At 36.4% G+C, this 72,089-nt stretch overlaps 3 protein-coding genes and 1 long non-coding RNA gene across 6 annotated transcripts in view; 2 read left to right on the top strand and 2 right to left on the bottom strand.

Annotated features, from left to right (window-relative positions):
- Window positions 1–1,150, top strand: part of LOC130049556 (uncharacterized) — a 1,563-nt gene extending 413 nt beyond the window's left edge. The window contains exon 2 of the long non-coding RNA XR_008798099.1: window positions 339–1,150. This is a non-coding gene — a long non-coding RNA (uncharacterized LOC130049556). The remainder of the gene's footprint in view (window positions 1–338) is intronic.
- Window positions 1,151–7,388: 6,238 nt separating this feature from the next.
- On the bottom strand, window positions 7,389–21,982 carry LOC125662860 (sarcoplasmic calcium-binding proteins I, III, and IV-like). The gene is made up of 7 exons (XM_048895214.2): window positions 21,828–21,982; window positions 18,195–18,272; window positions 15,478–15,530; window positions 12,447–12,552; window positions 11,896–12,024; window positions 10,330–10,442; window positions 7,389–9,112 (listed from the first exon to the last, which is right to left on the bottom strand). The coding sequence occupies exons 2-7, from the start codon at window positions 18,250–18,252 to the stop codon at window positions 8,864–8,866; spliced, it is 708 nt and encodes a 235-aa protein (XP_048751171.1). The 5' UTR covers window positions 18,253–18,272; window positions 21,828–21,982; the 3' UTR covers window positions 7,389–8,863.
- Window positions 21,983–28,185: 6,203 nt separating this feature from the next.
- On the top strand, window positions 28,186–58,054 carry LOC125661586 (zinc finger protein 271-like). 3 transcript variants are annotated; one of them, XM_056147345.1, is made up of 8 exons: window positions 28,186–29,369; window positions 34,568–34,825; window positions 41,715–41,986; window positions 42,474–42,895; window positions 44,279–44,395; window positions 47,537–47,645; window positions 48,863–49,090; window positions 49,487–58,054. In XM_056147345.1, exons 2-8 carry the CDS (start codon window positions 34,590–34,592, stop codon window positions 49,783–49,785), a joined length of 1,683 nt encoding a protein of 560 aa, XP_056003320.1. In that variant the 5' UTR covers window positions 28,186–29,369; window positions 34,568–34,589; the 3' UTR covers window positions 49,786–58,054. The 3 variants fall into 3 exon arrangements, with proteins under 3 accessions (XP_056003320.1, XP_056003321.1, XP_056003319.1); XM_056147346.1 differs by having other exon boundaries at window positions 28,186–29,910; window positions 41,715–41,818; XM_056147344.1 differs by having other exon boundaries at window positions 28,186–29,910.
- A 4,745-nt stretch (window positions 58,055–62,799) lies between these two features.
- The window catches only part of LOC125662737 (hemicentin-2-like), a 13,103-nt gene continuing 3,813 nt past the window's right edge, over window positions 62,800–72,089 (bottom strand). The window contains exons 6-16 of the mRNA XM_048895066.2: window positions 71,011–71,334; window positions 69,393–69,576; window positions 68,899–69,168; window positions 67,745–68,026; window positions 66,778–66,890; window positions 66,113–66,254; window positions 65,605–65,871; window positions 64,908–64,974; window positions 63,719–63,779; window positions 63,393–63,503; window positions 62,800–62,871 (exon numbers count right to left, since the gene is read on the bottom strand). Coding sequence (XP_048751023.2) covers window positions 63,396–63,503; window positions 63,719–63,779; window positions 64,908–64,974; window positions 65,605–65,871; window positions 66,113–66,254; window positions 66,778–66,890; window positions 67,745–68,026; window positions 68,899–69,168; window positions 69,393–69,576; window positions 71,011–71,334 — 1,818 coding nt within the window. The 3' untranslated portion in view covers window positions 62,800–62,871; window positions 63,393–63,395. The remainder of the gene's footprint in view (window positions 62,872–63,392; window positions 63,504–63,718; window positions 63,780–64,907; window positions 64,975–65,604; window positions 65,872–66,112; window positions 66,255–66,777; window positions 66,891–67,744; window positions 68,027–68,898; window positions 69,169–69,392; window positions 69,577–71,010; window positions 71,335–72,089) is intronic.

Genomic DNA, 72,089 nt, shown 5'->3' with positions numbered 1-72,089 from the left:
CATGTAAAGATTTCTGCAATTTTTAGTTCAAACAATTCTACCACTTTTTGTTATCATGGCAGCATCTCACGTTCGTTACTATGGGGGGCAAAGATACATTTACAATATAAAAAAATACTGTTTTGGAAATCTTCACTATCTCAAAACCATTATACCAGTTAATAAAACTATTTTATAAAATTCCTCTACTCTCTGAATGTTGAAAATTTCCAGCACTTCCTTTTTACGCCTTAGGTGTACTTATTTTAGCGTACATAACGTCTGGCATATTTACAGCTGACGCACTATTTGGCATAACCATGATTTAGTGTTGATAATGGAGGATTTTCTCATTTCAGAACAACCACAAACTGTGTTGATGCTTCACTGCCAAACTAAATGCACACACAGTTTACAATATGTCATTTTGAGAACAAATACTCCATATGAGTGAAAAGTTCTCGACAGGGGACGTTAAACAAGATAAAAGAGAGCATATAATCTGCCATTTCTCTATGCTTTGTGATAAACAGGGTGATAGTTAGGCCTATATGACTTCTGTAGTCTATACATGTATCTTTCTGGCATGCTAAGCCGTTCTTTACATACCGAATTTGACCACGGATTACTCCTGATCACCTGATCAGGGTACAGGGCTTACGGCGAGTGTGACTGGTCAACAACGGATGCTTACTCCTCCTGGGCACCTGTTCCCACCTCTGGTGTGTACAAGGGCCCGTGTTTGCCCTGGAAGTGAAGTACCACACATTTTGACCTACATTAGTATGCTTGGCGCTCAGGGGCGTTGTATTTGTGACTAGTAATGTGCAAACTTCCGCCAGAGTTCGTTTGCTCACAAACCAAATTCTTCCAGTTAGGCATCATGGGATAACGACTTCTTAGGAACTACAAAACCTAAACTGGTTCCCCGCTGATTGGTGCTACACATGAGGTCAACAGGGTACCAATTTACTACAAAACCATGCGGCCACGTATACTGTGTGACGTCAATTTAGAATGACGGAAAAACATAACGTCAAACGTAAACAGTTCAAATCAAGAACGTAAACATCAAATTCATTACTTTACACCATAATTTGGACAGAGTCTCCCTACTTTTTAGTGATTCATTGATCATTCTGTTTAAAATAAAATCCATACTTTTATATTAATGTTCTTTATGTCAGTATTTTCAAGCTTTAACTACTTCAGTGTTATTTGCGCTCGTGATAAGGCCAGTTCAACTTAATTAGTAGATTATCATCCAGGGTCACCAAAAAGTATGGGACGGCTGGGAGGATTTTATTTTTTAATTTTTCTTTTCTGAGAAAAATAATAATGACAAACGAGTTTTTGGTCAACAGAAATGCATCATTTAATGCCATATGGATATCAATCTATGCGTATTTCACAGACGAATTCCAGGTTAAGCTTTAATTTCAAACACAGAAAGATACCAAACTTCTTCAAAATATGAAGAACATTTATCCCTTCCTTTCACTTACGCCCATAAGAATGTAAGGAATTTCTATTTTCTTCACGTGTTTTTTCACGTTGCTATACCGGATTTGTAAACAAGAAGTGTAAATACCGGAGTCGGAAATGAAAATTTTCCGAATATCGCAAGTTTCGCAAAATAAAAAAAAAATCCGGGCGGGCCAATTTTTGAGGGGCGGGCGGGGATGATAATCTATCAATTAAGTTGAATTGGCCTAATCGCGGACTCACAAAATACAAATCTTTTTCTTGTACTGACAGTCGGGAGAGGTCTATACCAAACTCCCGTGGAGGCCTCATTACGTCATCTACGTATAGACCATTTCAGTCCAAGAAGACTCGTCGAATATTCTGTTGGGGAATTAATAAGTATTACAAGTAACTCACTAAACCTCTACCTCCCAGAGTCGCATCAATTTCATCCTCTCCCCAAACTCCTCCCACATTTTAAACGTAACCAATAAAAACGGCATCAATCTGAAATTGCAACATGCACAGAAGTTAGGATGACATCAATATACAAAGAATGCTGAAGGCATGCTTACATTAGCTTAATCTTCTATCTCCAAGGTGATCGTAAATCTCGTAAAAATTGTCATTAAAACCGTGGGAGACAGAAGAAAAGAGAGAGAGAAATTCCAGGGAAAAGTGAAAATAAGGCTATCTCCATGTCGTCGTTTCATGATAATAAAACTCAATGAAGATGACAAATGGGTTTTGGTTTTTTAATGACAAAACCTTTACAAGTCCCTTATATTTGATAGGAATTTTATAATTGCGTTTATTAAAACCAAATTAAGCCAAAAAAAAAAATATACATGTAAATATCTATCCATGCATCTATATTTTGCTTGTATCATGTGGATTTTAAAAAAAATCACATTATATTTGATAATTTGACCAGGACAACAACTGGATAAATCCCACAATCTGGGTCTGTTTATTTAGATATCTCAACGCCTACTCTTCACACGCTGAACAGCATTATCTGTCCACTTCATCTAAGGAGCACCACGAAAGGAGATCGCTTCTCGTTGACCTCGTCGCACTTTCGTCATGATGATTAGTGATAAAGTAGGTTCGTACTGACTGAACACGTGTATGTGTGGTTTATGATAAGATAGTGAGATTTTATCTCTTGCTTGAAAACACCCTGAAATGGAACCTGTAACGGATTTTAGTCAACACTTATAAACTCACGAATTCTTTTGTCGCTGTAAGGATCTAATTTATAAATACAAGCATCGGTTCAATGGTGTCTGACGTGTTTCATAGCAATTGTCATAATGATTTAACCTCGGATTACTCCGTTTACCTGATCAAGATATAGGGTGTGATCGGTCGACAGGAGACCCCTACTCCTCCGCACTTGAGGCACCCGCCTTGGTATGTCTAGCGGTCCGTGTTTGCACTACTCTTGATTTTGTACTATTCCGGGGGGGGGGGGGGGGGGGGGGGGGGGGGTGGGGGGGGGGGGGGGGGGGGGGGGGGGGGGGGGGGGGCATATTGTCTGTGTACTTTCTGTCCGTCCGTCTGTTTGTCTCAAAATTTCGTGAACGCTTCTCTTCATATATGGCTTATCGGATAGACATGAAACTTTGTACAAGGCTTCATTGTCATTTGTAGATGTGCATATTGTCGGGACAAGATTGATTGATTGATTGATTGAATATTGTTTAATGTTCCTCTCGAGAATATTTTACTGATATGGAGACGTCATCATTGCCGGTGAAGGGCTGCAATATTTAGGCCTATCTTCAGCGCTTATGACGATTGAGCAGGGAGGGCTCTTTATCAGGACCTCGATCCAATTATTTTCCTGTAAGTTATAGTGGATCTAAGAGGGGTGGAGGATGTAAACTAGCTTGTGAACACTTCTCTTTCTATATGGCTTATTTGATAGATTTGAAACTTTGTACAATGCTTCATTGCCATTTGTAGATGTGCATATTGTTGGGACAGGAGGATCCAATTATTTTCCTAAAAGTTATAGTGGATCTAAGAGAGGTGGAGGATGTTAAAATAGTTTGTGAACACTCCTCTTATAAGGCTTATCGGAGTTCATAATGTCTATGTTCCTGTCCATGCTTTCTCTTCCATACAATGCAGTACATTAATGGGAGGTTTCATTTGGTGTACTTGATATTGGGGAGCTAGGGAGATATTTGTTTTTCATAAAAACTATCTCTAGTTCCTGATAGGAGATATGGGATTGATTACAGTTCGTTATCTTTTCTTATTCATGTCACAAAAATATGTTCAATGCTTCAGTATCGAACCTCCCTAATCCACATGGATTTGTTAGATACTCTGTTTGTTTTTTCTAATAGGATCTTCCTTCAAAATAGTCATAACAAGATATTAAACCCAGGAAGAAAATGTAATTGACTTGGATTCCTGTGGTGTATGAAATATTTTGCTAAGCTTAACACTTTGATACTTGTGTTGACAGTTGATAACAAATCTTTACAATATGGACGGCAGGACGAGATTAGATTTAAGATATCTATATTTAACGGCCTGTCCACGAGTAACCACAAATTTTGGGTTTTTTTTTAACCTGTCATCTTTTCATTGACATGATAGTGTTCACAAGTATTATAAATACTGTTTACTTATAGCCTAATATGATGTACAGTGTACCAACGGCAATGCACAACCAATATATATATATATATATACATCAATAGAAATATCTTTTGGAAAAGTATTAAAAGTTTTTATGGAATGATCCGGCATTAAAAGTTATGTAGAACACTCGGAGCAAACTCTGTGGATCAGTTCAAACAAATGTCGGAGGATCAGTCCTCTCTCTCTCTCTCTCTCTCTCTCTCTCTCTCTCTCTCTCTCTCTCTCTCTCTGTCTCTCTCTCTCTTCTCTCTCTCTTCTCTCTCTCTCTCTCTCTCTCTTTCTCTCTCTCTCGTAATTTATCACTTGTAATAGTATGTTGGTGATATTTTCATTTAACTGTCGCTCAGGGACTATTGCTTTCCAAAGCAACACGATGAAAGCATAGTACCCACCTAAACAGTCATTGATAGGTGAATAGTCACTACATAATTTACAGATTTGAAATAAAAATCACTGATCTTTATCTGCACCCCTTTCCTTGATCTACAATGATTTTCAAATTTTTAGAGTAATTCTTGTTGATTCACAGTATTTTACAGCTATACGCGGTGATTTACAGTGTTTTACAGCGATACGCGGTGATTCACAGTATTTTACAGCTATACGCGGTGATTCACAGTATTTTACAGCTATACGCGGTGATTTACAGTGTTTTACAGCGATACGCGGTGATTTACAGTATTTTACAGCTATACGCGGTGATTTACAGTATTTTACAGCGATACGCGGTGATTTACAGTGTTTTACAGCTATATGCGGTGATTTACAGTGTTTTACAGCTATACGCGGTGATTTACAGTGTTTTACAGCGATTATCGGTGATTTACAGTATTTTACAGCGATTCTCGGTGATTTACAGTATTTTACAGCGATATACGGTGATTTACAGTGATGTAAAGTAATTTAAGATGATTTACAATTGAATAACTTGTACATCTGAACACAAGAAATCGATAATCATAACATTCCCAAGGTTTATTACAGTTAGGTTCCATATATTGCTGTATTATGGAAAAATAAAAATCTATCTCGCAGCAATAACTGGTTTTGTACATGCCATGTGGAAACAATGGTTTTAATTGTCTAGATATGAGTAACTAAGACACTTAGTTTCAACGGTAAGTTTGCCCCGACACATAAAATATTACCTCAACGAGGTAGGTAGTGCATATTTGATAAACTACGTCAGGTAAAGATATTTTTTTTAATAAACAAACTAAAGATAAAAGTATTTACTGTATTATCAGTTATGGGGCAGAATTATTTAGTTTCCATATAGGTAATGCTATTGAGTCCCACCGCCCTCGTTTTTTGTACGTAGATATTGAAAGTCAATAATCCACGTTAAATCATATGACTGATACAGAATTAGGTCATATACGTTGATAATACATAAAAATTACGTATACTGAAGTATTGGGTCAAGATTTTTAGTACTCAAAATTATGTATTAAAGTATTTATATAAAACAATCAATCTAATTAAAATTAGGTCCTCTGATCCGCTCATTTACTATCGAATTATTTTAATTAGCTTGATAAATCAATGCACCTCTATATTCTACTTTGTTTTCTGCCTTTTCTTTGTATTTATTGTTCTTTGTTTTTAATCGTCGTGATTAGCTAAAGCGCCATATAAATGTACAATACTAATTGCTACAGATATAATTATGCTTATAATGTGTATACTAATTTCTTATCATGTTATTATTACCATGTAAAAATTATATCAAATGTTCAATATGTATATAGATCCAACTCATGTTATTATATTCGTGGTATATTGTGCATTGTGAACAACTCGGAGTATTATTGTACGTGTATTGACGTGAACTTTTATATAATGGATGAATGGGTTGTTTTTTTTTAATTCTATTTACATGTATAATGTGCTTCAAAACGTTTTATATAACCCGTGCCTGTAAATTGTATGGTTGTGTACTAATAAACTAAACTAAACATTGAGGACTCACATTTGAATTCATTCCAAACAGTTCCGTGGGGATCTGAGTTTGAATAGGTCCAAGTTTCACGTTTCTTTATTCATTCAAACCAACAATACGTGGTACATGAGGCCAAGTACATGTGATACATTCCAATGGGAAAAGGGATACAGGGAAGAGAGACACAAACATAATCATGTTCACATAAGGAGAGAAAAGAATGGAGCGAGAGAGAAAAAACCCAAAATAGAATGTGCAGTGTATGTATGAGTTATGGAGGACAGACTAAATCGTATATTTTTGTTATAAACAAAGGTTTCTCAATTTTTCAACACTTGTAGTTGACATTATTTCAGAAAATTTAACCACATTTGGATTTGTACAATACCTTGAATGTAAAAATTGTTTTCTTTATGGCACACATTGATTTGCATTCTAAAATAAAATGAAACTCGTCTGCAATTTGACCTGAATTACAAAGTGATACAACATCGTTGATTCAAAGGAATATTTGCCCATCTGCCTGTCTCTATTGGGGGCCGATGATTCGAGGTTCTGAATTTGATAAATATTTTTCTTAGTTTAATAGGTAAATTTTCAAGGTATTTTTCACGACCAAAGTGGGACTTACAAATTCTATAAATTTTGCCTTTTGATGAATTATTAATTATCACTTTCCCATTTTTGAATGAATTGATCATTTAAACGTTGTTTAACAATAGCAAGGACCATATCTTTGTCTTAAGAATCTTGCCCGTCCCATACATTTGGGACACCACATGAGGACAGGATTTTGTGAATACACTTTTTCCAGGAATTGCCAATACCTTTTTAGAATGTTACAGACGTAAAAAGTTATGCAATACAAAGACAATTTTGTATTCTGTAAAAGTAAGTAGATTAGTCCTAAAAGAAATCATTCTCGTAAAAACATTTATATATAATGGAAAACGCCCAGTTTTACCATACACCATATAGGAGAGTGTACTAATCAGCATCCCTTGCTTGTCGTGAGAGCCGAGAGGCGACTAGATGGGCGGTCTTTCGGATGAGACCGCAAAACCAGAGGCCCCTTGTCACAGTAGGTGTGGCACGATAAAGATTTCTCCCTGCTCAAAAGCCGTAAGCGCTGAGCATAGGCCTAAATTTTGCAGCCCTTCACCGGCAATGGTGACGTCTCCATATGAGTGAAATATTATCGAGAGGGACGTTAAACAATATAAAATCAATCAATCATTAATTCCAAATACGCATTGCTTATGGCTTTCAGAGCATTTTGACGTTGAATAATCAGTTTAAAACAGTTCTGAATAACGAAAGCAAAAACAAAAGTCTTGACTGTGGAGTTTGAATATATTTATTTCAAAATATAATCAGTTTTATAACATATATATATAATGCAACTCAGTATCTGAAAATGACGAATCATTATTAACCTATACATTAAATTGATTAATTATACCTCTCCCCAGCTCATACATAATATTGTTCAATATATTCCAAACTATACTACAGGATGTATGTATTCTGCACTACATAGAATTTGAAAAGGGTTTTATCAAGGACTGACATCGGAAGAGAGGTTAGAGACTCACTATGTCATAGTCTCGATCACACAGACGCTTGTCTTTATCAGACAAACGCGAACGAGTCGATGCGTCTTGATGGTCAAGACTAACTATGTCAATGTTCATGAGACATGTAGATTCTGTTTTTTAATTTTGTGATTTTTTACATTTTGCTTTATTTTATCTCACAAGAGACTATAATTTAGACCTTTATGTTTGAATGAGAATATTCCTGCCCCCCCCCCCCCCCCCCCCCCCGCCTGTCTCCACACTGCACGATATATCGCTGAACAGATTTCTTTCGTGAATGTGACACAAAACGAATATGCAGGAGAAAAAAAATTTCAAATTACATATATATAATTACATATCATTTGCGTAATATTAGCGGACAATTAAGAAAGTGTCCAAAAATAAAATTCGTTGTTAGAAACATTTGATTACAATGCATATAGCGGAGTGAAGCTGATCGTGTATTTCTGAGTTTTGTAGAACCACGCCATGGTACATGGATTTTCTTTCGTTCAAAACATTTGTAGAAATGGTAATACCGATTGTTGGGTGTTTTGTTTTTTCTTAATCTATTCGTCAATAGCCTTTACTAGACCTAATGCGTTATTTACAGGCACCTGTCTTGCTCTAATGATATATTGTTTTGCTGTCAATATACTTAAAGCTAAACTAGTCAAAATATGGGGGTTTGTTTATTCACGTGTATCTCCCGTGTGAAATAGAGGCGCGGATCAAGTGGTTATCAGAATTTGCGAATTAAAATAGATATACAATGTATATATAAAAGCAAGACAATGTGTGCAAAAATAATTTTGTTTGTATATCTTACTAAATGTACTGTCATGTATGGTCAAGATTTTAACCTTAAGGGCGCATACAATACAGAACACATCAGGGGAAAATATATTTCAGATCTACAGACCATAGCATAGATACATGTACTTATAAAGCATAAAATTCACATTCCGAAAATATTTCAAAGGTTTTGAGAAGCTCATTGTTTCATGTTTGCTAAATTGTATGATTTGCAGGTCGTAAGTGTTTTTATACACAAACAAGAACCTTATTAGCTACCGGCTCTTTACTATGCTGTAATTGAGTCTTTGAATTTTAAACGTGACACACAACTCATGTTACAAGGGGGGTAACCTGTACGTAATTCGTCGACGGCCTTTTTAGTGTACAATGAGGGAATCTGGTGTCAACATTTTTATTAGATCCACTCCTTCGATTCCTACACCTTTTTCAACCTTAATCTAACTGCGTCAGTAGATCCGCGCCTGACTCTATTGGCCGCCTTGATTTCTTCCGTGGCCTCTTCGCTCTCCTCTACCGCCGCCTTAATCAGTCGAAACTTGCTCCTATGTAAACTATGTTCGAAACAACCAAAAATAAATCGTCCGGGTCCATAGGGAGTCTTGCCGAGAAGGAAGTTGGCGAAGATCTGCTCGTAACTCGCCAGATTTAATGGATATCTACCAAACTGAAAGTGGAGAAAACGAAAAGAATCACACACATGGCTTCATGCGCCAGAATAAGAAAATAACACCTAAACAAAATGTCTGGTTCCATATGGCATTCAAAAAGAGAGATTTAATTAGGAATCTCTACCATCTGATAGACAGCATACACAATTTCTCTCACCAGAGGGCGCGTAAGGTTTGTGTAACGCGCCCTCTGGTGATGGAATGCATTATATACCGACTGTGTATACCATTAACAACGTGCGGATGATGTACTACAGGATTAAACATTCTTTTTGAAGAATTTATCGATGTGTACACTCTGGACATTTTGCTCACAAACTGAATAAAAGTGCGAAGCACTTTCATGTTAAGTTTGTGAGTAAAATATCCAGAGTTTACACATTGATAAATTCTTCAAAAAGAATGTTTGATTCTTATAATTCCAATTCGTTCCCTGTATTATCAATTTCAATAAATTGAATAGTTTTCCCGCACTATGTTATTTGTTTTCAGGCGCGTATGTATACATAGCATTTTTGGATTTATTGATGTGTAAATTCTCGTTTAGATTAACTTTTGTCCAATCAAAACAATTGTAATAAATAACATTGGAATTATATGTGCGTACAATCCACATCAGTTTCAACCGTGGATCGCTCTACTCTCCATTGGTTCCGTGCGAAACGAATCAATGCCGTGAAGTAGTTTATAGTTAGCAAAGTGATAATTTTATTTATTATATTATTCGGGTTTTTTTAAAAGGGGGCTCCCAATTTGAACTACAATACAGACGATACTATCGCGTGTACATGAATGAAAATTCTTATATACACTGTACGTGTGTGTACTAAATATGAATCAGAATTCACTGGATTACACCATGCGCCTCCTATACTCTTTCATATACATGATTTCAACGAATGAAGTTATCTTGCGATCATGCATGTGGAAGATGAATGGAACTGGCGATCGCGATACAATAAAAATAGCCATGTACCCCGTATTCGTGTCAGTCTTAACATGTGACACATTACAATGTATGTGTAAAGTTAATCCCGAATAATATATCGTCAGTTTCCAATCATAAATAAACGGAAATTGTCTTATTTAGGGTAGTCCAGACTTTAACTAAAATTAAATACCTCAAATCTAGTATTAGATGATGTGACAAGGATTTTTTCCAAAACGTATTGTTTCTGCCCCCCCCCCCCCTCCCCGAACTCTAGTGACCTACGTCTGTCATATTCTCGTACGCTGTCTTGGCCACCCTCTTCGCCTCGGAGTCCTCTAGTTTGACGAAATTGGCGTAGAAATCTGCCAGTTCATCTTCCTCAATAACGCCATCCTCTAAAAAATAAAATATTGTCAGATGATGGATTGTGGCAGGGAAAATTCTAATTAAATAAGCTTAATATATTTGAGTTATTCCTCTTTCCTTGAATTTTATTTGATCTTCATCATTTCTGCTAATTTAAATTTCAAAATTCTTTTTCATTTCCCAGCATCTTCTCTGTGCAAAGATCACCTGTCTAATCTGGAAAAGGGAAAGAGAATTCCCCGTATAGAATTTAAAAAGTTCAAATGTACTTCGCCATTAATTACAATTAGTTATAGTGAATCTGTTCAGTGAAAAGTGAGGGATAAATGAATTGGATGAGTGTGCTTAATAAATAGTGTTTGATCAAGATATACCAATATGAAAAATAAATAAATAAATAAAAACAGGAAGTGGGTGATTTCTTACCTGAACAAAAAATGCCACTTCACAGAGAGACCCATTTAATGTAGAGTAGTTGTAAATATAATGAAAAATTAATGAATGTATAAACCCTTTTTACTTGTAACTGTGCTATAGGATTGCCGAACGAAGTTTTATTCTGCGTAATTTCTCCAGTAAAACCTTTTTATAATTTTGTTGTTGTTGCGATATTTAGATATTTTCTGCAGTTTATGTTTGTTACTACAATATTTTTGTTATTTATTCTCTGTGTATAAATCAAGAAAATATCCATATTGCGAAAATAAAGAATCACCTCGTGTTTTATGAAATCACGACAAACTGTTTGCAGTACTGAAATTCAGGGAATCTTTGTACATTCACTAATTTTACAAAAGGGAGGCTTCAATAAATATTTGAAAATCATGGGATTCTCCTCTCTCTCTCTCTCTCTCTCTCTCTCTCTCTCTCTCTCTCTCTCTCTCTCTCTCTCTCTCTCTCTCCAAAATTGTAAATTTTTGGCCTTTTTGACATGCCTGTATGTACTTATCATTATATCTTTGATTTCATTTCGTGCTGATTTAATGCTCTTTCAATGGTGTAGTGAACCACCCTTATTAAAGTAAATAGAAGTGTAATTCATACTACATGTACCATCAATCCAAGCAATTTTCGCAACACATGATTTTCGTGAGATCTGCATTGACGATTTAGACACGTTATCTGTTCCTGCAAACGATCGATAACCATACTACCGTTCCATGACAGCGAGTCACTTCGCTTTATCAAATTTTTGGGGGCGGGGCTTCTTAAATAACATTTCAATGAAACAGGTTTTACTTTTGTTTTCTGAAACCAATCACATTGACAGAATGACATAGCATGGTCATTCACTTTTATCGAAACCCTACGGCCAAGTAGGGAGTGAAATTTGCATGTTCGATCAAGAGAACTGACACACTGTTACTGGAACAATAGTATACAACTGAGCTAAAAAACAAAAAAACCACATAACAACAGGAATTAGTTTTTCTATCGTACATACAATCAGTACTGTAGAGCTACTGTCCGTGCAACACTCACGGTTTCTGTCCTTGATCTTGAACAGTGATCTGGGGAGAAGGCGAAGCCACACCGGGAAGTTCTGCATTCCCATACTGCCATGAATCAGTTTGGCCCAGAGCTTATACCACTCGTCCAAGGTCACTTTATCTGTATAAAGAGAGAGACGTTTAGCGTTATAAACGTTCCAGCGATAAACACGTGTATTCTAGTGCCGCCAACATATCGTGGCGACTTCAGTTGTTTATGTGTTGTTGTTTTTTGTTTTGTTTTTGTTTGCTTTGTTTTTCATTTTGTTGTGGTTTCGACACAAAGTTCCACGAATCTAGTAAAACTTAGTCAACTGTGACGTAACTTGATCTGTAAATCTTCAACCAAATTGTCAGCTTCTTTTAAAAATCAAATTTCAAAACATGAGTAAAAGTCCATAAAACTAAATAGTGACAGAAGGTCAGAAAGACGGGTGGACAAAGGGAGAAAAACTAGCAGCCCTTAATGGACTAATTTCTGATGGAAATTACTTACAAGTGTTGCAACAATTTTCATTTGACTTATATTGAATGCAAACGTACTAAATGTTGTTTTCTCCATCAAAATCTCGAAGAAAGCCTCGTGTACGCCGAAAATCTCGTGATATGAGGGAGAGTTCGTATTCCATCCGGTGTAATCAACAATTTTCTGCAAAACCAAACCAAAAAGCAGTCAGTCGTGACTATAAAGTTAAGCGTAAAGGTGACATCACAGAACATACATACTAACGTTCCAAAAACAGCGTGTCACTTCGCTTGATCGTGCGAGCAAATCTTTGTTAAGCCATCAAATAGATTTCAATGAAACAGGTTTTACTTTCAATCTCAAAGACCAATCACATCGAAAGAATGGTACAGCGTGGTCATCCAAACTCTCTTTTATTGAAACCAAATTTAAACAGCCAATCAGTAAGGCCAAGTAAAATTAATTAGTAGATTATCATTAAAACATCACAAAAAAATGGGGCGGGTGGGAGGATTTTATTTTTTATTTTTCGCCATGGTATTCTTGACCTCGAGAATGCCTTCTCTCATTGAGAAAAGGCTTTATAAATCATAATTACATGTGTATTTAGGTTTCTAAAAGGCAAAGTGAAACAAAGAACGTTTACGATACCGGACCGGACATAAAAATATTCGGAAATCGTAATTTTGAAAAATAAAAAAAATCGGGGCGGGGCGATTTTCGAGGGGCGGGCGGGAATGATAATCTACTAATTAATTTTACTTGGCCTAAGGGATATGAAAAGGAAATCAAAATTCACGAGCGTTATTTTCATACGATACTCCATGCGAACAGACACACCATTTTCGGAATGATCGTACCCTAAAACCTTGAGCTTCCGTAAGAAAAAATTTTGCTTATTTCAAAGCCACCTTTTTTTAAAATCGCGGTTAATCATCAACTAAAAAGTCAGAACCCGCGATAACTGGTTGTAAAAAAAAAAAAAAATACTTTAAAAAAAAACCAACATGACTTTAAATGAGTGCTTGGATCACATGTGTATATATAAAATATTGAAAGAAAGTATTGCACTGAATTTCTTTTTTAAATATCATGTAAAATACACAAAAAGAAGAGAGATTCAAAACGGTTTTTACAACTAGAACGAAAAATAAATGATTTTTTAATCTAATAACTCCTAATTAGAACTAATCATGATAACCGGCTTATCAAGTAAACAGTAAGAAATAGGTGGTTATATTCAAAACTGGCTAATTATGAAAACCGGCTAATTTGTAAAGTACATAAATTATTAATGCCTTGGTGTTTTTGCGAGTAAAATTCATGTAAGGGTGTAAGGGTAAGGTCAAACGAGTTTTAATTCGTTCATGTTCAAATAAATCATTTGGATTTGGGTGTCGTTCTGAGTTCTGTGTCGTTCTGAGAACATGCCTCCTAAATCCACTGTGTGGGCATACTTTAAAAGACCTCATTTTGAAAAAACGGTGAATGTACTGATGTCTTAGGTACACTTTTAACATGTCAGTCCGGGTTTTGTCTTTCTTTCTTTCTTTCTTTTGGGTTTTTTTTTTTTTACACGAGTACTCGACTATCGCACGACTAAAGCCTCGGAGTATTCGACTAAGCCATCTGACTAAAATTGACATCCCTAATTGAAATACTTTACGAATTCATAAGTTACTCAAAAGACAAAAGTATCCTCTTTTTTCATTCCCTCTGCATTGATTAGCTTACACAACAAAACATACGAAGACATGAACTGCGACGCTGTACGCCAGTTTACTCCATGAAGCGCATAACTAGCGTAGTATGAAAAGTAGGCCACCGTGAAGCGGTGTAGTTTTGAAAAACCTTTCGCAAGCGTTCGATTCAATCTCTACCCAGAGTTGTCGTTCCTTGCCCTCACTTACACAAGGAACGATAACTCTGGGTAGAGATTGCGTTCAATTGCACGCTCTCCGTAATCATCTCTCCGTGTGCGGAGAAGCAGGGAGCTATGGCTAATACGTCTCTTACACTTGCTTATTTGCAAGAGTTGTAAGAAGTTTCCAAATCGCGTTGTGTTTCCAGAGTTTATTACCAACATACACTCATCTGCTACCATCCCAGGTTCATATGCTGTTCTTATCAAAGTCTATAAACAAAAGCTAATCTCAAAAGTTTTAATCGTATATATACTAAATGGTGACGTGACCTATTTTGGCCAGTTTCAGTGACACTTCTGTATTGTATTCCATGCAGCTGCGGCAGTGAACATTTTTATTATACCGTAACAAAACTGACAGCTCCCCCCCCCCCTCCTGGTTCCTGGATCCGCCCCTGGGATGTATCATATATTGTTTGTATGGTATCATCGTGAGGTTCACTTATATAAGGTCATATAAAACATGGTAACCTTTATGTAATTGATTCCAATGCATGCATCTGAATTTTCATGTCATGGCGCCACTTCGTTTTGACTTATTAACGATGGTATGGTCCACGGACCTGCATTGCTCGCTAACATGAAGTTTAAGCACATATTGAGTACAATCTGACATCAGAATAGATCCACATAGTTAATACATGTAATTAATATAATTAATTAAGTAATTAATATAAGAGCAATGTCATAATAAGGATATAATAAGATCCTTAAGGTAATATGGTTACAGTTTATATTTTCATTGTATTTCAAAAAATTAAATATATTTTCTATACTATTATTTACATTCTACTTTCAATTCTGTCGGAATTTCCAGTCGTTGAAATACGTCTAATATAAAACTTTGTCATTTTGATATCATTAGACAGAAGCTTTTGAGATTAGGTTTTGTTCATAGACGGACTATATTTATCAAGATTCATACGCGCATTGTTTACAACTGCATCACGTTCGTGAGGAAATGGTAATCATTACAATTTGTAAAGATATCAAAGACAAAAACAAGTAAATATTTATATGTGTATACATTGGCCTCACAGGCACTCGACGTTTTTTAAAATATATCTATATTTAAAAAAATTGTCTTCCTGTACACATAATATATTATATTTACAGGAAGACATTTTTTTAATTATAGATATATTTTAAAAAACGTCGAGTGCCTGTGATTGGTCTCTACTCACTTTCATAAATCCGTTCAAGTCTTCTAGTTCTATCGCCTTGTCCTCATTGGCATCTACAACATGTTTTTAAAGCAGACGGTTTTCATCATCAAAACACAGAATTCAATCAACATGAATCTGTAGACAAAACTTTCATCAATACATCGACCACACATACAATATTCTGTCTACTGATTAATGGGCGATAATCACTGATATAGAACCGATATTTCATACAATATTCTGTCTACTGATTAATGGGCGATAATCACTGATATAGAACCGATATTTCATACAATATTCTGTCTACTGATGAATGGGCGATAATCACTGATATAGAACCGATATTTCATACAATATTCTGTCCACTGATTAATGGGCGATAATCACTTATATAGAACCGATATTTCATACAATATTCTGTCCACTGATTAATGGGCGATAATCACTGATATAGAACCGATATTTCATACAATATTCTGTCCACTGATTAATGGGCGGTAATCACTGATATAGAACCGATATTTCAGGACAGGAAACACGAGTATAAAAACCGAGTAGATTCCTTTGCTACGTTAAAGTCACATTCCATTCAAGCTTGTCGCGATTAAGGTAACGATAAGGGTGACTATATAAGGTTACAAACATTAAGCGTGACTATCTGAAGTTTATTTATGTTAACTGTGTCCATTCTAAGTTTAGGCCATAGAATTATAGATTTATAATTGTCAGGCATGGGTAAAATAAGTTAATAGCGTTAAACTTGTCCATTTTAAGTTTACCAAATTTAAGCTTGTCCGTTTCAGGTTTACTAACATTAAGCTTGTCCATTTTAAGTTTACTAATGTCAAGCTTTTCAATTCTATGTTTCCTGTATGCATACATGAATTCACATGTTATTTACATGTCATTCTATGTTGGAATTCCCATGGGCACAAATTGTGCTCCTTTGTTAGATGACCTCTTTTTTTATTCTTATGAGACATGATTTATTCGAAAGTTTCTTCATTCGAGGAAAAAAAATATCTTGCTGTGGCCTTCAACATTTAGATAAATCGATGACATTTTCTTATGGTGGGTGTGACCGATCGAAAGGGGATGCTTACTCCTCCTAGGCACCTGTTCCCACCTCTGGTGTGTCCAGGGTCCGTGTTTACCCAACTATCTATTTTGTATTCCTTAAAGGAGTAATGAGATTGACCACTGTTCGTTATCTTCACCTTACTACCCTTAAGCTTGTCCATTCTAAGTTTATTTACAGTAAGCGTGTCCATTCTAACTTTATTAATGTTATGAATGACTATTCTAAGTTTAGTAACTTTTTATTAATAAAACATTGGTGGCATCTAACATTAGGCTTCATTATGAATATTTATATTGCACAAACCGCCTTTGAAAACATTTTAATGACAGTAGTTTGGTCACTCTTTTGATTGTGCGGACAGAAAAAAAGGAATCCAGGTTTTCTTCAAGAATACCCAAGCACAGACAGGCGCTCTTAATGAAATTTGCTACAAACTCACCCACCCCCCACCCCCCAAATGATGGAAATGAAAACTTTCTTAAAGTTATAATAGCTCTCAATCTGAAAATTTTATTTCATTATAAAAATGTGCTATTATGATAGTTTTGTATTTCACTTTAACCATAATCATTCATAAAATTAAAACGAAGTTTAAAAAAAAAAAAAGATTTCGGTTCTATTGAATGTATAGCGTTATACACGTATAGAAAGCAATTTTTGTACGAAAACAAAGCAGCTGACCGACTTGCGTCGCCAATAGAAATTAATAGGACAGACTATTGCCCGGTCAACAGTTCGTGAATCAATAGACCATGTTTGTGAAAATTGTTTAATTAACAGTTAAAACGTTCTTTTTTAAAACGTATATGTTTTACATAGGAAAAAATTAAGCATTGAAGCATTAAACAATAGTTATTTGTAATTCACCTTAATTTTTTTTTCTAGGGTCAAACTAAATTACAGCTGTTGTCTTTGGGCCCAGTCAGTAACTGTATATTACCAAACGTTTCCCTACCAATGAACTTACTGACACGATATAAGGTCCCTGCTCTGACAGGGGCGTAACAGATGATGAAAGGAAGTGTAGGCACCGAGCGGCAAGGGGTCTGGGGACCGCTTAAGGTCCCCCAGCGGGTGCACGGTAAGATTTAAGCATTCCCAAATGCCATAAGATGGCTGTTTTATCTTCAAATTGATTAAGACTTGGGAGAACGTTTTAGTTCCCTGATTTTTGACTAGGCGAAACTTTGAAATGAAAATTAACATTTTAGCAAGGATACAGTAATTTTTGAGTATGAATGAACAGTAATTGAACTTTATCTTTATTGGGGCACTAGATATGTACCCTTGGTTTCCTAGCTCGCTGTTCATTGAAGAACCACGGGTCGCCTTTGAGGGCTCAACAAATGACGGAAAGCCAAAGGATGTACCGCTAAGAAGTGACCATGGCCAGAAAGTGTGGATATAAGGTAGACGACTTATTTTTAGGTATAAACGACTTAATTTTCTTTTTGGTGAAAATTATATGTAGGCCCGGGCTTTTGTGCTACCATTGTTGTTACGCCCCTGTAACCATGGTAATATAGAACAGGGTGAAATTCTGAAGAATGATATTTTGTGTCTTTTGAAATGCATACAGATGTATCATTCCTTTCCATAGAAATATACATAATACGTATTTCTGAAGCATTATAAAATCAGACGTTCCACTTACCGAAAAAGTTGAAAAAATATTCCAGTTTTTCCTTTTGAAATGGAGCTAACAGCGTCATCTTCTACAGGGATCAAATCTCTGAAAAAGACAAGTAAGTTTTCCTTGAATAAGATTTTGATGCCTTACCTAACACTTTCTGGGAAAAGTCAAGGTCGATCGCATGGAAAACAAAAAGCAGTGCGTAGTTTGAATCATTCAAACGTTTAATGATATGTATATTCTCTATAAATGCCTGGTTACCTGAATATTATTAACACCAAGGGTTATGAAATATATATAATGAACTCCTTTATTCTACGTATCGAAGCTAAATTCTGATATTCAGCAGCATAAAGATGTGTTCTTAAAGAAACACAAACGCCTCTGAAAATTCCCACACTGATGGAAGACTTTACGGGATATGTTGTCCTGACTCTATATATGACTATTTTGGACCCTTCCTTGATTCAGAACCCTGGGGTTGCGAAATTCACAATTGTCAGCCAGCCCCCCCCCCCTAAAATTTAAATTGTAAATCGTGGTATCTTGTTTAGAAAAATGTACAAAACAATGTAAGAAGCAATAATTTCTTCCACTCCCGGAGAAATAAATGACAAAATCTATTGATTTCTTGAATTACTTTATTGAGAGAACTTAATTTTTTCCAAAAACCCTTAAAATTTGCGTCATTTTATTAATTTCATCTCATAAAAAATGATAGAAAATAGTACAAAAGACTAAATAGGAGATATATTTCAAGCCCTATAAAATCTGTAAAATCCAGGAGCTTCCCGGGGCTTTGTTCCCTGGGCCCCCCACCAGGGCTTCGCCCCCAGACCCCCTGCCTCATAAAGTGGCGCGCCCCGTAACCGCAATTCCTGGATCCGCCCCTGATTGTGGTCAATTCCCAAATTCCTATCTGCTCTCCTTTAAAATATATTTAGTTGGGTGTTGTTGTTTTTTTTTACAGTATCAGCAAACTTTAAAAAGGGGTTGTTTTTCTTTCAAATGGTAAACAATATAATTGCTATAATAAGTTTGGTCCCACCCTGGAACTAAAACTTCTACCGCGGGGATCATGAAAGGACTACATATGCCTTCTAAATACATGTATCTAATATTATATTTAGTTTCAATTTAGAATCAATAGCATTAAAGAAGATGATATCTAAATGTTTTACTCACAAACACTATTTACCTATACCAAGTTTGGCCCCGACCCTGAAATGAAAACCTCTTCCCTGGGGATCATGAATTTTCAATTTTATAGTAGACTCTGAGGCCTTTCTGCTCTACATGACTATGCGTTTAGTGGGTTGTAGAGAAGAAAACTTTTGAGGTCATTTTCGGCAGAATTTATCTCTCCCTTTTAGGCCCCGGGGGAGCAGGAGTCCTAGAATTTACAACTTGTGCCACCCTTTGTCCAAAGGTGTTTCATACAAAATTGGGAAAAGAATTAGAATGGTAGTTATCAAGAAGAAGTTAAAAATGTCCAGTTGTTAACGGACGACGCACGACCGACTCAGACCAATAGGCGGATCCGCGCCATCTAAACGTCACGATCACGTGAGTAACTCGGGTGACCTAACATGTCATTGTATCCCACAGGCAAATTTAACGAGGTGTTACGGGGGTTGTAACACCTCCTAAACCCCCCCCCCCCCCGCCTCTATTTGAGAAAGAAAGAGATTTTTTGCCATTTTTGGGGTCCTTACACCTACCCACCCTTTCAGTAGAAAAGGTACAAACTTGGGCTGCACCCCCTTTTTTGAAGGATTTCTGCCCCGGGGATTCTGATTAAATCTTTATGATAGGGAAGAGTATATCTAGATGTACTGTGATAATATACAATTGGACAGTATAAAGCGAACACTGGACAGTATAAAACATTGAACAGTATAAAGCATTGGACAGTATAAAGCACTGGACAGTATAAAACACTGGACAATATAAAACACTGGACAGTATAAAACACTGGACAGTATAAAGCGAACACTGTACAGTATAAAATACTGGACAGTATAAAGCACTGGACAGTATAAGACACTGGACAGTATAAAGTGAACACTGTACAGTATAAAATACTGGACAGTATAAAGCACTGGACAGTATAAAACACTGGACAGTATAAAGCACTGGACAGTATAAAACACTGGACAGTATAAAGCACTGGACAGTATAAAACACTGGACAGTATAAAGCACTGGACAGCATAAAACACTGGACAGTATAAAACACTGGACAGTATAAAGCCAACACTGGACAGTATAAAGTCAATACTGGACAGTATAAAACACTGGAAATTATAAAGCACCGAACAGTATAAAACACTGGACAGTATAAAACACTGGACAATATAAAACACTGGACAGTATAAAACACTGGACAGTATAAAGCGAACACTGGACAATATAAAACACTGGACAGTATAAAGCACTGGACAATATAAAGCACTGGACAGTATAAAACGAACACTGGACGCTCGGACATTTATAGGTCAGTCGCTAACATAAGCGAACACGTTAATAGCCAAAATAAACAATTGAGCAGATGTCGGTCAGTTTCGAGATAAGTAGGTCAGTTGTGGTGTGGAAAGCCAAAATAAACAGTCAGTCATATGTACAAATGTAGATCTGTTTTCAGGTAAATAGCGAGTGATAAGCCAACACAAAATCAATATAAATCCACACACAACATACGTACAAGAGTTTAGATTTATAACACGGAGGGGAAGTGTCATTGCACAACATGTAATAATACATGTACATTAGCAAATGTGCTGTTTTATACTCCAAAATATCGGGTCCGGTACACACACTATGACAGGACGATTAGCCTGATCCCTTCACTCAAGGCTAATTAGCTCAGTTTGTAGAGCACCAGTCGGTAGTAAGGGACCGGTCAATATTTATTGGGGAGTTGGGACCGGTGGAAAATGCAATAGGATTATTTTGGCTAACATACTGATAGGACTGCAACTCTTTTAATCATTGACACTGATAGGACAGCAATATTTCTTAATGCAAATGTATCAATGAAAACAATAGTTATATAAAAATGCATTTCAAACTTTTAATTCAAATCCTAGAACTTATCTATCTTACAAACAATGATACTGAATTGTATGCATGTTTTATTTCATGTCCAAGTTGTATTTACAATACTAGAGACAATTTGCAACAAAATACTGGACCTTTGAAAAATTCAATGTTAAAACATGTAATTAAAAATTTAAAAAAAAAGAAGTATTCAGCTGTGAATAAAATTACTAAAAATTACATGCAAGTTTTGCATTTTTTTTTTTTTTTTTTTTTATTTGTGGGGGGGGGGGGTCATCTGCGTCCCAAAGATGACATGATGGCCAAATCAATTTATCGATTTTTGGGATGGGGGGTGGGGGGATATATAAAGTAGATAATAAATGCACCGTTTTGACAAGAATGTGCGACTGTTAAACACAGACAATGTAAAGCACTTTATAGGAGCGTCCGTGTAATTTATTCACGTGTCAATTTCACAGTTGACCACAGGGGCATATCGACCCGTCACATGTGTGTAAATTCAGACGCAGAATCTCCAATATGTCGTCCACGAATATATATTAAAAATATATTGGGGTTATTTATAACATCAGAAGTTAAATTTATGTCTTACCTTTTTTTTATTGTCAAGCCAATTAATATTTGTATAAAACTCAAAAAACACTTTCGTCACTGGATGACCGCTGTTTATGTGAAATCGACACAGAGTTGTATTTATAGAATCCTTAGCGGGCTTCAGGCTTCGGGCTTCAGTTCAGGGTCATTCACTTGACCACAAAGGCGCGGATCTACGTGCGCAGATTTTCAGGAGAAACACTGAATTTAACTAAAGAAAGCATTGCATCAAGAAATAAATCCGAACTTTTTTCCCCCCTAGACAGATCGGACCACAAATCTGTGCATGAAAGTGAGAAAGAAAGAATCGATAGGGAGCGGTAAACAAGGAAGCAAGAGTTATCTTCTCTTAGTATATACAACATACATTATACATACAGTGTACTACGTTATAGTGTGGAGAAAAATGATTCTGATACAATCACATGAACATTAATCATGATTATAATGAAATATATTTTATCAATTTATCAAATATTTATGTATTTCTTTTCAATCCAACAGTCTTTGCCATTTTAGAATAATGGAGGATGTTACTACATGTAGACGTATATGATAATGAAAAGATGAAAATAACGAACAGTGATCAAGGGTGGATCCAGAGGGGGTGTCCAGGAGCCCCCCCCCCCCCCCACCCCCACTTCCCAATTTCTAACGAGACTTCAGTTGAGTCAATGTAGCAGTGTGAAAATTTTGTAAATAACTTTTAAATTTTATTATTAAAAGAATTGAATTTGCAATTGATAAGAAAGTTCTACTAAAGACTTATGCCAAAACAATGGCAAGCAGCTTTGATTTTATTTAATTTCCAATTTGATGTAATTAGTATTTTCCCGCCAAAAGTTTGGCGCCTTTTATACGCATGTGACTTTAGACCAGGGTTGGATTTTTTTCATATTGTCCAATGGGTTTGAAGTGTTCAGACGTTTGAGTTTTATTTATAGTTGAAGCTATTTCGCCATCAGGTTGCACCAAAAAAGCTTTGATTTATAGATTACAGCTTTGCATTTGATAAATATCAAGCCTAAAGTCCATAACTTTGGTAAGTTATACTATTTAGACTGTTTAAATAATATGAAAGTCAACAAAAGCAGTAATATAAATAATTTGTTTTTAACCTTATTTTTCTCACTTATTAAATATAAATAAGTTCGGTGGATCACTTTTATAAAATTGTGATGAAAGTGCTTGAATATCATTTGATATAACTTTGTGCTAAGTTTCAAATGATACAATATATGTATATATAACATGAATAAAATGTATGTAAACATGTATATGTATTTGACGTGATGTACATTTTTATGTCATTTTGATTCGACTTTCTGTTTGTTACAGGGCATTTCAATTTATAATATTTATTGTGCAATTAACTGTGCAAGTTAATGGAAATGCATGGATGAAATATAAACACAAACTTTTAAAAGGATTTACGCTGTTGTTGTATTTCTAATGAGTTACATCAAAATGAGAGGTGGATACTTACATGTAAAATTTTACATCATTCAAATTTATCAACACCAGTATGTCATTTGATTCTAGGATAAATAAGACGAAACACTGATATATATTTACGATATTTTTGTCAATGCAAGTATCACTTACAAATTCTTAAAAAGTATATGTAACATAAAAGTTTTGTTGAAGAAGCAGACGATTTTAAAGGTGAAAAAGAAGTGCCAGGAAATGCTCAGAATGCAGAATTTTGCACCATTTACCGCAGAGCTCCTCCCAGCCGCCCCCCCCCCCTCCTATTGGGAGCAACCTTTAAATCAGCTCCTTTTTATCATTCAAAATCAGGTCTGAGTATGGTGTTAACAATGACTAGAACTGGGGAAACAAATAGTACATACACAGTATTACACACAAAACTTTTCCATCATGTATAAACTGCCTGCAGGGGCGGACCCAGGAATTGCGGTTACGAGGGGGAGGGGGGCACTGTATGAGGCAGGGGGTCCAGCTCCTGGGTTATACAGATTTTATGGGGCTTGAAATATTTCTCCTATTTAGTCATTTGTACTATTTTCTATCATTTTGATAAGGTGAAATTGATAAAATGACCCAAATTTTAAGGGGTTTTTTTTTGGAAAAATTAAGTTCTCCCAATAAAATAATTCAAGAAATCAAAAGATTTTGTTATTTATTTCTCCAGGAGTGGAAGAAATTATTGCTTCTTTTATCGTTTAGTACATTTTCCGAGACAAGATACCGCGATTTACCTTAAATTTGACAATTTTAGGGGGGGGGGGGTGGCAGCTGCGCCCTCTCTAAATCCGCCACTGGCCTGAGTATCTCCTTAAGATGTTAATATGTACAAAAGCAAATGGGGTAAATCGGGCGGGTGGAGATTGTGAAAAGTACCTAAAAGATCAAGAGCTAGACCCCCTCTTTCGCAAATTCCTGGATCCGCCTATGGCGATGGTGATCAATCTTATAGTTCCTATCAAGAATACAAAATTAAAAGTAGGGTAAAAACGGAGAAGTTGTAACGGTACCTGTATATTTCTACAGGATAAATCAATAAATATAATTGATTTGGTCCCGGGAGGTGGGGGGGGGGGGGGTGCGTCTGAATATGATACTCGACTGCATGTAAATGTATGGTAATTGTGTCTGTGTTGGTACGTGTTGTCGCTGTGTAAATGTTGTCACTGATAACAATATGTACTGTCTTAAATATTGGGGAAAGGGTGCTCTCGACACACATTATCATAAGCGTTAAACATGTCAATTACAAAAATATTTTAATGTTTTACATTTGCATCTACGATAAGCTTGCTGTGCTAATTGCTTTGATAGAATTGAACATGCAAATTGCTAGTTATATGAAACCTGGCTAGAAATAATAAATGAATCTCTAGGATAAATATCATACAATAATTTCGAGTAATATTAGCACTATAAATCTTGAAATCTTATTTTGTTGTAAAAAATGTGCTATTACAATAGTTTTGTCTGTATCATAGTCAGCGATAATATTAAAACTAAGTGTTTAAGATTTTATCAAAATAAAGATTTCGATTTTATTACATGTATATATATATATATAGCATTACATAGAAATAGATTTTGGTACGGGAAGATAATATTTTTTTTTTCATTCAGAGCCCCAGGATATATTTTTTAACAGAAATATTAATAACAAAAGTTTATAAACCAATATTTTTTTCTGTCAATGAAATAGTAAATCACAATTTTACTACACCAAAATAACAGCTAGTATTGCTTTATTTAAAAGTAAAACTTACCAAAATCCTTAATTTGAATCCAAACTTTAATTAATAGATTTCCACTACCCGTCTATACAGTGGCACGAGATGAAGTGTCTTACACCCATCAAATCTAATTAAACCTGTCCATCTGTCCATGCCATGTGTCACGTTTGAACCAACCGCTCACCATAATATTGGCGGGAAAATAGTTGATTAAAGAAAATGTAAAAAATAACTCGACACTGACGCTTTTAATAGCTTTCTAATTGAAAAATTAGAAACTTTTGTTAATACATATCTGAATAAAGAAAAAAAATCAGAATTTTAAAGTTAAATACCCTACACGAAGTTTCTGCCTTGCTACATTAAGATAGGTGTCATTACTCAGTCAATTGGGGATACTTGCTCCTCCTATGTTCTGTGTTTGGACAAGTTTGACTTGTTTCTTATGGGTGTAGACACTTTGTTCCGTGTCACTGGATAGATAGCAAGGGTGGATCAAGGAATTTTTAAAGGAGCGGGGGTGTCTACTATTAAATTTGGTTTTCAAAGGGGAGGGGGTTCCACCCTCAAAATGCGTAATTTTTATCTTTTTAAAGCACAATTTTGTGACGAAAGTGGGGGGGGGGGGTTCCGACCCCCGGCACTCCCCTCCCTCCTATGGATCCGCCACTGGACAGGTACATAATGGAAATCTAATTGGTTTCTGTATATTCAGCATTTGGACTTTAAGTTGTTGTTTGGTATTTATTCTTGAGATTCATTTAGTATTTTTATAGATAACAATTTGCATGTTCAATTCTGTTGTAGCAATGAGCTCTATGGAATTTATGAGATTAATCGCTATCTTCACTTGTTCGCCGATAGCACTGCCTCAGAAAGTCAAACATAACCAAATAAATGTTGGTGCAATGAGCTGTATCTGACTGAAATCGGTTTTGAATATACCCTTGCATTGCTAGGTGCGTAATACATACAATAGCATAATGCATTAACCAGTCCAATATAAAAAAAAAAAAAACATGGTGATATCATTACAGTGTAAAATTTAAACTTATTCAGAAAACCATGCAAAAAGTCGAGATAAAAATGTAATTTTAGAAAGAAAGAAAAAGTCAGAAATATGACACATCAGTTGATACTGTTTGTAATCAAATAGTGTCTGTATCAAAATGAGAAATGAAAATGGAATTTGTTACATGGAGGTCTGAAGATACGGCTTGATCTGAGGGATGTATATGAGAGAAAGTACACGGAGATTGCCAACTACTGTTCTTTCATTTTATGATTGTCTCGCATGGTTTGGCAAGATCAACGAGGACCTGAGTATCTTATTCAATATATCATGAAATTTATTTACATCGGTGTTCTCAATGTAATATTTAGGTAAACATCAAATGATTTAATTCGTTGGTTCAGATCTAAAAAGAAGTGAGGAAATTTTTCTTAAGTGTGTACGAGTTATGCCCCGTTCAATACAAAAGAAGCGTAACGATTTTCCATTTAGTAGGTACATAATTTAGAATTAGGACACATAGTCCCGGAGATGAAAATGGCAGATATGAATAAACCCATGTAAATGCCGATGAACCAAAAGAAAAATGTATTTAACAATTATAATAATGCCAGAAGTCAATTATTAAGAAGTTTTACATTTTTCTCCATTATCTAAATCATTGATTGTCACTTACTGCTATGGGGAGACGAAGCTTAACATGCTGAAATAAACGAACAGATCTTTTGCCTCTGCCCAAAATTTCATCAGAGATTCTGGAAGATTTACTGTTACTACTACCTAAAACCATGCTTTAAAATATTCAACTAACTTACCCTTAATATATGTATATTCATTCATTTTTAAAAAAAAATGTAATTACGAAATGATTATGTCTATTTATTATATTAATAAGTATATCGATAGTTGTATTCAAGGTGAGGTTCCCGTAAGTTGAAAGGACTTGTGTTCAAACCGTTTGTAGATATAAGATACAATAAAATATGTTCAAATCAAGTCAACACCCCCACCCCCCACCCCCACCCCCAAATCCCACTTGAAAGAAATAAAGAATTTGTTGTGAATGTGTAAATTGAATTAGACTGTAGTTGATGTTCTCTCACCGATTTCAAACGTCCTCTGTTTAGAAGATCATAAACTGGAAATAGACTTTAATAGTCAAAATTTGGATTACTTTTATCTTCGAATTTATCTAGCACAGCTGTTTAAAAACACTGCTGGTTTATAAGAAAAATCAAATGCAAACATATACTTAAAATTTTATTTGTGTATAAAAAATATTTTAAAAGTTACAAGTAATTTGATTCGAAATTTTGACTGAAGTATTTTTCTTTTTCATGTATCATTGGGGTTGGTTATGTGAACTTTTACCCTAGGTTATTGCTTTATGTTTTATAATTATTTGCCTTCAAGGTAAAAAAAAAAAATTGGTTTATAAATTTTACCTAGTACTATACACTATACCGTTTGTGACGCGTTTCAAACGGGAAGCTGGGTGGAGTGGGGGCGGAGGGAAGCTAGGTGAGGTAGGTGAGATTAGCGAAAAGCTCATGTGAGCAGAGTTTGTATTTTTGATTAAAATTTGTCAATGTCAGAGAGAGAGAGAGAGAGAGAGAGAGAGAGAGAGAGAGAGAGAGAGAGAGAGAGAGAACATTTACATTTAAGAAATTTATATTATTAAGTAGATATAAAGGGACAGCGGAACTAGGTTCATCTGAATTAGATTTTTATTGTAAGATTCCTGAACGAGGAAGGCATCTTATTATGTAGACCTTAATTTAGAGTTAAAAAAAAAGATTGGAAAAAATATCTGCAATGTGATATACATGTGTGGAAATTACTTATTTATGTTTTAAACACCAGATATGCCTTGTTATTTACTTATAAAAAAGACAAAAACTTGCCCTCTAGAGTATGATAGAATATATATAAATATATATATTAAAAAAGAAAGAAAAAAATCTGTGTTGAAAAAGGATTTTTACAAGAGCACTATGTACTCATCTGAAAAAGATTTCTAAAACAGATCTGGTAAATTATCATTTTACAGCAAAATAATTGATTTTAATGATTGTGATATACATGTACGCATCGTCACAATGGATGACTTCCTTTGGAAACATGAATGAAAATATAAATATCAACAAACATATTCCTTTTAAATCGAAGTGTCTAACTAGGAAGCTTAGATTAGTGGGTTAACGTTTTGACAGCTCTTTTGTAGGTCGTGGATTTGTGTCTTGTAGGAATCTTAACTTTCTTTTTATATTACGTTCTGCATATACAAAAACTGCATTTTAAAAAACTAAATAAGGTAGATTAGAGAGTTTTCAATTTCAAAATATGATTGAACACACCCTCCGCTTTCTATTTATGTGCCGCTCCAACAATTAAATTGCATGTTACAAGCAAAAATGAATTAATGAAGGAATTGAAGCATTTTATATTCATATTATAAAGAATCTAGAAATCTAGGAGACTTTTAAAAATGTCATAGACAATGGCAGTGTGTGTGAAATTGATTGTGTGCTCTGGAAAGTCAACTTACATGTAAACAACATAAAATAAAATAATTACAATTTGGATAAACGAGAGTATTTTATTTCTTCCTCTTAGTCTTATGCTTTCGTATCTGTGTATTCTTGTATATTCTTGCATGGAAGTTTTCTATTATTTTGTATTCTTTTGTTAATCTGTGACATGTCTGCGTATATGTGTACATGCATGCTATGTGTCTTTGTCCTGATATACATGTATGATAGTCGGTTAAAAAGCTCTACAGAGCTACACGTGTTTGATATGTTGAGTGTATATAGTGCCGACTTTAAATAAAAGTTACTTTACTTTACTTTTACTTTAGTTCAGCTTGATTGATTCTTATTCTGGATATTTAGATTTTCGGCTGATGATTTTTTTTTTTTTATTGACATATACCAATCTTCGTATTATAAATATGTAAGCAATGAATTATTTTTTGAAAGACGTAGTACTTATCACACCTGCAACGGTGTGCACGTGCAGGTGTATACACAGATTCTTTATATACATTGGGGGTGGGGTGGCAACAAGTTTAGAGCCTGTGTCCATGACGAATAATATATAGCATCGTTTAATTTTTTTCTTCGATTTTTATAATTTTTAAATTTGATCTGTTTCATTCATGCGGAGAACTCTTCAACATGGGAGGTACGAAACTATGTGCCTAAAGCGCCCTCTGTCAACAAATGGAAACACAATGAGCATAAATTTGTGTGCATATTTCACAAAGAAGAGGGTCAAAATCATGTCACAGCGGACATAGCATCTCAAGGTATTCTTTTAATAGGTCAAAAATTATTTATTTTCTAATGTTAACCAGACTTCATTCCGTTCCTTCTCGCAAAAGTTCGGAAAAATCTCGCTCGGCGCCTTGGAATGTCGAGTGGCTCGGAAGTTGTTGAAGAGTTTCGCCGCCGCCTGACGACTTTCTTCATCAGAAAAGTAAAAATGGGAACGGAAATGGTCAGTTATAATGGTCAAGAGTGAAAATTGAACTCGTGATCTTTAACTCCCGTGTGATTTAACCTGTTTAGTCACTGTTTAAAAAGTTTGTCGGAGTTTTGAAACATCAAAGAGATCAACATGGAATCTCATTAACTCCCTTTGCAGTTGATGGACGTGAAAAAAGCGATGGATGACATGATACTAATAGTAGTCCTCGTTATGATTTAGAATTCATCGGGAATTAATTAACAAAGCAAATTAACGATTAGGGGAAAAGAAATATTAAAGCACGGTTCTCAGAATTACTCTTAGAAGCAGGTTTTTGAACTCTTTGTACTTCGCATGGGGTCAAAAGTTCAACGACTATGGTGAGTCATTTTTAGTAACATGTACCATGCTTGTCTTTGTTGTGTACTGGCGTGTGTTTTCTTTTTTCTTTTTTTTCTTTTCTCCTTTCTGATTGCATTTGACAAGTGAAGAGATTTACAACTCGCATAAACATGACAGCTATCTAACAACTGCCTGTACTCAGAACTACTAATTAAAAAATGTAGAGGGCAATAAAAAAAGAAATGAAAATACTTTGATATTAATGTTCCTTTGATCATGTGAACAAGGTGGATGTCAGATGATTTATCAGAGAATGTTAACATGTTGTTTAATTGTTTCTGGTAATAAGCAGTAGATGAAAATTCTTATGCAATTCAGCGTGTACATTTTCACGTTTTGGAAAACATTGATAATTTTTTTTTTTGGTGCTACTGATTGGCTTTGCAACATTTTAGAGTTTCATAGGGACACAAATATATGTAAATGTTCGTAGATCTGCATATGAGTGATAGCGTTTTCTTAATTGAAATATATATATATTACATGATCAAATGAAATAACATTCCTCATCAATGCTCCTTGGAAAACATCAATATACAGGATGTACATCCCATCAGACAATTTTAAAGATCATATGTAACAGAGGGTTTGAGGTCAAGGGTTAATAGACCCATTTGGGGGGGGGGGGATAAAGATTTTTATCCTGTGACATAGGAACTTCGCATTGGAAAGTGGTTTTTTAAAAGGGAAAGATAGTTCATACTATGGAAGGTCATATAAAGATCAATCCCCTGCAATTTATTTTTACACAGTTATGAAATTTTAATGAAAGTTAACAAAACTTGCCCCAAGACAACTCGTCCAGGCATGAGATGTTCCAAGGTTTGACAGCTGTAATAAGGGAATTCTTAGCTTATATTTTTGTGAGAAATATGGTCAATTTTCAGCTAAGATAATGTCATTTTATCAGAGCCTCTTGCCACGAATGGTATCCGCAGTAGGTGCATGTAGCTGAAATAATTCATTTGGTTTTGTAGATGTGAAGTAAGGAACTGTGTCGTGTAGATGTGAAACATGTAAATTTAAATCTTGTGATTGGACTCCGAGATCGACCCTGCTCTTCTGTATAGCAACAAATGTAGAAATTAGCGTTAAGAAGTCATGCTAAATATGCAGAGTCTTGTTCATCACTTTCTAGTGATAAACTTATGATGAGGAAGAAATTTGGAAGAGATCTATAATTTCGGTTTGATTTTCTGTATTGTACAAAGTTTACGATAAAGCATCAGTGTTTTGAGGAGATGTTTTTAAAACTTGATTCCCAGAATTCTGCTTTCTATATAATACACTGGACATTGGTCATTGGGCACGTCAAGTCTGATGTTTTGGGGCATTATTTAGCAGCACAGATTACTCCACTGGTAGTGAAGTCGCTTATAGTAAACAGTGGGGTTTTTTTTTGGGGGGGGGGTGTTGGATCCGATATTCGGCTCCAGTTCCAATTAGAGAGTCCCTGAAATTTTTCCAAAATTTGGTTGAAAAATTCCCAATATGGACTGTCATGTCAGTAGGGCACTACATTGTCGGTTAATAGGGCACTGGACTGACATGTTAGTAGGGCACTGGACTATCATGTCAGTAGGGCACTGGACTGTCATGTTAGTAGGACACTGAACTGTCGTGTCAGTAGGGCACTGGACTGTCATGTCTGTAGGGCACTGGACTGTCGTGTCATTAGGGCACTGGACTTTTGTGTTAGTAGGGCACTGGACTGTGGTATCAGAGGTCTTGGATTCAATTGTCAGCAGAGGTAATATCCTGTTTTGGTTTTGTGTGGTTGTTTATTTAAAACAAATTTTCAAAATGTTCAGAATGAACAATTTTTACTTTTAAAAAAAAAAAAAAAAATGAAGTAAATGTACTTATTTTTATAAGCCCGTCGCTAGTCATGTTATAGTGCTGGCTGTTCGAGGTGATGTTACCCGGATTTTTTTCCCAATCACAGACGCATGTACAGCTTTTAAATTTGGTCACAACTTCTCCCTTAAGAAGTGAGTTTGCTTTTCAGCTGGATTGGTGCCGTGACCTACTTTATGGCTAATAGTAGGTCAAACACTAAGTTTTTCTAACTTTTTTTCATTAAAAATTTAGATATTTTCCTGAAATTTAGTCACAAGCTTTCTCAGAGAAATACGTCTTCTGATTTTGCATCTCAGCTGGATTGGTCTGTCTGTCAGTGACCTACTTTAGGGCTAAGTGTAGGTCAAACAATTTTCCAGACTTGTTTTCATTACACATACAGATAATGACCTGGAATTTAGTCACAAGCTTCCTCTTGGAAGTTCAGTTTGCATCTCAGCTGGATTAGTCTGTTGTTTGGTGACCTACTTTAGAGCTAAAAGTAGGTTTTAAAAAATCCAGACATTTTTTTTCATTACAGATAAAGATATTGCCCTGATATTCTTGTTGGAGGAATACAAGTTCAGTTTGCATTTCAGATGAATTAGTCTGTCTGTGTGTCAGTCCAAGGTCATGTTTTTTGCACTTTTTTCTGTAACTGATGCATGCATGTAGAGCATTGAAATTTGGTCACAATTTCTTCTTCAAGAAGCATAAGGTTGAGTTTGTGTTTCAGCTACATTGGTGCACTGTGACCTACTTCAGGGCTAAAAGTAGGTCAAACAGTTTTCCAGACTTTCTTCATACAAATATTGCTCTGCATTTAGTCACAAGTTTCGTCTTAAAGGTAGACAAGTTCAGTTTGCATTTCAGCTGGTTTGGTACACCATGACTTACTTTAGGGATAAAAGTAGGTCAAACAGTTTTTCAGATTTTTAATCGTTGTGGATATAGGTATTGCCTGAAATTTTGTCACAACCTCTCTCTCGGAGAAATACATAATCAGTTCACATTTCAACTTCATTTGTGCAATGTGGCATACTTTAGGACTATAACAGTAGGTCAAAAAGTTTCCTGGGCTTTTTCTCATCATGAATACAGATTACAGATATTACAACCTCCCTCTCAGAGAAATACATTATCAGTTCACATATTAGATAGAATGGTGCACCATGCCCTTCTTTAAGGCTTTTTTTATTCAGAATGTGTGTGATATCAATTCATAGTGCATTATAATATGTGTAAAGGTTGAATTTCACTGTCTGACTGGTGTATGTTGTACTGTTTGCGGTGCTCTTGTTCTATATTACAGACAATGGGTCAACCACAATTTCAGATTCTATATATCTGACTGATTTACTTAAAGACCAACAGCAAAGTAATAAAAATACTAATTTTTGTTGTACTTTGTAATTGATGTTTTCCATCATGTGATACAAAATTGACACGTAGTTTTGAATAGGTACTGTTTATCCTTTGGTGAAATTTTTCTTCAGCCTTAGTGGAAACATAATAATTGAACCATAAAATATCAACAAAAAAATCTGTAACTGTCCAGAAGACTGCATTAAATCACTCGAGAGACAAATCTGTCTTGAAGTATTAATTTCACTATGTAGACAGGAGGACTTCTCCATAAATTTGTGTATCGGTATGTTGTGCACACTAATACAGTGATATTTTATATATAATGGATACATTAATCTTCAATCATTTTATGAATATTTTGGTATGTCAGCCCAGTCCTAGACGGCTCAGCTTACCCTCATGTACTCTCAGGTGTGTGCTTTTTTCCTTTTTTCAGAGGAAATCCTCTGGTTTGCATGATTTTTGAAAAATAGAAACACTCTGGGTTTGATGTAAATAAAGGGACAGAAAATGATATTTTTCCAGGTAGGGTTCCATCCTTTTTTGAACAGTTTTCCTCCGGTTTCTGAGGAAGTCAGTCACAGCCCTGACTCTCAATTCATAACTATTCAATTCAGAGTATGATGATGATCAAATCAGTATTCAAACTACAGATTACCCCGTTTATCTCATCGAAAATACAATTTTAAAAAAAAAAAGTCAATGGAATTGATTTCCTCTGGTTTAGTTTTCCAAAGACTGGAATTTATTTATTTTCAACATGATCAAATAGTCAAAATTTGCCGTTGATCAAATAATGTTAAGGCTCCTAGTCATCTTTAATTATCTGTTTTATCATGCTTATGACAGAAAAAAATTGTGCTTGATTAAAAGCAGTGCAAAAAGGTCATTTTTAGTATAGTGTCAAAAAGACCAAATTGAGTACAAAAAAGTACACATTTGTATGTCTTATTTTGTGGAAACAATTTTTTTTTACAATAAAGGTCTTTTTTGTACACTGGGAAAAATACTAAGTTAAAATTTAACACAGAAAAAGCATAATCGAAATAAAAACTAAGTACAAAACAGTATGATGGATAAAAACAAAGTTCAGGAAAGGTCACCAGCTTTCAAAGTATACTTCTGACCTTTTTCCTAAAAAGCACAATTGATATGGTAGAAAAATATCTTAAAAGTGTACTTTTTTGGGGTATGGGTACGTGTTAAAGGGTCACAGCAGGTGTGATCGGTCAATAGATCTGCTTACTCCTCCTGGGCGCCTGATCCACTCCTGGGCACCTGATCCACTTCTAGGGGCCAGATCCAGGTTTGCCCCCCTGATAATTTTACATTCTTTATGAGATTTGAGTTCGATCACTGTTTGTTATATTCACTTTTCCATTCACACGAGAGAGTGAATCACATCAAGATTTACATATTTTCTTGTAGGAAGAAGAGTGAGTGGAGCAAAATGTCTGATGCGAATTTGATGGCTGAATCCTATGCAGAAGACGCCATGCAAAACGTTGCGACAGACGAAGACAACAAGCCCTGCTGTAAGTTCTGTGGGAAGAAATTCGCCCAGTCGAGTTACATCAAGGCTCACATGAGACTCCACACCGGGGAGAAGCCATTCGCCTGTTCGTTCTGTCCAAAAAGGTTCAGCGATTGCAGCAATTGGAAAAAACATGAAAGGATTCACATCAGGTGAGACTTCTGACTATAGGTCAGGGAGCATGCACACTGCACTCCATCAAGATTTTTAGGTCTAAAAATTGGCACGGGGATAGGACTTGCATTCCTTCTCTAACTGAATCTATGCTCGGTGCTTACAACCTTTAAACAGGGAGGGATCTTTATTGTGACACAGGGCCTGTAATTTTGTAGTCTCATCCAAAGGACTGCCCCATTTAGTCGCCTCTTACGACAAGCAAGGTGTACTGAGGACATATTTTAACCCGGATCCTCATGGGATCACTTTCAGATTGGGATAAGTGTTGAACTTTTGTAAGTTGCATCTTGTGTTGATTATGTGCTGTACTCTGTCTCACTATTGATGGAACAACCAACAGGGGCCAGCGTTTTTTTCCCCTTATATAACTGGTACTAATAAACGGTACCATTCCCAATGCCAAAAACTGTTGATTTTTCCCAATTTTGAGACTAAAAATTCCCAATTCACTTGCCGAAAAATAGACTGCTCGCTGACATCTTAATTTACTTAGTATGAAACATTGTACGAGTTAACTAAAATGCTCACTTCCAGTATTAAATTGAAAGTACAGATCATGGCAGTGTGCGTGTTTTATAGAGCTACGACGATTCCAAAACGAGCTTACCACGATTCCTTATGTCTCACAACAGCAATTATTACCGTAAAAAAGTTTGTAAAGAGAAGACTACTTCTTCATTTGTTCTCTTGTTTTCTTTATTTTTAGTTGAAATCATTTGCCGATACATTGGTAGAAAATTCCCAATTTGTTCGATTTTGACACTATTTTTCCCAACTGAATGGGTACCGGTACTAGTACCATTGAGTAGAAAAAAATTGCTGGGGGCGTAGCTAAGACTATTTCAATACATGTTTAAGTTTCACTGAGACGCGAAGCACAGAGTGGGGGGGGGGGGGGGGGGAGGATGCCGGAGGGGGTCGCCCTGAGAAATTTTTTAAATATTAGGACTCATTTGCACTACTCTAAGCATTAGAATGATTGCAAGACATTAAATATTGTACAACTTTTCAAAGATTTTTAAACCGAGTTGAGTGAGTCATCAAGTTTATAAAAAATACATATCCATTATTTATATATTATGTAGAATACATTATAAAAAGAAAAGGCCTGACGGAATGATAATTTCATGTCCGATTTTAAAAACTAGAAATATGAACATATTATTTTTTGCAAACATCTATGGGCAAAAACAAATTTTGAAAATGAAAAAAAAAAATGTGTATGCATGTGCCTACTCGAGCCTAATGAAGCTATGTCCCAGACCATGTAGAAGTTTACAGTTAAGAACTATGAATTATCATCACCAATGTATTGCTAATGAATTGGATTGCAACTTCAAATTTTCACGATTTCAGATACTTGGAGATTATTTGATGATTGTCATAGAAATCTCAGCATCCAGTACTTCTGAAAATTTTGGCACCCAGCACTTTTTAAGGACATGCAACATTTCTCAATAATATCTAATTTTTTGAGACATTTCACATATAATTTACTAACATTCTATGGAGCTCCTTTCTACAAAAAATACTGGGGTATATTACTAAGTAAACATGTAAATTCAGCTATTGTGTATTACACTAAGTCGTATAAATGGACATTACTGTAGCAAAGAGGAGAGAGAAATCTTTGGAACAATATTGCAGAGTATAAACATATAGCAGACATAATAAAGAAAGGAGGAAATTGGAAATTATCACAGTGTATTATGGTATTTTTTATGACCATAAGTAAGAACTTGCGTTGGAGTCCTCTTACTAGATGATGGGATATGTCGGCTAGCCACACCGTTCAAAGTCCATGATCGAGACTATGGATAATTATTCATTCACATCCTGTTTGCCCTGTAATAACCCGCAGTCTGTCGTGGTTTGGGTTTTCCCTGTCTTGAGTCGACAATATTGGGGCCCAAAATATGAATTGTTTGTTCAGTTTCCGTGAACATCCAAGTGAAAATTAGGGTAGATTGGTAGAAAATAGATTATATTTTTTTTTTGTCAAGCTTTATTTTTATAGTACACAAAGAAACATTTTGAATTCTACCACGTGTCACTGTGCAGTCTTCATTTAAGTTGCAGATATATTTAACATATTAAACATACGGGACACATTTTTTGCTATCAATGCAGCTGTTGAATATATGCTTTGATACAAATTACCTACGTAGTCATTACAGGTATCATCTCTCACAAATAAGTGTCTTCAGTGATCTCTGAGACGTATATTTAAAAATAAATCCTAGGGTAGGGTGTAAAATTCAGGTTCGCTTGGGTTTAACGGAAACACAGTAATTGCAGCTCTTAACTTGAACCACATCACAAAAACTTCACAATAATGGACTCTTAAGTCTAATACCTGTCCTAACAACCCATGGTTTTATTTCTTCTTAATTCATTTGTACCAGTAATGAATTATAATATCTTAATTTTTCTTGATGTCTGTAGACTCTGTCATGAAGTCATGCTCCAGTGACCGAAATAAAAAAAAACCTGAGAAAGTGTTGACCTACTTAGGTTATTAGTATGTATAGCTACAGATACTGTTTAGTAAAGTTCACCATCGATATAATTTTATGCTGTAAATTTGATTGTGAAGTATTAAGTTAAGGAGGGCTATCACCATGTGACCTTTGCTGTCTCTGATGACAATGATATGACACTTGGTATGGGTCAGGTTAGATTTTTACCTGCCGCTGGTGATGCATAATTTTATCATGGCATTGTGTAACACGTTTACATGTATAGAGACTCGGGCCGGGCCTATGATAAAGACGTTATGAATGCCACAGTCATCCGCGGGAAGGAACCATGTCACATGTCTTTAATATCAACCTATGCCACGATAAACATACTCTAGCTGTCTATTTTTTCTCTCTCGAAATTTTTGTATTTTAAAAATTTTATTTATTTTTTGTTGTTATTATTGTTACATGCTCCCCCTTAACTTTGCTCAGGGATTTAAAACGTGTACCATCTCTACATGAATCACTGGATATATTTCTACAGGTGTAGGAGAATTCAATTCCGTGACTCACTTCTGTAACACACTGTGCCAGATTATCCAAACAGGGACTATTAAGGTTTTCAAACTGAAACATTAGGCAGCAGTACATAAACTGCATAATGGATGGAATGTTAGATTATTTAATGCAGGACTGTATAGGTCCAACACAATTTTATATAGGAGAGGGGGGAGAGAGAGAAGAGAGAGGGGGCAAAGAGAGAGATATGAAGAGAAGAAAGGGGGAACAGCTGAGAGAGAAAGAGAGGGGGACAAAGATAGAGATAGAGAGAAGAGAGGGGAACAGAGAGAGAGAGGTACACAGAAGGAAAGAGAGAGGGGGACAAAGAGGGAGAGAGGGGGGCAAAGATAGAGATAGAGAGAAGAGAGGGGAACAGAGAGAAAGAGAGAGGGGGACAAAGAGGGAGAGAGGGGGACAAAGATAGAGATAGAGAGAAGAGAGGGGAAAGAGAGAGAGGTACACAGAGAGAAAGAGTGAGAGGGGGGTATACAGAGAGAAAGAGAGAGGGGATACACAGTGAGAAAGAGAGAGGGGGCAAAGATAGAGAGAAGAGGGGGAACAAAGAGAAAGGGGGTACACAGAGAGAAAGAGAAAGGGACAAAGAGAGAGAGGGGGCAAAGATAGAGAGAAGAGAGGGGGTACACAGAGAGAAAGAGAGAGGGGGACAAGGAGAGGGGGAGGGCAAAGATACAGATATAGAGAGAAGAGAGGGGGAACAGAGAGAAAGAGAGGGGATAAAGAGAGAGGGGGGCACAAAGAGAGAGGTAAATAAAAGAGGGGAAACAGAGAAAGAGAGAGGGGTACAGAGAGAGAGAGACAGAGGAACAGGGAGAGAGAGAAAATGTGAAAGAGAAAGAGAGGATTTCATTGAGGTCAACTTGATGTTGGGGACAGATCTACATGCAACAGGCTGATGTGTTTGTATATTAGACAACACCAGCAGGGTATTAACTGTCTAGCCTGATAAAGGAGAGATTTGTGACCTATTGAATAAAGACACATTAGTGGTTTATTACCATTGCAATATCATGGCAATCAATAGAATACAGTTTTTAATCTCAACATATTCTGGCTTCGCATAGTATGGTCAACTTCCCAAGAAAGAGAGATAGAGCAAAAGAAAGAGAAAGAGAGATTTATTGTTATTCATGGTATACACACACATAAGGTACAGACTTTTAAATGCTGACTGCGACCTCTGTGAGTCGACTGACCTTTATGCAGTATATACTATAGAAATACTGACACCCAGTCAGCCGCAAATTAATTATCATAAAGACATGGCTGCTTTCCCATGCTCCACTGATTTCCAGGTAAAACACACACTTAATGCAGTGTGGTTGCTGGCCAGGGAAAGTTAATATATTTGACTGAAATCTTGATTATATTGACTCCACTGGAATGCATTAAAAATTAGGCATTGATCATGACTTATGGTAATCAAGATTATTTATTGCTGGTAAAGACCTGTTTTTAGATTTTACACCTGTTTATCTGTTATTTATACATGTATGATGAGGTCTGATTGCAGAAAATTGAAGAGGGGGGGGGGGGGGGAGCAAGAGAGTTGTACAACTAACTGTGGTTTGTCATCTCGATCTCCTTGTGTCCTAGAATTCTGGGAGCTAAGTTATGTGTTGTCTCTTGTCAGGAAATTTGTGTATTAAGATCGTGGAAACAGGTGTCATTAGCAATGCCATGTTTATGTAATTAATTAAAAAAACCCTCAACTTTCTATAGAATAATTTCTGTGTTCATGCGATGTTACATAACAGACTCGCATACAATATATAAAAATGCAAAAACAATATGTCAGGGAGCCAGTTGATTTCAGTTATGATTTATTATTTATTTTTAAAAAGTAACACTTGCTAAGTGTTTCACAATGTGGTGGGTCCCCTAATCTGTGTCTGTCTGGCCCTCTGTAGTAATGGCATGTAATAACTTTAGTATCCTTGGGGAGATTTTTATAAATTTTATACATGGATTATAGGAAGAAATTTGATTTTTAGATTTATTGGACTTTTTGTTACAGAGTTATGGGACTTGGAATTTTTTTTTTTTTTTATATTTATAAGATAATAGTACTTGCTATCTTGAGATTGCTTGAGAAGATTTCCATGGAATTTAAAGGTGATACTTGAATTAAAGAAAGGAAGACCCATTTGATGTTCAGATTTATCAGTTTTAATAGATTAAAATATTCTAAATTTAGATTTATTCATTTTTGTTATTGGGACTTGCAATTGTTTATATTAAGATTTTTATTGTGGTACCCCTTCTGACTTGGTAGGTTTTCTTGTTTTAGATATAAAAAAAAAACAACTTGTGATAAGGGGTGTGGCAACAAATGTTCTACTTTGTAGGTGTGATTAGAGGTGTGACAACAAGTGTTTTACTTTGTAGGTTACAGTGATTAGAGGTGTGGCAACAAGTGTTTTACTTTGTAGATGTGATTAGAGGTGTGACAACAAGTGTTTTACTTTGTAGGTTACAGTGATTAGAGGTGTGGCAACAAGTGTTTTACTTTGTAGGTTACAGTGATTAGAGGTGTGGCAACAAGTGTTTTACTTTGTAGATGTGATTAGGGGTGTGACAACAAGTGCTTTACTTTGTAGGTTACAGTGATTAGAGGTGTGGCAACAAGTGTTTTACTTTGTAAATGTGATTAGAGGTGTGGCAACAAGTGTTTTACTTTGTAGATGTGATTAGGGGTGTGACAACAAGTGCTTTACTTTGTAGGTTACAGTGATTAGAGGTGTGGCAACAAGTGTTTTACTTTGTAAATGTGATTAGAGGTGTGGCAACAAGTGTTTTACTTTGTAGATGTGATTAGAGGTGTGACAACAAGTGTTTTACTTTGTAGGTTACAGTGATTAGAGGTGTGACAACAAGTGTTTTACTTTGTAGGTTACAGTGATTAGAGGTGTGGCAACAAGTGTTTTACTTTGTAAAAGTGATTAGAGGTGTGGCAACAAGTGTTTTACTTTGTAGATGTGATTAGAGGTGTGACAACAAGTGTTTTACTTTGTAGGTTACAGTGATTAGAGGTGTGACAACAAGTGTTTTACTTTGTAAATGTGATTAGAGGTGTGGCGACAAGTGTTTTACTTTGTAGGTTACAGTGATTAGAGGTGTGGCAACAAGTGTTTTACTTTGTAGATTACAGTGATTAGAGGTGTGGCAACAAGTGTTTTATACTGTATTTGTGATTAGAGGTGTGGCAACAAGTATTTTATACTGTATTTGTGATTAGAGGTGTGGCAACAAGTGTTTTACTTTGTAGGTTACAGTGATTAGAGGTGTGTCAACAAGTGTTTTACTTTGTAGATGTGATTAGAGGTGTGACAACAAGTGTTTTACTTTGTAGGTTACAGTGATTAGAGGTGTGGCAACAAGTGTTTTACTTTGTAGGTTACAGTGATTAGAGGTGTGTCAACAAGTGTTTTACTTTGTAGATGTGATTAGAGGTGTGACAACAAGTGTTTTACTTTGTAGGTTACAGTGATTAGAGGTGTGGCAACAAGTGTTTTACTTTGTAGGTTACAGTGATTAGAGGTGTGGCAACAAGTGTTTTACTCTGTATCTGTGGTTAGGGGTGTGGCAACAAGTGTTTTACTTTGTATTAGTGAAATATGTAGTCAGTTCCTTACAATATTTATATCACCTTGTCTCCTTCAGACTATAATGATGAGGACGGCTCATCCTTCACCCCCATCCCCGGAAAAAAAATAAAGAATAAGAGATAGAAATCAGACATCAGCTTAGCCTTTGCAGCAGGATTGTACAGCTTTATATTTCAATGGATATTCGTAGCCTGACATCTCTTTTTCTATTCCAGACAACTGGGTTTGAATCCGGACAAACAATCGCCCACGAACAAGAGCCAGGTGGCGGTAGTCCAGAATCAGAATTACTCCACCCCTAAGTCCAAATCAGAACACGGTAACTCTAACTTCCAGTGTAAAATCTGCAACAAGACATTCTCAAATGCCAGCAGTTTAACCACCCATCGCCGAATTCATAGCGGCGAGCGGCCGTACAGATGCGAGACGTGTGGGAAATCATTCACTCAGATCGGCACCCTGCGGACACATGAACGGGTACACACAGGTAAACTCTGAATACCTGCACAGAACGGGTACACACAGGTAAACTCTGAATACCTGTACAGAACGGGTACACACAGGTAAACTCTGAATACCTGTACAGAACGGGTACACACAGGTAAACTCTGAATACCTGTACAGAACGGGTACACACAGGTAAACTCTGAATACCTGCACAGAACGGGTTCACACAGGTAAACTCTGAATACCTGTACAGAATGGGTACACACAGGTAAACTCTGAATACCTGTACAGAACGGGTACACACAGGTAAACTCTGAATACCTGTACAGTTGCTTATAGTTTTTAGTAGAAAACAAAGACTATAATTAAGTAATTAATAATTTAAAAAATCAAGACTTAAATTTGTGTACTCTTTACACCATTACATTTGGAAAGTTTATAAAAGACTTCGGATCTAGGTGATTTTGTAACTGCATGGTTTTTTTTTTTTAAATACATGGTTGATTAATGATTTTCGTGTTTTGCAGGAGAGCGGCCCTACATGTGTAAACTCTGCGGACAGACTTTTGCCCAGAATGGAAGTTTTCGTATGCACGAGAGACGACACATGATGGAGATGCTCCACAAATGTCCAATTTGCCCCGTTAAATTCTCCCAGTGGGAAGACGCCAAGGCACACTTAGCTACGCATCCAGAAATCTCCGGCGTGGCCGACTTCATGAAACACTTGCCCACTGTCACGTCAGCCGGTGAGACAGACGATGAGAACATGCCGCCCATAGATAGCTTTGCTCCGCATGTGGAGCAGCTCCACATGGACCAGTTTCCACCCCCGGGTTTTCCGTTTCCATCCCAGTTATCTCCCTTTCTGAATCTTTCTTCGTTACATTTTGGTGCTGCTCTCGGGGAAATCGCTACACCTGTTGGCCTTTTTGCTACACAAGGACAGGTGAGTAGAAAATCCAGACAACGCAGCTGTTATAGAGAATAGTTACATTGCTTATACCCTCACAAACAAACTGTCTGCTTGTCTGTCTGTAGATATTTTATGTCTGGAGATTTTGGGGGTGGGAAATGTTGTACACATATTAACTTGTGTACATATCATTTTCAGGTTGTCTTAAATTGTTTAATTTTAGATGGATATGGCTATGATGAAATGGACTTTTCTATATATACTATTTTTTCCCCATTATTTTTTTGTGTTTGCAATTTGAAATCAATTTACAAACATCCATATGTGAAGTACAGGATTGATTTTCATCATATCACATCCCCAGTATCACATCCCCAGGGCCAGTGTGGGACTGTGATTGGGATTTTAATGTTGTACATTGGATAATAATATTGCTCAGGTGAGCAATATGGCCTATGGGTCTCGTGTTTGTCTGGAATACCATGAAACCACAATCAAATACTGAATAAAAATAGAGCAGATCATGTTCACAATGAACACATCAACAGCATTCAAGTACCACAAAAAAATTCGTATTCCCCAGCATGTGACAATAAAGCAATACATCATGACACAGTACTCCAAACAAGTTATAGCCTCAGTTGACGTCCTTTATATACCTCAGTTAAGCATCGCTAAGTCAAAAGTATCTCGTCGTGAACCTCTATCATGCTGGAGTACATGATGTACATGTAACAATCTTGTTTGGAAATACAGCTTGTCGTTTGGTTGAGTGTTCTCTTCATACTGATTTTAGGGGCCTCCGTGGCCGAGTGGTTAGAGCATCGCGCTCATAATCACACAGCCTCTCACCTCTGGTCGGCGCAGGTTCGAATCCCGCTCGCACCAGTAAGTGAGAGTTTCCCAGTTTACTTTCAGAAGGTCGGTGGTCTCTTCCCAGCTACATTGTATCTGGATTCTCTCTTCCACCAATAAAAACTGGGCGCCACCAGATAACTGAAAAATTGTTGAGTGTGGCGGAAAACAGCAAAACAATAAATTTTGTCCCAGTCCATTAATGTTTTGCAGAGTTATGCCCCTTAGACATAGTAGAAAAAAGGGAATTTGAATCTGTTCTATACGGCTTTTATTTTGTGGGACCTGGTTATCGTGCATTAACCATTGATATATAATTATTCACACCGAATATTACGCCGACGTCTTTACTTGGGGTCGGTAGGGTACATCTATCGCTCTGCAATATTTACAGAATGCTTGTCGAATTTGAATTGTTAAATAGAATTTTTTTTAGATGATTGCTGTTCATTATCATCTCCTTTTCATGCATGCAGGGAATTTCTGTAATGAGAGAAGTGTTAATTATTGTCCATGAATGATCAAGGAAAGAAATGATAATGAATTATTTTTCTATGACAGTTGATGAAGACGGAGGGTATGAACTTGACAGCACGTTCCACCCCCCAGGAGGACCTGTACAGACAGTCGGCCGAAGTCTCTACCTCCGTCGCTAACGGAATTATTTCCTCTCCAAATGTATGTTTAAGTTTATTAGTGTTAAATCTAGGATCTAGAGAGGGCACACATATCATGTGCTAAAAAGGGCACTTTTCGTCGCGGCAAGACAATTTCGGGGTGCTTTCATTGTATCATACTATAATAGTAATAAAATAATAATTTAGCCTCTTTAAAAGTTAATACCTTCTGCCTTGATTTTAAACTTTTCAATCAACCTTGTGAAATAAAGAACAATTGCTTATATTAACAAATATTTTTTTAAAAAAAAGGGGGCATGGTGCAATTAAAAAGGGCATGGCGCAGCGCCATGCTAGTTTGCTTTAGATTTAACACTAGGTTTATGTTAGAGAATTATTTCCTCTCCTAATGTAAGTTTAGGTTAACGTTACAGAATTATTTCCCCTCCTAAAGTACGTTCAGGTTTATGTTACGGAATTATTTCCCCTCCTAATGTAAGTTTAGGTTTATGTTACAGAATTATCTCCCCTCCTAATGTACGTTTAGGTTTGTGTTACAGAATTATTTCCCCTCTTAATGTAAGTTTAAGTTTATGTTACAGAATTATCTCCCCTCCTAATGTAAGTTTAGGTTTATGTTACAGAATTATCTCCCCTCATAATGTAAGTTTAGGTTTATGTTACAGAATTATCTCCCCTCCTAATGTAAGTTCAGGTTTATGTTACAGAATTATTTCCTCTCCTAATGTACGTTTAGGTTTGTGTTACAGAATTATTTCCCCCAAATGTAAATTTAGGTGTGATGTTACAGTGATAAGAAACATGTAATCAAATTTTCATTTTTTAAGGGTGTTCAGAAAGTCTGTAGAACATTTTGACACCGATGTTTTTACAGATAAACAGAATTGGAGGTAAAAAAAAAATAATTTTGGCAATGATTTTGATTTTTTTCAATTTTTATATGCCCGTTTAAGACAGGGTGTATTATGGAATAGTGCTCTTGTCTATCTGTCTGTCTGTTAGCTTTTTCGTATCTGGCTCATGTCCTAAATACTAGACCTAGAATCGTCAAACCTTGTCAGCTGATGTACCGTATATACTCGCCTATAAGTCGGATTTTTGGGAGTCAATTTTTGGTCCAAAACTCTATGTTCTACTTATAGGCGCGTCCTAAGAAGATTGGTATTTTTCTGGGCGGCGTAATGTAGTGTTTTTTAAACAACTCCGATGATTATCATGGACTACCACACAAATGATTATTGTTCACAAATATCTAGACGTAGTGTATTGTTTATGTATTTTAAAATTATGTATAAAGTACAAGTATTTGCATATTTTTATTTCGTTAAAAATTATTTACATACCGGTAACTAATACTTTCAATTCAGCTAATCTATTGTTAGCCTGGTGAACATCGGAAGGCCTTGGGTACCAGGCTAATCTATCGTTTATCGGTAAAATTGAATTACGAACCCGATTTAATATTGAAATATTCATATGTATACCGGCTGAAATATTTTTCATAAAAAATTGAATATTTTTAACAGATAATTTAGATCATATTCTTGACTCTTAAAAACTCTATTGTTGATACAATGAATTATACTGGAATCCCACAATAACAGTTTTTGCGAGGCGCGTGCCACTAAGTAAACACGGTGTCAGGTACTGGTAATTAGGAGACCATAATTGCTGAGGTAAACAAGGGATCATTGCCCATAATAGATCAAGGGTTGCGTTTAAACCCCAAACAGATAAGGTTTGGATATTGAGCACCTCATAATTATTAATTTCTCAAAATATTTTTTGAAACATAAGTAAAAACACTAGAGCATTGACTTGAAATTGTCAACCGATTCTGACAAAAATTTGTACCGACTTATAAGCGGGTCAATGGCAAATTCCTACAAAATAACCTTAAAAAATACAACCGACTTATAGGCGGACCGACTTATAGGCGAGTATATACAGTATATGAAACACAAAATGAGTCCCACTTAATGTTCTTTATTTAAGATGATTTGACCATATAATGACATAATCTTTTTTTAAAGTCAAGAAAATTTGAATCCGAGAATCATCAAATTTTGTCACTTGGTGCATCTGTAGAGAAATTTGAATTGCATCTTAAAATCAGGTCATTAAAACTTCATCAATGTCCAAATAAAACAAAAACCATTATGTTATAAGGGAGATAATCCCTGCAAATGGAAGAGTAATGCAGTAACCTTATTTAGAAAATAATTACATCATGAAATACATTTTTTTTTTAAATGTAGCTATCTAACAATTGATTTAAATAATTATTTTATTTCTAACAATAATGATATACATATGCAATATTGTACCACAAAAATGTCCATGACACAACCGTGAACAGGAATTCCATTTGTCTCGATCTAAGCCATGGTGTTTCAAGGAGTTCAATTTGCATCTGTCCAGTTAAAGATGAATAAATGAGTATAATGTAAGGAGGCGGTGAAAATTATTCGTCACCCCTTTAGTTGGGGAACATTTTTATGTAGAACCCAAAATTGTAACGTATTCATTCCATGTGAAAGGAATTATATAAATACATGTACATGTAATAAAATGGAAATATGTTTCAAGATATAATTTCTGTAGTAGGTTGACCAATTTGAGAGATATATTTATTATTAAATTCAATTGCAATGGAAATCTAGGGACACTACAGAAAATAGTCTTGGATGTTTTAGAGATCCCCAAATCTCCTTGGGTGATAATTATTGATTAATGATATAAATTATCTTTGTAATGAGTCATATTCTCAATCAGATTAAATCAGGCCATAAACAAGTAGGTGAAATCTTTGTATCAAGGTTGGCATGGTTTTGTCATGCACACTCATCTATCTGTTTATTATGAATAAACATCTCATGGGCCTATTGTGCCATGGTGGTACAGTTAATTTTTCAAAAAGTTTTCTGAGTGTTAATCATGGCATTGATTAAGGTGACCTTAAGAAGAAAATGACATCTAGATTGAATTGTTAATGTTAATTTCTTACTGCAAGAAACTCATAGCAGTGTCACAAAATCTCACTAATGGTATTTATTACAATTTCGGATAACAATCATGGTTTCATATCCTGCTGATAATGACACACAAAGTTAGATCAGACAAAAAAGAATTTAGTGAAGGATATCTGTAAAATGTTTAATTTACATTACCATGGTTACAGGATAATGGGGACACTGCCGTCAGTACGACAACTGCCAGGGACAGGAAGTATAGCTCCGATTCCCACACGTCAAGATCAGTGTCCACCCCCGACACGGGGCTAGAAAACGGTGAGTAAACACACACACACCCCCGACACGGGGCTAGAAAACGGTGAGTAAACACACGCACACCCCCGACACGGGGCTAGAAAATGGTGAGTAAACACCCCTGACACAGGGCTAGAAAACGGTGAATAAACACACCCCCACCCCCGACACGGGGCTAGAAAACGGTGAGTAAACACCCCCCCACCCCCCCCCACCCCACCCCAACATGGGGCTAGAAAACGGTAAGTAAACACAAACCCACACACCCCGACACGTAGCTAAAAAACGGTGAATAAACACACCCCCATCCCCCGACACGGGTCTAGAAAACGGTGAATATACACACATCCACCCCCACCCCACCCCACCCCACCCCAACATGGGGCTAGAAAACAGTAAACACACACCAACACAGGGCTAGAAAATGTTGAGTAAACACCCCCGGCACGGGGCTTGAAAACGGTTAGTAAACACTCGACACAGGGCTAGAAAATGATGAGTTAACATTCACTACACATGGCTAGGAAACATTGAGTTGACTCACAGGCATACAACCCAAACTCCAGACATGTGGCTACAAAACGGAGAGTAAACACCCCCGGGGCTAGAAGAATGCTGATTATCCCAAAATTTAAAAATATCGCTTAATTAAGCAGAAAAATATCACCACACAAAGTGCCTTGATAAGTAAAACAATCTTACCACACAAAGCACCTTCTCCAGATAAAATCACTACACAAAGCACCTTCTCCAGACAAAATCACTACACAAAGCACCTTCTCCAGATAAAATCACTACACAAAGCACCTTCTCCAGGTAAAATCACTACACAAAGCACCTTCTCCAGACAAAATCACTACACAAAGCACCTTCTCCAGGTAAAATCACTACACAAAGCACCTTCTCCAGACAAAATCACTACACAAAGCACCTTCTCCAGATAAAATCACCACACAAAGCACCTTCTCCAGGTAAAATCACTACACAAAGCACCTTCTCCAGATAAAATCACTACACAAAGCACCTTCTCCAGATAAAATCACTACACAAAGCACCTTCTCCAGATAAAATCACCACACAAAGCAACTTCTCCAAGTCTATTTAGGTCTCACCAATGACACTAGAAACTCAAATCAGACTTGGAAAATAATCTTACTAACATTGATTCTTAATGTTCTGGAAGTTTGAAATGCAGTGTAGTCTACAAAATACTGATTGGCCCACTCTTCTCTCAACAGGCACAAACCGAACAGACGCAGACAAGACAGCAATGGAGACCGATTTCGTCCAACCAGAGCCCGAACAAAGTGCCAAGCCAAACTCGGAGGACTCGAGCGTGGTCAGCGACCACTCAGACAACAACAACTCAGAGGAGGTTCAGGAAATCAAGTGTACGAACCTGCACAGTCGGCTGTCTGGAAACTCGCGCAAACAGAAATGTCCGATGAGACGATATAGTGGATCAGGTAGGTGTGAAATGTCTGATGAGATAATATAGTCGATCAGGTAGTTAAGAGTTTTATTGAATCAAATGAAAATGAAATCTGTTGTGTTAACAACACAATACATTGTGCAGACGAATAGCAATAACATGCATTTCTGTATTGACTGTGTTGTTATCTCAATACATGTCAAAATACAGTGAAAACTGCCTAATCCGACACCTATGCAATCCATTTTACTGGGCATTCCAATCCAGGCTTTATTTTCATTCACAATTTTAAATTTTCATTGTTTCTTACTTTTGATTAGTCTGACAAAAAACTTTGCCTCCCAGTCAGATGAGACAGGTTTCACTGTACAATTTTTCAATGCTTTAATTGAATCCTTGAGAATCTGCTCTCTCTCTCTCTCCTCATTAGCTGCGTCCTCAATGGTTGACCCTGACACCTCAACCCATGTGACCCAGAGTCTTTTGAACGAGTCCGACAGCATTTACTCGGGGGACCAGAGTATCGAGGAGTTCCAGGATGTAAACAGTATCACTGGGAAGCTTTACCGATGCGAACACTGCCATATCCTGTTCGAAGACTGCACCCTGTATCTCCTCCACAACGGGTTCCACTCCCACGACGCAGATCCGTTCAAATGCGTTATATGTCGGTTGTCCTGTCGGGACCGGATCGAGTTCAACTGCCATCTCATCAGTCACATAAAGTAAAAGAAAAGTGTCCAGGTTCTCGCAGAGTTTCTATATCGGTAAGACGTGAGGAAAAGAAAAAATTCTTTCTACCCGAGGCAAGTGAGAAAAAAATGTTGGAAACCCCCGAGATATTTTTGATTATTTATGATCATCCATATGAAATTTTTTTTTTTTTTTCATCGGGGAGTTTTCCACCATGGAGAGTGATTGATGCTGTTGAAAAGTGTAAGCGTAGGGTGTAGTAAAAATGTCCAAAGCAATGAAAATGTTGGACACACAATTCATGCAGAGTATTTTTGATGCCAAATGATAATTGCATTGCATGGTCAGTAAAAGTAATGAATAATCTCCACTTCTTATTTTTGCTGGATTTCCCGTTTTTTTTTTTTTTTTATTATATACAAATGATCTGAAGTTAGAAATACTTGTGGGAAGAAAAGAAAAATTAAGAGAGAGGAAGAATTTTGACCCCAAAAAATTCTCGTGCTTTCTTGAAATCTTCCACAGTTTTGTTGTTGTTGTTGAACAAAAGATCTGTATTATTTTAGATAGTAGTTTTACATTTAATTTTTTCTGTTTGCAATATTCACTTAGTTTAGATTTGTTTCATACATTGTATTTTTGTATATCAGACATGGTTTTGCTTATTGTTATTTATTATAGCCCTGACACATTTTGTTTGTTTTTTCTTCTTCTTTCTTTTCAAATTACTCAGTTTTAAGAGTGAAATATACAAGGTTAGTGCTATTTTTACAGGTATTTCAGTCGTTTGAAATTTTTAATTGAACATGAGGCCTGAATTAGATTTAATATTGTTTGTGTCGCCTTTGAGACACCATTTTCACACAATCGTAGGCAGGACAAATTTTTATCATTTATGCCTTCTCATATTATTGGACAAATCTATTTTGAAACAAGTTTTGACATATCTGCTGTACGTGATAAGTATATCAATTTACATATGGTCGTGGTTTTTCTTTAGACGTTTACTCATGCTAAAGAAAGCACACACGTAATTTTCGCAGCTTATTTAGCTATAATTTGAATGATTTTATGTTCGTAAGATTCGTAGGTCCAAACTATTTTTGACAACTTCATCTCTCGTTCATTGGGGATCAAAGTATGCATTTAAATAGATCTTGCTTTCAGACTTATATCCAAGGCCCTGAAATAAATGTCATCTACGTAATGGTACCTATTGGGACCCACTGTTTTAACCTAGGAGCTGATGGTTAAAAAAAAATATTTTTTTGGTAAAAACAAACTCCTGATTTAGTGAAATGTTCATTATGTTGAAGTGTACACATTTACCTCTGTTAATAATTCCTCGTAAAAAGTGGTGAACATTCGAAATAATTAAAAGTGAATGTTCTGTAAGGAAATAGCAATATCGATTTTTTTTAATCTGGACAATTTTTCAAAGTTGTGCAAAATGGTAAAAGAAGCAATGTTTGAAAGAAATTAGGCCTTAATTGTTCAAGAATAATATTTTTAAATTTTACATATTAAGTGCTAGTGCTTTATCATACTATGTGATGAATGGGGAAACATTTAAATTTTACGTTTTTCCATTGAAAAAAAAAAATTAAGGAAATATGACGCCAGGTTGAAAGTCCTCTGAAGGCTTCGAACCTTGGTTTCTGGATTTGCTTTAATCCACTGAACTAATGAAATAAGATAGGAAATTGGAAAGGACAAAGAAAATATTTCTTATTTCATTTTTGCCACAACAACGTGCTTCCGTTTATTGATGATGTGTTACGCATCATTATCTTAATTAAAAGATTTTCTACATAATCTACAGGTTTGTAGTTTCGACAAAAAATTTTTATTTCTTGATATCGTCATTAATTTCAATGCACACTATATTAGCCAACATATTTTTTTTCTCGTATGTTTTATTATTCATTCACAGCAGTATGATGTTTTGCTGAATATATATATATATTAAGTTATTTTGAGAGCAGCGGGGAACACCAGATTGTTTTCTGATTCAGCAAATTTAAATCTGTATTGTAACATATCTTTCACGGCCATTTAAATCCATTTGAGAAAGAAAAAAAAAAACAAGCGAATTTTAAGTCCTACCCCAAAAATATTTTGACATCACTTTGAAAATACAGTTAGATATTGCCGGTTTATCTGTATATTGTGATAGGGGTACCGGTAATGATATTCTGAATCCGATATTTGTTTTCTATATATACATTAATGTACATTAAACGTGAAACACAATATGGCATTCATTGCAACTTTTAATGATCAACATGGTTTTCAAACTTCTTTTTGGCATCAAAGTGGGAAAAAAATTTCCTCTACGATATTGAAATGGCCAAGATTTGTGTGAAACCAAACCTTGTATGAAAGCAACACACCATAGTGCCATGTATAAAAGTGGATTGTCCGTCGCGGTAGTCAACATATCATTTACTGTACTATATTTTTTTTTAAAACATTGATTCTACATTGAATATCATGTGCATTTAAAACCATTGAACTCGCATTTTATTTTGTTGTGGCACAATGTGCTACCTGTGTTGTAGCACAATGTGCTGCTTTTGTTGTAGCATAATGTGCTGCCTTCGTTGTAGCACAATGTGCTGTGTTAATACAATGGTTACCTCGTAGTTTATGATATTGAGCACTTTTTTATGCTTTGAAGTATTGTGGAGGGTACCAGTATTTTTGTCTTCAAAATGTTGTCCACTTTTTTTTTTTTATTATTATTATTTCTTCTTCCAAACATATGGAGGATGGCATACACTTATCAAAACCACTGGCAATTAGATCGCTTGGGTTCAAATTTACCATTAAAGAGTGTTCTTTAATAGTAAATTCGAACCCAAGCAATATAATTGCCAGTGTTTTAAACCAAAAGATGATTTTTTTGTTGATTTATTTTAATTTTTACAGACAAAATTTCAACAGAAAAAAAAGGGGGTAAAAATTCTCCTAAAATGTGGCCATCATGTTCTACGTGTAGTTTTCTTTAGACTCCGGTATATTTTTTGTTCATGAAAGAACACTTGCCAAACAAATATTTGTTCAAATGTTAAACCAAGTATACCTATTCACTGACAGCACAAGTTTAGTTTTGTTATTTTGAATTGTTATAAGTAATTATTCCAATACTGAACTGCTGAAGGAAAAAAAAAAACTAGAGTAAAGTTAAAGTGACTAGTTTTCTATTGTTGGCAATATAACATATTGTATTATAAATTAGCAATATTGTATGTATCATATTTAGTTTTCAAATTTTCATGTTTTCTGCACATACATACACATCACTTGTTTATCTGCAGTTTCGATAAATACATTACTGTATTTATGTGGGTTTTTTTTTCAGCAATAGGTTATTACTAACTAAGACGCTATATTTTTTGTTTGTTTTCTCACATGTTAAAAACACATCTTCTCTGCATCACACACAGCATGCTGCATGTCTATTTAGTCAATTTGTCTGTTATCATGAGCTGTTAATTGTTTAGGAGACCAAATTTGTTAGTATCACTCTGTGTTGTTTCCTGTGTTGCTGTTTTGAAGGAGAATCTTGTTGTTCGAATTTCATTGTTAAATTATAGCAGGAACTTCGAACCTGTTAAGCGCATGCAGGTGATTCGCATTAAAAAACGCAGTCGAGGATGAAAACTTTTTTTTTTTATAAGTTTATGAACCGAGAATGTGGTAATTTTTGCTGTAGATAAATATTTAGCAATTGTGCAGGTCAATGGGATTCACAAAGATATTTTTTTTCTGTATTGAAAAATTCTTCTAGGGTGGGGCGGGTGGGGATATTTGTCATGAAGCAACAAAGCAATGATTCGTAAAATTTTGATCCCCAAAAATGAATCTTCATCATTTTTTAACTCAATTTCACAAGACTAAATGTACATGTATGTCAAAAATTTTCAGATTCAAGATTATATTTCTATATCAAAAGTGTGACATACCAACGTGTGTACATAGGTTATTCCACAAAAGAGACACAGAAAATTAAATAATGCAAGATAGGAAGATCTAAATCAATTGTTGGCCAGTGAAAGTTAACAAAGGAGAAAGTAAAACGCAGTGTATAAAACTCTGTATCAGATGCAGGTCCAAAAAAAGCCCATCTTAGCAAAGACTCTAGTGACGAATTTTATCTGTGTCGTTTTGGTTTCCTAAAAGTTGTTTTGAAAGTTTCCTAAAAGTTGTTTTGAAATTTTTAGATTTTTTAAAGTCTCAACCTTTATACCCACAAGATTGATAATTGTTTGCCAGTAATCTGGTTTTAAGGAGGAATAACACACCAGAGAAATCTGATGTGAATGAAAAATGGAGGATATGTACAATTGAAAACTTTCAAATTTACAATAGTAAAAAATGCAGTTATAGTAGAAAGTGATCTGGAAATATTAAAACCCCTGCTGGATTTGAACCCACAATCTGCAGATCAGCAATCGATAAGTTAACCCGAGTTACCCTGCTAGGCAATCAAATTTAAAAGGAATGTTTTAAAAGTTAATCGGCCATTATGATGCTTTAGTATATACCTCCTTAAAGTCCTAATAGATTGTTTCTTATGTTATCTGTGGTGTTGACGACTTTGAACTTTATTTCATTGAATTATTTTATTCCCATAGCAACATACAACAAAGATTGCTATTGAAATTGGGGCAAAAATGGCTTTTAATAACACAAAAGTGTCCTTTAATGCAATCGCCTGCATGCTTATTTCAAAGAAAATAACCTTAACATTGAAAAATAGGTTATTTGTAGCCTAAAAAAAAATTTCCAGTACTAAACTTTCTTGCCATGGGCAGGTAGAAAATAAATGGCAAGAAACATTGTGACTCTGAAATTAACAGCAACACAAAAGGCAATGGACGAAGTGATGAAAAGTTTAGTTTTATAGAACATATCAACCGTAGAAAGTAGTCGGGACCATAAAATATTATTTTCATATAGATACTGCTTAAAAACTGCGAGAAGTTATTTTTCTACTTTGCTATTTTACATTTGTCATTTGCTATCATTTTTTTCTGGATTTAAAAAAAACAACACCATTTACTGACATGCAAATTTATAAGGATAAGATATGTAATGACAATTTTTTTGTTTTCTGTGTTGCGAGCAGGTTTCTGCAGGTGACCTGAGTGTATGTTGGACACAATTTATGCCAAAGTTTAACTGTTTAACTTTGTCATGCACCATTTGACACAAGATATGTTTATACGTCATTTGAATGTGATTTACGTCGCCAAAGTCTTTTTGTTTATTTGCTTTAAATATCTTCCTCATGCAATGACCGTACCTTTTTTTCTCCCTCTCACCAATTGATTACGTCTGAATTTTAATAATCTTTATCATCATACTGCTGATCTTGCTATTTTGCTGCTCTGTGGAGCTTCGACATTAATTTTTATAATGTATATCTTTTTCTCTCGATATGTCTTATCAATATACACAGGGTAAAAGCTGGGTTTTATAGCAAGCTTGCTTATTTCTGTATCTCGCAGCCAAAACATGTAGAATATAAACAATTATGTCATCTGTATTTATTTAGCTATTTTAAGACAAAAGGGGTTATATTTTATTTAAATGATTTATTTGTTAAGTGTTAAATTTTCTGATTCTTCGTTTTCTGGGGTGGGGTGGGGTGGGGTGGGGTTGAGTGCCCGTACTGGGTGGGTTAGGTCTGAATAACTATATTGTGGTACTAGTACTTTAAGACAATCCCCACAAAAATATTTCTAATACATACGAAGGGGTTGTGTGCTTTTGTTTCAATCCCAGACATTGGGTAATGTTTTGGCATTATAATATCCCCCCCCCCCCCCCCCCCCCAACCTGAGTTGTGAAGTCTTTGGTTGTCAGCTGTTGGAGTAAATTGATGGAGATATTTTTTCTCTCTATCTCTAACACGCCCCCCTCCCCCTCCCCTCTCCCTTCCTGAGTTGTGAAGTCTTGGGTTGTCAGCAGCTGTTGGAGTAGATAGATTAAGATATGTGATAAATTCGAAAACATTAATATTGACAACTTTACACTTTTTGTGATGATTAAACACTTGGTGCATAAAGTAGAATGTATGCAATTCTATGTACGTTAGTGGTATGCGTTATAGAGACTATTTGTGTATTACCAAACTTATATGTAATCACCCTTATATAGATATATTTTTTGTGTGACAGTTATGGCAAATATTGTTATGTATATATACATATATCATTCATTATATTCTCCAAACTTGCCCCCATTTTTTCCTTCTTTCTACAAATGACTGTAAACCAAACGTTCACTGCTGTTTTCCCCCCCTGTCATCATTTTCTAATTTTCAATTCATCAGAGTTGAATTTTTTTTCTCTATGACCAAGAGGCAGGATCTTTGATAATAAGGTTTCATTTATGAATAAAAGTCTCGAAGAATATGATTGATGTTTGTAAGACCCAGATTAAGGGAGTGTTTTTGTCTCCGTTTTTCACCCACCATTTCTGGGAGGGGGGACTTTGAGGGTGTGTGTATAAAATATTGATTGTTAATTTGTGAGTGATTTCGACAGTTTTTCGGGGAAAAGATCTGTGTTGAATAAAAATCTAAATTCAAATACTTTCAGGGGGAGTCTGATATTGATTACATAATTTTTTTTTGGGGGGGGGGGTCAACTTTTTAAATGTTTCAAAAAGTGAAATTTAAAAATTCCATGTACATTCATTTTTGAATAAGCAATGCTCTAGAAAAGGTGAAAAAGGTAGTTGGTACTTGAAGTTACCAATTTGGATCAACATTCATCATATGTAGTTTCAAGAGGGCGGTTTTTGATGAAAACTATTTCAATTTAGTTTTTTGGTAAGACATTAAACTTTTGATCTTGCCCCTAAACTTGAATTAAAAGCTGACACAAGAAAGAGTGCCATATTAAGTAAAAAAAAAAAAAAAAATATTGCGAATACGAAATGGATTTTTTAATGTTTTAAAATCAGATTTTTATGTAAGGCCATTTTCATGTGGCAGGGGATGAAGGGGGGTGGGTGGAAAAAGGGGAGACAAACATATCCAGGGCCTGATAGTCGTAGCTGTGACATTTGTACATAAACCAGGGCATTAGCCCTATGTTAGTGAAGGGAACAAGATTTGCCAAATAGCTTGTAATTTGGTTTACAACTTACATTATGTGCATTTATATTATAACTTAGTTTTTATATTAAAAAAAAGGAAAAAAATTGTCAAAGCTCTGATATTATTTTTGCCCCCTTTCCAACAGAAACTAACTAATAGTATTTTTCTGTCCAGAAAGTATTGAAGACTTACGTTGTTATATACATGGCTTCTTGGTACATGCAACTGTTGATAGATACAATTTTTACACTTAAAAAAAGTTTACATTTTGTTTAAAGAGTTGTGTAATCAAAGACGGCATTTACTTTATCATTTATTTTATTTTTCATCTTTCTTTTTTTTTTTTTTTTTGATAAATCATATACAGTTATTTGTGGGAAATATTTCTACAAAAGTTGCCTGTTGTTCTCTGTTGACTGCTAAAAGAAGGAATTGTTTTGAAACTTATTTCATAGCACTCTTTACTTACGCACTTAAAACTGAAACAAAAGGTGTACATAAAAAAAACCTTATCTTGCTTTTCATTGGTTTATAAATTTTCAATGCGGACGGATTTTCAAATCAAAAGGGTGTTCATAACCTTTTTAAAATTAAATCTCGAGAGCCAAAAAAACCAGAAGTTTTTTTGTTTTGTTTTTTAAGAATATAAAACAAAAAAAGAATTTAGGAATATGTCTGCAAATATACAGTTTGAAATAATTTATTTGTTATGGAATTTTTAATAGGTGTATTCTTTATGAGTCAACATTGAAGTTATTCGATTTTCCCCTCTTATTAGATCATTGTTTATGGTCGTTTTATGAGGAACTGGGGAAACGTACACATCGCAAAAGATTACTTCGTTTATTAAAAACCACTGCTGTAGGTACATTTTGTGCAGGAATTTTCTTGCTTCTTTGAGAAGGGGCATGGTGATTTTTGACACCATCACAATTTATTATCATTCAATGCGAGTCCAGGGAGGCTTCTGGCACTGTTGTCTATTTATCATTTAGCACTGGTAGATCTGTATTATTTTAGAACTGTTGGAAATGTAACATGACTTAATTTGTTGTATAGTTACCAGTAGATGTGTTGTGAATGCTTTTTTTTTTCTTTCTTGGTGCTAAATATATATTGATGTTTTAAAAGCTTCGTTGTTAGAACCTGTACTTAAAGTACATCATTAAAGTTAGATCTGATTAAATAAAACCTGTGTTGAGTTGTTTTTTATATACGCCTGTCAAAGACGGGAGGTGGTCCATCCCTCTTGTCTGTTCGTCTTGCTTCATTTTTGCCTCATAACTTTTAAAAATATTTTTAGACCTATAATCATCAAACTTTGTCAGCTAATACATCTTGGTTAGAGGGTGGGTCACACTTTAAAGTTAGGCGACTGTGAGCTTTGATTAAGACCATATGGCAAATTCCTATTCGACTCTTAACTGGACAGATTTTTTGGTCTAGAATGATCAAACTTGGTCGGTTAAGTAGGTGTGTCGCACTCTAAACCAGGGTCACTGTGACAAATAATTTTAAAAGATGATATAGCTTAAACCATTCTTGGGATCATGTAGATTTGAGTCTTAGAATCGACAAACTTTGTCAATGTGTGCATCTGTAGAGAGCTTAAAATCAGGTCGTTAAACCTTTTAAAATGGTAAGTATTTGAATAAAACTTTTAATTGATTGATTGAATATTGTTTAATGTCCCTCTCGAGAATATTTCACTCATGGAGACGTCACCATTGCGGTGAAGGGCTGCAAAATTTAGGCCTATGCTCGGCGCTTTTGGCCTTTGAGCAGGGAGGGATCTTAATCGTGCCACACATGCTGTGACACAGGACTTCGATTTTTGCGATCTCATCCGAAGGACCGCCCTATTTAGTCGTCTCGTACGACAAGCAAGGGGTACTGAGGACCTATTCTAACCCGGATCCACAATCCCTACATACGTCAGAGAATATTGATGCAGTAACCCTATTCAATAATTATTAGATCAAGAATTATACATTTTTTCCCAGAAAATATAGTACGTAACAATTTATATGAATAATGAATTTTTTTCTAACATTAACGATAAATACCTCAGTATTGTACTAGAAAATTTGTAAAGACTCAACATGCGCCTTGCACAAGGGATAGAGGAATTGTCTCGTGGGAACAATTATCTAAGCCATGGTGATTCAAGGAGTTCAATTGGACATTTTGATCAGAGGCAAATTCTGTCTGTGCATTTAAGATTCGAGTTTGTCCTTTGGGAGAAATGATCTAAGCTATGGTGTTTCAGATTGATCTGTTGGACATGCAAAAATCATTTTCATAAGAACTAAATTGCATCTGTACAGTTAGATGCGCCCCCCCCCCCCCCCCCCCAAATTAATAAATAGTTTCTCGGGCCAAAAGTTTCAAATTTTGAGGAGACCGGCAGGTATTAATTTTGTCACTTGGCTGTAGCATGAGTTATCTCTCCTTTATATGCTGCCTGTAGAATGAGTTACCTTTTTTTTTTTTTTTTTTGCTCATGTACATGTTTATATAGAATAAGCAATGACGTTTTTATATAAAAACAACAACTTTACATTACTCACGATTAAGTTTATACTATTATTCTAAAAACGCACATAAATGAGTATGCATTCAATAATTCTTTGATAAAAAATATACTTAACAATTTCGATAAAACATTTTTGAAAGTTTACCACATTAAAAATTCTATAGCAAAAGAGTTGCATCATCTACCTATATGAAACGAATTATAAAAACCCTTTTCAACGGATGTGGTGGTGCCTGAGAAACTAATGATTAATGACTTTGGCCTAATGGAAGAAGGCAGTGGAAAAAATTTCTCACTCCTTTGTACAAACCAAAATAAGTAATTCATACCATACGAAAGAAATTATCTAAATATATGTAATAAAATGAAAATTATGTTTTGAAATATTTCTGTAGTTATTTGAACAATTCAAGAGAGATATATTGATAAGTCAACTACAATATGTTAGACATATTACGAGAAGTGATATTGGTTTTACCTCAGACCTTAAAGCAAAGATATTTGCGCAATCTTTGCACCAATTAAGGTGGATATGATTTTGTGTCATGCACTTTCATCCGTTTATACCGCCGCCGAGAGGTTAGAGCGTTCGCCCCGCATGCGGAAGGTCCGGGGTTCGAATCCCGGCCGCGACAGACCTAAGTTGTTAAAACAGGTAGTGACAGTTCCATCGCCAAACGCTCGGCACCGGTGTGAATGTCACGGGTCCTCGGAGATGACCTTAAAAACGGATGACCCGTGTCACAGTAGGTGTGGCACGCTAAAGAACCCTCACTGCTCAATGGCCGTAAGCGCCGAACATAGGCCTAAATTTGAAGCCCTTCACCGGTCTTGGTGACGTCTCCATATGAGTGAAAAATTCTCGAGTGAGACGTTAAGCAAGATACAATCAATCATCCGTTTATAATGAATAAACATCTGACGGGCGGATCATGTGCCGTGGCGGAGAACTCTAGTTAGTTAATGAATTGGGTACAGCAGTACGATATGACATGAATTTTGAGTCAAGTACAGTTTTCTAAAGTCACGCTATATCATGCCTTGTAATACATATCGAGATGTACTACTGTCTTCCTTTCTCATTTAGGAAAAATCCCGTGGGGATCCGGGTTAGAATACGTGTAGGTCTGCAGTACCCTTTTCTTGTCGTAAGAGGCGACTAAATCGGACGCGGTCCTTCTGACGAGACCGCAAAAAACCGAGGGCCCGTGTCACAGTAAGTGTGGCACGATAAAGATCCCTCCCTGCTCAAAGGTTGTACGCGCCGAGCATATGCCTAACTATTGCAGCTCTTCACCGGCAATGTTGACGTCTCCATATGAGTGATATATTTTCGAACAGGACGTTAAACAATTAATATACAATCAATCTTACATCTAGGTCACCCGACTGCGTATCGAAGATTGGAGGGCATATTTTTGTCTTGTCTAATTGTCTGTGTGTCCAAAATTTAACCTTGCTCATGACGTTTATGATACGAGTAAGTGATGATTCTCTCTATTTCATATGTGACTTAGCTACTAAAGTTTTTAACCATGCGACCTTTACCTAGGAGTTTTACCTACTTTTAATTAAGGCCATTTTGTCAAGGTCACAGGTAAAAGACAAGTTGAAGCCATTCTCGGAGTCATAGCTGAAGGATAGTAGACATTGATATCAATATTGTTTTTGATGAGAAAGTGTATCATGAAAAAGTGAAGATAACGAACAGTGATGAATGATTCCTATAAAGAATACAAAATAAGAGAGTTGGGCATACACAGACCCCTGGCTATAACAGAGGTGGGGTTAGGTGCATCCCCTGTCGACCGGTCTCGCCCACCATGAGCCCTATATCTTGATTAAGTAAACTAAGTAATCCGTAGTCAAAATCAGTGTGTAAAGAACTTGTAACCTAAAATTGGTATGAAACAAGACAAACAGCATTTGACCCAATGATAGGTTGACATGTATTAATAAATTGGCTTGGATTAAGGTAAATTGGCCAAGGCCCTCGAGTGAGACCGTAAAAACCGAGGCCCCGTGTCACAGCAGGCGTGAGACGAAAAAGAACCCTCCATACTCAAGGTTGTAAGCGCCGAGCATAGACCTAAATTTTGCACCCCTACACCGGTAATGGTGACGTCTCCATGTGAGTGAAAAACTTTAAACAATATACAAATAACCAACCATTGGTATTTCAGTACGATGCAAAGAATGTGATAGGCTACCCAAAAAAAATAGTTAATTGTATTCAATTATCCCCCTTGCTAGGAAGGTGAAGATAACGAACAGTGATCAATCTCATAACTCCTACAAGCAATACAAAATAGATAGTTGGGCAAACATGGACCCCATGACACACCAAAGGTGGGATCAGGTGCCTAGGAGGAGTAAGCATCCCCTGTCGACCGGTAACACCCGCCGTGAGCGCTATATCCTGATCAGGTGTGAAGTCTCGGGACAATACCGGAACCGTAGACATTTGGACGAGAGATCATTAAATCTAGGACATTGCAGGTGCGCCATGCTCAGGTTGAATGATGTAAAAAATCTTTTTATTTCTATGTGGTTGTATTATGGAGCTTTATCATGTAGAAGAAAAAATAACCCGCGCTGGAGTCACTGGAATATTTTTTGTGATGTTGTCAACATCGTCAGGGGCGGATCAAGAAAATCAAGACAATCAGGAAAGGTCATACCACTGTCACAGACCTGTAATGAATTTCATGAATGATGAAATTGTGTCCGGTTTATACACTTACTACTTGTTCAGTCCTGATTATGATGTAGACTTAAAGGTGTGCAAAAAGAATGTATCAAGGTTAAGGTATCGCACCAACTTATAGCTCTTACGGGAAGAGCAATGGACAAACCAGAAAGCTCGTCATATCTGAACAAGGATAGGATTGATTGTTTGTTTTACGTCCCGTCTAGAATTTTTCTCTCATATTGAGACGTCACCAGTTGTAGCACAGGCAGATGTATCGCTTGGGTTCGAATTTACTATTAAAGAGTACTCTTTAATAGTAAATTCAAATCCAAGCGATACAATTGCCTGTGAGCTGTAGTTGAAGTACTACATTTAGACATATGCTTTGCGCTCAGGGCCGTACCAGCGAGAATTCTTTATCGTGCCAACGCCTGTTGCGACTCGGGACCTCTCTTTTAAAGGTCATATATCCGAAAGACCCGTGATTCTCACTTCTAAAATCCGAACATTTGGCGAAGGAGCAATCACTACCCATTGGTTTGACGTGGCCATGGCACGAACGGTGCTTGAACTCATGACCTCCCGGTTTCGAAGCGAACGCTCTACCACTGAGCTACCGTGACCGATGACAAAGATTGGAAGATCTCGCTGCAAGAAATGTGGACATTCAAAAGTCTTGTCACATCTGAATAAGGATGGAAGAAAGAGAAAAGTGAGAATATTTTATTGCACTTATAATGTTTCCTCAGTCTGTGCATCTGGTACACCACTCGTCCTTGTCTGTGAAAGAAAAAAGTAATCCATGTATGGGCACCTAAACATCCCAAACAAATAAATATTTCTCTTGTTTGCCATTGAATACAATACAAGATAAAAGTTAATTCCAAAAATAGATTTCAGTTTTGAAAATACATGAGGGTATGAACTTCTCGCTTCATGCCTGCATACTTCATTAAGCGCGTTATAGCTTCATAAAACGTACGCTAGCTTGAGACGTTGTGCACAGCTCATACCTTCACCCAAAGTTTATTTCTTATATTTCATTTTTGTTGAAATTCTCAGCCGTTAAAATAGACGCACTATATTTATGTGTATTCATACGCGCATTGTTTACAGCAAGAGGAAAATGACTATCATTACAATATTAAAGATATCAAAGGCAAAAGCAGTAATAGAAATGTAAATTTTATAAATGGTTTCTGTTGGAAAGTAAATCTATCGGAACAGAACGTTAGCACCACATCACACGCATGCGCTTTATAGGTCTATGCGCATGCAGCATGTGCTATGGTTTCCCGTACCTCTCATTGTGTCTGTATTGTTGCTGTGTTTCCCGCTGTCTGCCACGTGACCACTCCACCGTTGTTTTGGATCACCCCACTCTGTATCCCACTCAGACACAGGGGAGCAGACTGTAAGAGCAGTATGTGTGATTAAATTGATTACTGGGGAACAAACTGTAAGAGCAGTACGATTACAGGGGAGCAGATTTTAACAGCAGTATGTGTGATCAATTTGATTATAACTCAGTGCGGTTTTGAAATTAATATTTTTCGCACAATTTCAAAATAGGCGGAATTACTTTTACATCCGGGTAACTTGTCATGAAATAAAACGTTACAGTTACCGTTGAATAAGAGGTAGTTCCGTCCACGGCTGTTTGCTGGCATCCCGGAGGGCACTTCACTCTAAACAAGAAAATTCAACATGAGAACAATTTCCTGTAGTGACTGTCCCCCCTACCGAGTCTAAGCAAAATTGTTATGACAATGACCTTCATATTTCACATTGACCTTTATGAATCTCAACCCTTCATCTCTCAGAAATAAAGACAAAGGTCAGTTGCTGATAGACAGAATTATTGACATACGTATGTCAGTGGCGGTCAGAGGGTATAGCATCAAGATATAGGGTTCATGCATATGGCGGGTGTGACCGGTCGACAGGGGATGCTTACTCCTCCTAGACACCTGATTCCACCCCTGGTGTGTCCAGGGATCCGTGTTTGCATTACCCTTACAGGTGCGGATCCAGAAAAAATTTTCCAGGGGGGGGGGGTTGAACCTTTCATGATAACAGTCAACTCATTTTTCTTATAAATCGTTATATTGTAAAAAAAAATTTTATCTTTGCAAATTCCAAATCCCCCCCCCCCCCTCGACCCCCCTTTAGATCCGCGCATGCCTTAATTTTGTGTTCTTTATAGGAGTTATGAGATTGATCACTGTTTGTTATCTTCACCTTTCTACTTATTCTCTCACACAGTACGTTTACACATTCCCTCCAACTTGATTGCGAGGACATGGCACAAATCTTGTTCTCTGCATGAAGTCCAAGGATTATTTTAACAGAAATATCAAATTTTCAAAGCAGAAAAAAACTCAGTTGGAGAAAAGGTCTAGTATTCGATAGAACGGTGGCGAATCACGTGACTTTTGCATGACCGATTACTCGGGAAAATGACGACAAAAGTCAACACAAGGAAAAATTCAAAAGAAAAAGTAACACCTTTATCAATAACGGATTGTCACATATAACTTATATCAACATTTGAAGGATTTTCTCAGGAACAAATCTATACTATTAAAATGGTAGTTCTACATGGGATAGAAGCAGAAAACATTGACACAGCTTTTTGTCGGTTGGAATGTTTTTGACTGAAAAAAAAAATGTCAATGTTCTCTGCTTCTATCGCACTTAGAACTACCATTTTAGCATAGTTTTCTTCCTGATAAAATGTGTTGACTTTCATCGTAATTTTTCCAGGTAATAGGTCATGCCAAAGTCACGTAATTCGCCACTGTGGATAGACGTACCCGCAAATTTTGCCGGAGCAGTCGGTGAAGGGAGCATCACAAGTCGTGGTTCCCTTGTCCTCATACACTGTAAATGTATCAGCATCAAAATTAAATAAGACTCATTCTCATACACTGTAAATGTATCAGCATCAAAATTAAATAAGACTCATTCTCAAACGCTATTTCTATAGTTTTAGGCCAAAACAATTAGAAGTTTAACAATTTTCAATTTATAATGTGAATCATGATTATTCATGAAGATTGTGGATATGCGTACAACTCCGAAGAAAGTATAATTACATGTATCTAGCTATGATTTTTAAGAGGTTGAAAATGGTTCCCAATAATGATTAATCAACCCCTAAAAATCGAGATATAACTACCATAGCCTCGAAAATGTGTTGGCTTTGTTTGTACGTGTATGCTGTTTACGTCCAGTTGGAGAATTTTGGAGTTCAAGACTGTATTAGCGAGGGTTCTTTACAGTGCAAACACCCACCGTGACACGGGACCTCCGGGTTAAAGGTCATACTCGAAAGACACGTGACTTATGTTTGTAATGCCGGGTGCTTGGCGAAGGAACAGTCGTGCAATGTCCTCGTTAGACGTCTGACGCGGCGGAAGGGTACAGAATGGAACTCGAGACTACCCTCCTACCCCCTACACCCCCCCCCCCCCCCGAAAATAGATGATTCTCTAGTAAGTGGTACCTTACCTGTGGCCGTGGAATTGTCAGATCCGTACAGATTTGACGCGACACAGGAGTAGCGGCCATAATCTGCAGGGCGATTCACGGACAGAATCAACAGAGTGTTGTCCGGAAGTAGGGCGTGGAACGAGTCGGGCTTCACTGGCGAACCGTCATGGTACCACTGAACATTCAGAGGCGCCTCCCCAGAAGCCTTGCAGGCGATGGCAAAGTTTGTGGTCAAGGCTCCCACAGGAATTAAATGGGACCCCGGTATTTCTACTTTACCAGGTTCTGAACAAAGAAATGTAATCAAGCAGCTCTACAAATTACACATGGGTGTGATTTTAAAAATTTGAAAATATGAATATTTGGATTGTTTTTTTCTCTCTTTTTTTCAAGAAGCTTTAAAAACAAAGTAGGTTAAATGTATTATATTCTGTATAACACATTATGACGTCACCTTATTCCACTTTTGCAATTCCTTCCTATTTTTATAAAAGTCTCAAATACTAATCATCATATTACTCTTTACCATGTACCACCAGCGTGACAACAGAATTGGCGGATCCAAAAGAATTGGTGGCCTTGCAGATATAAGGCCCGGCATCCCCAGCTTGGGTATTCAGCAAAACTAGGTCCCCGTTCTTGTCCTCATAAGCGTTATTCACGTTTGGCTGTTGAAGAATCGGACCACCGTTAATAATCTTGGTATTTTTGTGAAATTAATTGTTTTCGGTGAAAGGGGGTGACATGGTTAGTACATGTAGTATTTTCTGTAATCCGATTGGAAATAGCTTTAATTTAAATTTTTTTTTACTTCATCTATCATATCAATAAATGCCGTATCATTTTCGTGCCGGTTTTATTTTTGCTGACTAATCCATGAGATTGAAATTGTAGCAAAAATGGTAGATTTATAATCTCTAAATGTTAATAAAAATCAAAACTAGATTAAAATCTGTTTGAATCGGATTTCATTTTAAAAATGAAATTAACCAGGTACGCGTTTGAAGCTGTACATGTATATGGAAATATGTTGTGACTACCCACATTTTCAAAGAGCTTTCGATAGAAAAGAACGTGAGATAAGAAGACAAAGTAAAGACTCGAACCCAATATCCTCCCGGTCAGTAAAGCTAACCACTGAACCAATGATATTATATAGAATCTGATTACGAATGCTGACGTCATACTAACCGGAGCTATCCAGGTTGTGGTGGGCTTGGGGTCTCCGGTTACATCACAATGGAGTTTGAGGGTGTGTCCCACGAGGCCTGTGACGGGAGCGTGTGGTGAGATCATAGGCGGACCTAAGGGGAAAATATTGAATGAATAATAGGCGGATCTAGGATAATCGAGTTTAAACAAAATATAACGAATGAAAATAGCATTGGCGGATCAAGGTTAACACACTAATGAAAAAAAAATATTGACTGAAATATCATAGGCGGACCTGGAAAAATTGTGAGCGTTCAATTCAGTAAGCGTACATACGGTCATGATTTGTGAGCGTTCAATTCAGCAAGCGTACATACGGTCATGATTTGTGAGCGTTCAATTCAGCAAGCGTACATACGGTCGTGATTTGTGAGCGTTCAGTTCAGTAAGCGCGCTTATGGTCCTGTTCGTGAATCGGATGCTCCTTTAGAGGTGGTATGCAACATTGACTCCGTATCGATTGCTCTTTTATCCAGGTCACCTCTATTGTAGAAAATTTAATTTTGTGCCATTTCGAGAGAGTATATTACAACTCGGATAAATAAGAGGTGTGTGTGTGTGTTGATCTGTTTGTCTGTTTACAAATAAAATATTTGTCAGTCTACAATTGGATTTTCATTTATACATGTACTAGGTACTTGTTGAGCTGGACCGTCAAGTTTAAAACTCTTTCACTAACCATGATCAACGTTAACATTTTTCACCAAGGTCAATTTTATCAAAAGTAAACACGAGCCCTACGAATAGTGGCATATCATTTCTCAAAAAGCATTTTATATCGTATTCATAGAATATCAACCGCTCGCACGAAATAATTTCCAAATCTAGGTGTTAAAGGATATTTACAATTTCGTATCAGACAAAAATATCAAGAGTAAAAGAAAACAAAAAAAGATACCCCACGTGACTAGGCGTAACAAATGTAAAAGAAAGCGTAAATAAGCACCCTGTGTGACTAGGAAGGCGTGTTGTGAGACGGTCTCCAGTCCGTTGTTAGCCACACATGTGTACTCCCCTTTGTCTTTGTTTCCCACTGCGGGCAGCTCCAGCTGGGTTCCTCCCGGGATCTCGATGACGCCAGTGGTGATCTGAGTTCGGGCGCCATTTTGATCCACGTGATACCACGTCACAGTGGGTTTCGGTTCACTTTGGAATTTGCATTCAAAAACGACATTCTGACCTACTAGCATTGAGTGGTTAGATATATGGTCCACTATTCTGATGTGCTCTGTGAAAAAGAAAATTTATCCAAGTACTGCAAAAATATTTATTAATAGTTTGATGACATTTGCATTTCGCGTTTTTTCGTTTGTTTGTGTCTCTTTCCGATGATAATAGAGAGTAGAGACGTCACCAGTTATAGATGAGCTGACTAATATCTAGATCTATGCGTGGCTATCAAGACCGTTTCACTGAGGGTTTCATCATCGTGTCAGTGTCTACCGAGTTACACGTGCAAGGCATCCAGAAAGACCCATGACTTTCACTATCAAATACCGGGCGCTTGGCAAAAGAACGCATACTATCTATGTTTACGTGTGGGTTCTGAGGCGACCAAGACGGGACTTGAACACACGACCACTCGGTCACGGAAAGACACTAACCACTGGGCCACCGTGATCTGGCTTGGAGTTTTGGATGACGACCACTATGACAGCTATTCACACACATATCCATTTTGGAGCAGAAAAGGTGCAAACTTGGGTCACCCTCCCCCCCGCCCTCCTTTAAAAAAATCTGGATTCGCCCTTACACTCAATTAAGAAGAGACTTGAGGAAACTAGTGCGCTAGTATTGACTGTCACCGTAATATTAGTCATCCAACTGACAGTGTATTTTTCTCGTCACTATACCATTAACTGAAATGTGATTAATTTTCTCAGGGCGATCCACCCCATGTGATGTGTTCCTGGGAATGACGGGTTGGAAACTCCATCCTATACAAGGACTAACACTTACTATTTCCCAACTGAAACTACATAAAAATGAAGGAAATATATGTATTTTACAAAGCTCGGAAGGGGGGGGGGGGGTCCAACATATGTGTCCGAGTTTGTGTATTTGTATATCAATAAAGGAAAAAATAGAATTCAAACTTACGATAAACATTTAACTGAACGATTTTGGTGGCGTCACCCAGAGCGCTAGACCCTTTGCACGTGTAGGTCCCTCCGTCTCTGTAAGGGTCAAGGTTCACCAACGTCAGTGATTCTGCGCTAGACACGGCGGAAACTGTACCGTTAGTTGGAACTGTCACGTGAATCCACTCCCTTGTCGGTTTAGGATGACCTTGGACATCGCAATGTAACGTGACAGATGACCCCTCCAAGGCGTTAATTACTTGTGTCGTTTGATTGAAATATGGCTTTTCTGAATTGTGGAATTCAAACTTTTAAGTTTAATAATTCATGCATTTTTTTTTTGTATTTGAACAGCATTCAAAACAAACAAATAACAATATTTTACTTCTTTTTTCCATCATAAAAGTAGGATTGTGGCTCAAGATCTCTCTCTCTCTCTCTCTCTCTCTCTCTCTCTCTGTGTGTCTCTCTCTCTCTGCTCTCTCTCTCTCTCTCTCGTAACTACAACTATACCTAGACTGTCACAACACGTTGCTTTGGGTGTGACTAATGCTGTGTTTCCTGGGTCCCCTTTAGGCCCCACATCACCTTTCTCCCCTTGAAGACCCCTGAGACCCTCGGTCCCTGGGTCGCCTTTCTGCCCAGAAACCCCAGGAGGGCCCGGTGGACCTGATAATCCACTGTCACCTTTGTCACCCTTCAATATTAAGAATTATCAACCTGAGGAACGAGTACAGTAAACGTAGATTATCCGGGACACTTAAAGAATTGCACCTCGTTATCAGAGATTTTTGTTTTATTCAATAAGTATTCTTCATGGTTTTGAATGAAGTCTTGAATTTTACAAATTTTTCGCAGTAAGTAACAAAAGCACATACTTTTTTATCTTTCTTTGAAAAAAAAATCATTTTGAGATATTTAGTTGACAAATGAAATGTACGATCAATAGTTAAATTGAGACCGGCTACTAACAAATATGTTATAGGGGATTCAACAGTTTCGTTTAACATCGGCATTTCTCAAATTCTATGGTCGTTACAATGATCAAATTTGCAAGTAGGACCTGCTATTAGATCAAATGATGTCTGACGTGTTCCATAGAAATTATCAAACCTGTTTTTGACTACGGATTACTCCGTTTACCAGATCAAGATATACTTCTTGACGCACCATAGCGTTAACGCGCTTCAAATTCTCGCTCTTAAGACTCTACACGAACGAGAGTCTGGTTAGCCGAGGTCACGCAAGCCGTTTGACTCCCCACTTGTAGAACACTGCATTGACAAACGTGTAAGTGTCCTAGACTAGAGTCTGGTACGTTTATAGCCAGTAGAGGGCGCTGAACTAAAATGACGACTCTCTCGACGGTAAAATGACCGAATTTATTTAGTATACAATTATGTCACTGAAGGTCTACGATTTGTATTCGAATAATTGCCTTAAATTCTAATGTGATAATTGTGACAATTTTGAGGTTGTAAAGATGCACCAGGTTATGTCGTAACTTTTTAAAATGTTCGTTTCGGGCTTTTACAACATGAAAATCGCCTCCAAGGAGTCAAAGGATGGATAAATTCGGATATTTCACATTCCTGCAGCATAAAATGCTACATATATCTATAGCATTATGTATGCCAGTATTTGTTTGTTTTACCTAGTATGACGTCCCTTTGGTAACCTTTCATATAAAGGTATAACCAGCTGTTCCTTTTAGTGTTCTTTATCGTGCCGGTGCCTTCCGCGAAACGGAGCCTCTGTTTGATATAAGTCTCATCCGAAAGACCCGCGACTTACGCACACCAACTTTTTTGACGAATGACTAGTCACTATTTACTTTGACGTCATTTAAAAGTCGGGCACGGCTAACAGACGAACGAGCCTCGGGCCCCATCGTCAGCGCCACCACGGTCGGTTATATATGAGTTATCGGTACTCTGTCACATGATATTAAAGGTTATACGTTATGAATTTTCCCCCCGATACTCCCCTGTGTACAAAACAACAATTCCACATATCCCCTCGCAACGTTTATATTCAGTAGCGTTTACAATCCAACCCATCCGCTTTTCTATACATGTACATTGCTTTTAATTCTGTTGCGAGGGGAAAATGAATATATATCAGTGGTAACCTTTAGTCCCGGAAATCCGGCCGCTCCCTTGGCCCCTGGGATTCCTGGCGGACCATAATCTCCTCGCTCTCCTTTACCTCCCTTCAGACCCGGATCTCCTACTCGACCCTTTTCACCTTTGGTCCCTTGTAGTCCAGGAGCACCATCTTTCCCAGCAGGACCCTGGGAACCTATGTTACCTCTCTCGCCTTTCACTCCGGCCGGTCCACTCAGCCCAGGTGATCCCAACTCGCCTTTATCACCTTTGACTCCAGGAAAACCAATATTACCTGGGTCACCTTTTTGACCTTGAAAACCCGGAGAACCGACGTCACCCTTTGCCCCCTGAAATAGTTAAATGACCTCTGTGAATGTTAGTAAAGGAAATCGTTAAATGACCTCTGTGAATGTTAGTAAAGGAAATCGTTAAATGACCTCTGTGAATGTTAGTAAAGGAAATCGGACGGAAAATTCTTCCTTGAAATATCTAAAAATCAGTAATTTCATTGAAATGATATTTCAACCCCAGCCTTTTTTTGTGCATCTATTGTAGGGAACCCTTGTTATTTTAAAGAAACATTTTCAAGGAAAAGTTTAACCAGTAAGAAATGATCCACAAAACACAGAGTATGTCCTAACACTCGAAGCAAATAATTCAAGAAAATGCCTCAAGTGACGATGGTGATTAACGTATTGTAAAAATATAATTTACATAGTGTTAAAGATATGATTAACATATTGTTATAAGATATCATTGATATATTGTTAAGATATGATTAACATATTGTTAAGATATCATTGATGCAAGGTGAAGATAACGAACAGTGATCAATTTCATAACTCCTACAAGCAATACAAAATAGATAGTTGGGCAAACACGGACCCCTGGACACACCAGAGGTGGGATCAGGTGCCTAGGAGGAGTAAGCATCCCCTGTTGATATATTGTTAAGATAGGACTAACATATTGTTAAGATGCAATTAATATATTGTTAAGATATGATTAAGATATTGTTAAGATGTAATTAAAATAATGTAATTAATATATTGTAAAGATATGATTAACAAATTGCAAAGATATGATTAGCATATTTGAAAAA

This window comes from Ostrea edulis, chromosome 8 (assembly GCF_947568905.1).
Source record: "Ostrea edulis chromosome 8, xbOstEdul1.1, whole genome shotgun sequence".
Taxonomy (NCBI): domain Eukaryota; kingdom Metazoa; phylum Mollusca; class Bivalvia; order Ostreida; family Ostreidae; genus Ostrea; species Ostrea edulis.
This window is presented reverse-complemented; position numbering and strand designations above follow the sequence as displayed.

Coding starts and splice junctions, on each gene's coding strand:
- LOC125662860 (XM_048895214.2), bottom strand. CDS start 18,252: ATGACGCTGTTAGCTCCATTTCAAAAGGAAAAACTGGAATATTTTTTC. Junction 12,553..15,477: donor ACTTGAACGGATTTATGAAA/GTGAGTAGAGAC, acceptor TTGGTTTTGCAG/AAAATTGTTGATTACACCGG. Junction 9,113..10,329: donor CGTACGAGAATATGACAGAC/GTAGGTCACTAG, acceptor CTCCACTTTCAG/TTTGGTAGATATCCATTAAA.
- LOC125661586 (XM_056147344.1), top strand. CDS start 29,885: ATGGGGTCAAAAGTTCAACGACTATG. Junction 34,826..41,714: donor CATGAAAGGATTCACATCAG/GTGAGACTTCTG, acceptor TTTCTATTCCAG/ACAACTGGGTTTGAATCCGG. Junction 47,646..48,862: donor CGACACGGGGCTAGAAAACG/GTGAGTAAACAC, acceptor TTCTCTCAACAG/GCACAAACCGAACAGACGCA.